The sequence below is a fragment of the Salvelinus namaycush genome, chromosome 3, assembly GCF_016432855.1.
Source record: "Salvelinus namaycush isolate Seneca chromosome 3, SaNama_1.0, whole genome shotgun sequence".
In the NCBI taxonomy this organism is placed as follows: domain Eukaryota; kingdom Metazoa; phylum Chordata; class Actinopteri; order Salmoniformes; family Salmonidae; genus Salvelinus; species Salvelinus namaycush.
Window position 1 is genome coordinate 56391578 of NC_052309.1, and position 72089 is coordinate 56463666.

Sequence of the window (72089 nt, forward strand, 5' to 3'; positions counted from 1 at the left end):
CGTCTCATGCTACCACTAGAGTGAAAGCACCGCCAGCATTCAAAAGTGACCAAAACATCAGCCAGGAAGCATAGGAACTGAGAAGTGGTGTGTGGTCACCACCTGCAGAACCATTCCTTTTTTGGGGGTGTCTTACTAATTGCCTATAATTTCCACCTTTTGTCTATTCCATTTGCACAACAGCATGTGAAATTTATTGTCAATCAGTGTTGCTTCCTAAGTGGACAGTTTGATTTCACAGAAGTGTGATTGACTTGGAGTTACATTGTGTTGTTTAAGTGTTCCCTTTATTTTTTTGAGCAGTGTAAATTTCAACTTCAATGAGGTAATGTCAGAGTTGGGACGTCCCAAGAACGCCAGATAACAAGGACCGTTTAACATGGTCAGAGCGTCAGCTAAATTACTAACACTTGAAAATGTGTAATGTATTCATTGAACCACCAGAGGGTAAACGTGAGCTATTTTACTGTTCAGTAGCACTGAGTGACTACTGCATTTCCCTCAGGCAAGCCATCTCACAAAATAGAAACCAAGTCAGACTTATACGGTAGTGCATTCCAAATGTATTTTCATATTGTACACAAAACACCTGATATAAATGTAAGAACAACAATTGTTAAAAGCACAACAAGATAATCGTATACAGCCATTGAAACGTCAGTAAAAACCCACATTCACACATTCAGTCGTGCATTAAGAGACAAGTATAAGAAACATGACAGAAAACAAAAATAACAATACAGGGAAATCACCTCAATAATAAATCAAGTAATAATAATACTTTTTTGATCAAATACTTTTTGGGGGACTGGGGAAAGTTACATTAGAGAGGGGACAACTTTTTTTTGTCAATACTGTATTGCATCATGCAACAACATGGAAGAACTTCTGTATTCATAATATTATCAGTGTATGTCATGTTTTGGATGCAGTGAATGTGTTCGTCCCAAATGGCCCCCTATTCCCTATGTAGTGGACTTCTTTTGACCAAGGCCCATAGGGTTATGTAGGGAATAGGGTTCCATTTGGGTTAAAATGTCAACAATACAAACAGGATATCTGATGTTAGATATTTGTGTGCCGGTATTTGTGTATCATAGGCATATTATTACCAACGTAGACATCAATTTGTTATTAAAATAACCATGAAAGATATGGAAACCAATCAAATCAGCTGAACAAGAGAAGTCAAAGAGCCCGTAGACTAAAACGTGCAGATGAAATCAGATAAAATTGGAGGTACGATGTTGAGTTGTGTATGTCAACATTAGTGACAAGAGGCCATAAGGCAACCAGAACCACATTCCCCATCCCACTGACAAACATCTCCATCTAACTCAGCGTTTCCCAAACTCGGTCCCCGGGACCCCAAGGGGTGCCCATTTTGGTATTTGCCCGAGCGCTACTCAGCTGATTCAAACACTCAAAGAAACTCTAATCTCACTTGAAGGGATCAACTACACCACCACTAGTCTATTCCAGAGCATAAAGGAGTTGTGCTTCATAACATCCAGGCCTTGTAGTGTAAATGACTTATAGTCAGCATGCATTTTCTCCATGGTGTGTTATGGTGTGTTGGTTTGAATCACCCTTATAGACATAGGAACAAACCGCTAGTGCATCCCATCCTGTGGCAAGTCATCCCCATTTATACCTGGTGCTAACATGTGTCCACATTTGGATTGTGCCCACATTTTTAGACAGGTGTAGACGATTTAAAAGACGCATTGCTATCTGATTGTGATCAGATCTTCTAAGTGTAAACAGACAAGATCAGGAAAATATCAGGAAGAGGGAGGCATGTTAAAACCAGGTATAAACAGGGCTCTAGAGAGAGCCTAGATATGCTTCATGTTCGCTGAGTTCCAAATCGACCCATACCCCCTACCACCTAGGCACTACAGTAGATCTGAAAGGTTTAAATCGGATCCAGATCAATATGGTCATGGCTTCCCCCTTGCGTTCTGATAAGCTAGGTGGAATTTCCTCAATATTTTTGATCTATCCAATCCTCTCAGATCTCTAGGAATTCCTAGGTGGTAGGGGGCTAGAGGGATGATTTGATCTGTATCCCGATTCTCCACACCTGCCTTGAGGGAGTATCCACCGTTGACATATTTTAAGACTGGAAGTGTGCAACATAGGGAGAAGGGTGAAGAATTGGGACTGAGCCTTGTGTCTTAGTAGATGTGTGGCCTTACTCATGACTCACGGATCTTGGGAGCTCATTGGTCAGTATGTGCCAGCGCTCCACCCTCTGACCCTTGTTCTTAAGGCAGTCCATCCAATGGCGGAGGGGGTCTCCCTGTGAGTGACAGCTCAGGCACACTCCACCTGTAAACATGATAAACAGTGTCACCATGGGAACCTTTCAGGACTTTAATGTCCCAATGGAATATCTGCACAAAAGTTTGGCTTCTCTGGGCAAGTCGGGTTTTGCCTCTCTCGCCATCTCTCTCGCTCTGTGTGTGTGCGTGCGTGTGTGTGTGCAAAATGAAGAGTCTCACCTATGAAGTCATTGGAGCGTCCCAAGTCGTAGTCCCAGACAGTGACCTCCAGAGTCTTATTGGACAGCTCTGACATGGAGATCTCATAAAAGAACTCCTGTAGGGTGCAAGGGAACGACAGGAGAGCCCATTCAGTAGGAGGAGGTTGCTACTGGACACTGCTCTATGGTCAGCTTTAGTGTTTCCACTTTAATTACTAAAGTTAGGATTTGATCCCAGATCGGTGCCTAAGAGCAACTTCTACTCGTAGCTGTGACATTACTTACAGAAGTACTGTAAATCAAAATGGCAAAAAACGAAACCACACACACACAGAAAACAGTATTCAGAAAGCAGTGCTAAAGCTATGATTAGACGGAATCTGATCCTAGATCATTATTACGGTATTACTTCACAATGCCCACGCTGTAGAATGAGCGGGGGAGAGAGGGAGGAGAGAGGAATGGGGGAGGGGAAAGAATTATAGAGATGAGAGAGCCAACCAAAGGACCTTACTGATATGCTTAATGGAAGTCTCTGTCAACACATTGATGTGTCAGTGGTAAAAGTGTTCAGACGATTGCAAATGATTATCCATTGTTATAATTAGGGATGCACCGACATGACATCCACTATTTTCCTTGACAAAAAAAACTCAGATACCGATAACCGATATTGATTTTTTTTGTGGCCTTTTAAAGCATTCTAGAACAGTTAAACAGTTGAAACACACACTGACCAAAAAGTTATTTTGTTGACATTTACGTATGTCCCCATTACCAGTAAAACATTATCAAAACCGATTTCTTTCACTTACTTGCTGTGCTGTTTCGTTGTTCATTTGTTTCATTCTCAACCAGGATTTCATCATACATGTCAAGCAGTGAAGTTTCAGCTCTGTCTGTCCGTGGCCTCTCTTCCTCGGTGTGCACTGTTACTGTGTCCATTTCCGTCTTGTCCAGCTGTGTCTGTAACATTTCACGTAAACCCTGTTTCTTGTCTGCATCGAAGTAGCGGTCCTTGTACCTAGCATCGAGCATGGTGGCAACTCAGTAAAGAGTCTTAGAGAGAATGCCACCGAATCTCTTGTTCACAGCCTCTAGTAGAGTACTTTTCCAAGTTAACCACACGGTCTGTGTCGGCAGTTTTGTTGAGCAGGCGTTTCAGTGCCATGACAGAGGGTATCACGTCTGCTGCAGAAGCAGTTGATGAGCTTATTTCTTGAGTCAGTTGTTGGAATGGAGCTAGGAGTGTGTTCATGTTTCCAAGTTTCAAACATGTTCTCAAATCCCATTGAAGTGGCAGCAGCGGTATGAGAACCAGCACATTCTTGAGCATGCAATACGGCTTTCATCAGTACGAAATCCTCGTCGACCGACTGTGCTGTCAGACTCAGCATGCTGATGGGGCTGACATCGCTGGTCCAAATGTCAGTCGTGAAGCTAATAGCTGTGACGCCCATAGCAAGTAGCTCATGGATGTGCGTTTCAACAATACTGTGTAACTCCGGTAGGGCAACATCTGAAAAATAGCACCTACTTGTTAGTGTGTACCGGGGCTCGAGGTGCTCGACCAGTCGGCAAAAGCCAACATCATTCACGACAGAGAATGGTTGACTGTCAAGGGCAATGAATTCCATTATCTTGGCGTTAATGGATTTCGCCTTTGAGTTGTCTCGCTGAAATGTTCTTACTCTTTCAAATGACTGCTGGACTTGTTGACTGCTCGGTCCACACAGCAGACATTGTGGGCTAGGTTAGGAATGCTGTGTTGCACGTGTAGCGCTATATTTTTCGTGGCGTCATTACGTCATCTACCTACGTTATATAGGTATGCACGTCAGCTTTGACATCGGTTTTGCACATCAGTGTTAAACTAGACATCGGGCCGATGCCGATGTTGGCATTTTTAGCTAATATCGTCCGATTCCGATATGCTTACCTATATATCGTGCATCCCTAGTTATAATTAAATTCAGAGGCAATGGGATGTAGTACTGATAGAGAGAGAATGAGGGGGAAGGAGATATTTTCCTATGAAAAGGGAGAGGGTAGAAGAGGTGATGAATACTGAATACTAGAAGAGAGAGCGAGACAGAGAGAGAGGATGACAGATGAGGAGAGTGTGGGATATTGGACTGGACATCTCATTAGCATTGACATTAACATTGACCCCCTCCAGAGAGAGGATTGGTAGAGCATACGCTACAACACACTACATGCCTAGCACATGAGGTGCCAGTCTCGCCTGGAGACCCAGCAGGGATATACCTCATTGAATTCAGGGTTAAGGGTCTTTTTAATCACAGCCGTTTTGTGTTTGGATTTCTTCTGTGTGTCGGGCTTCAGATATCTGAAAGGGTGAGAGATAGAGGGGGAGGAGAGAGAGGGGGGGAGTGGGAGATGGGAGAGACAGAGGGTTAGGGGAGTGAGAAAGGGGAAAAAGAGGGTGTCATAGGGGTGTCATAGATTGACGCACAAACAATCAATCCCTCAAATGCATGCACACAGGTATGTCTCTCAGGCCTTTTGTGGTGACATCCCACTGACTGCTGATAAAATTTTGATATGCTTCCTAAACAGTGGGTAGCACACACACACACACACACACACACACACACACACACACACACACACACACACACACACACACACACACACACACACACACACACACACACACACACACACACACACACACACACACACACACACACACACACACACACACACACACACGCACACACACACACACATGTACCTGTACACACACACTGTCACATGCACAGTGAGATACTTAGCTTTGATCTGTGTGAGAGACAGAGAGTGTGGGTGACAATGTGTGTATGTGTATGTGTGTGTGTGTGTGTGTGACAGAGTCTATGCATGTGTGTTTGACAGAGTGTGTGTGCGGGGGCGGGCGATAGTGAACTGAGCTCTCGTCTGTTCCTGTGCCATTTTGCCTAGGGAGGAATTAAATGCTTTGGAACATTTGACTTAAACAGATGACACATGGAATACAATTAAGAGGAACATGGAGGATGGAAGAAACAGACATGCTCTATTCCTTTCTCTTTATCACACTGAGGCCCTCTTGCCACCCAGACCAATTGAAGTGAATGACGGTCTTCATGGGCCCCATTCAATTTCAGTCTCCTGGCTCCCCTGGTGCTTCCAAAATGTGATAGAACTGGATAGTGGATTGGTCAAGATTCAAGTAACACGGTGATGCTCCAGCTCGCCTTCCATCAGGACACTGTATTGATTTCCCGACCAACCAATGCCAAAAAGGAAGGAGTTAGGAGAAGGTGAAAGGAATCCTAATGGAACTAGGCCCAGGTCGTCTCTCCTAACCATATTCACTCCTCTCTTCACTCTTTAACCTATTCCAACTTTCCTTTCATTTGAAAACCCAGTATCCCCCCCCCCTCCTCTCTGTCGCTCTTTCTCTCTCTTTTTGATTTTCAATGCTGCCAGCCAAATGGTTTAAACACTTTACTTCTGTCTGCATTTGGGCTCAATTACGACTGGTTCACCACCCATCTTATCCAATTTTCTTGACACTAAGACTTTGCTGCGTTTGATATATTATACTGTTAACTTGTCATTTAGGCCCTCCTCTCAATCTCCAGCTTCCTTAATTCCTGCTTGGCTTGAATAGGAAGGCCTAAAGCTTAAGTATAACTATCCTTCTAGTCAGACATCGTTGAGTGCTTTATGAAGATATTAGGATGGAAAGGAGAACGGATGTTTAAGAATAAAACAATGAAAAAAAGTCAATGTCGGTCGTCAGTCATCTCTAGTGTGCGGTGTTTACACTTGTTAATCATTGTTTAGTGGTAACGTTTTGTCAGCGAGGCCTTTTTCAAGACTATAGGGCAATAATCAAGCCGTAGTGCTGAAGACTCACTTCATAGCGTGATTGACAATTAAAGGCTATGTTCCCGGATTTGCAGAGACTGCATTCACAGTAAATGCCCCGGGGGGCGGGGGCTGTAAAATTTTGTGATGAACCCGATTGTGATCTCTGTCACAGGACTCGTCTGAAGGTAACCCATACAAATGAATGGAAGCAGAGAGATAAGGGGGTTAAATGTGCCCCAAAAAAACTAATTTCCTGAGTATTCTTATATCTCCTAGATATAGGACAGACACTCCAAAACCTTATTCCTTATGATGAATTTTTTGACTGTATCTTTTTGCCATTTATGAATGTGTTATTCAATCCATTTCTATGGGTTATAGTAAAGGCCAAATTCAATATTTTATATACATTTCTTTGTTGATTTTTGGGGGATACCTGAAGGGGTCCTAAAATTCCAAATCAAATACCTAAACGATCCAGAGGTTAAGTCGTACAGATATAGCTGTAATGCCTTTAATGCCTGTAACGATTAGATGTAACAACTCATGTCTGATTTGTATAGTTTTTGACATGGACACACACACACACACACACACACACACACACACACACACACACACACACACACACACACACACACACACACACACACACACACACACGCGCTTACGTTTTGACGTAGGGGTCTGAGAAGCCGTTGACGTCCATGGCGGCCAGGTGAGCGCAGCGCTGCACCCCGACACACAACCCCTCTCCTCTCCGCCCCCCTCCTCCTCCATCGCCCTCGTCTAGCGGGGGAAGGAACTGCAGGGAGAGGAGCACCCGGCCCCTCTCCTCCAGACTGTGGAGCTGCTCGTTCTCCCACTGCTTGAAGAGGGAAGAAAAAAGAAGGGGAGGTAAAGGTTGAAAGAGGAAAAGGGCAGAAGGTTTGACTCTTTCCTTCGCCTCCTCTCTTCTTCTCTGAGTAAAGGATTCGTCAGACAAGGTTAGAAGGTGGGTAGGAGGAGGATGAAGGGACACAGTTTGATATGAGAGCTAGTCCTGGTAGCCTCGTCGCGAACCAGGCTTTAGGAGGCGTGACAACGACGTGATTTTAGAGGTATTGCAACGCAAGACTAATGACCTGGTAATAGCCTATATGAGCACAGTAGGCTGCTTGTTATGAGTAGTGAGTACAGGACTTGTATGAAGGAGGACGGTAAAGACTCTCCAGTCTCCACTCTACAGTAATGAGCTGCATAGCAGCAGCATAGCACAACTCAACCAGTGGACGAGCACCAGACCCACAGTTACCCCACACACAGTGTTAATGAATTAACCCTCATCACTATGAAAGGTCAATTACTAGATACATCTGACGCATCATGAATGTAGATAGAAAGATCCCCCCCCCCCCCCCCCTCCCAGACAGACAGAGAGAGGAGAGGAGTAGATCGATAGTATAAGCCTGGCTCCCTTCCCTTCGTCTCTCTCTCTCTCTCTCTCTCTCTGTCCTCTGAACGAATGCTCGCCCACTCTCACCCACCCACTGTTTGGCTCACACCACTGTCTTTATGTTCCTCACCATCATTCTGTCTCACACACACAAGTCCTCATTATGATGGATCTCTCTCTCTCTCTCTCTCTCTCTCTCTCTCTCTCTCTCTCTCTCTCTCTCTCTCTCTCTCTCTCGGCTTGTTCCATCCTAATAAAATGTTAAAATCAATGCCTTTGCATGTCGTGTTTCTAAAGTAAAACCCCATTCCATTTTCAAAAATCCTTGAAGCTAGCTAGAGCAATGTTTAGACATTTCCGAGGTAGCCGAAGTTCTATTCCAATGGTAATGAGTTGACAGGGAGTCAGGGACAGAGCGAGTGCACATTCATCCACGTTGGTTGCTGTGAAAACCAAGGACCTTACCTTCTGACTAAGCCAGCAAGGCTCGTGTGTTGATGGTCCTTTGTGGCTCAGTTGCTGAAAGCGTGGCACTAGCATTAAGGTTATGGGACCAAATCCTGCAGTGATCACATACAAAAACTGTATGGACTCACTACTGTCAGTTGCATTGTATAAAAGTGTCTGCTGCTAAGTGGCATATACACTGAGTATACCAAACATTAGGAACAGCTTCCTAATATTGAGTTGCACGCCCCTTTTGCCCTCAGAAAAACCTACATTTGTCGGGCATGGATTATACAAGGTGTCGAAAGCGTTCCACAGCGATGCTGGCCCATGTTGACTCCAATGCTTCCCACAGTTGTGTCAAGTTGGCTGAATGTCCTTTGGGTGGTAGACCATTCTTACATAAACACAGAAATATACACATCCCTGTTAGTGAGCATTTCTCAGCATGAGCATTATACAGGTCACCTTGTGCTGGGGACAATAAAAGGCCACTCTAAAATGTGCAGCCAATCAGAATTTGTTTTTCACCACTAAAGGGCTTTATTACAGACATAAATACTACTCAGTTTCATCACACAACAAAGTTTGTCACACAACAAGTTTTGAGGGAGCGTGCAATTGGCATGCTCACTGCAGGAATGTCCGCCAGAGCTGTTGCCAGAGAATTTAATGTTCATTTCCCTACCATAAGCCAACTCCAACGTCATTTTAGAGAATTTAGCAGTACGTCCAACCGGCCTCACAACCACAGACCACGTGTAACCACGCCAGCCCAGGACCTCCACATCCAGCTTCTTCACCTGTGGGATCGTCTGAGACCAGCCACCAGGACAGCTGATGAAACTGAGTAGTATTTATGTCTGTAATAAAGCCCTTTAGTGGTGAAAAACAAATTCTGATTGGCTGGGCCTGGCTCCTCATTGAGTGGGCCTGGCACCCAAGTGCCTATGCCTTCACAGGCCCACCAATGGCTGCACCCCAGCCCAGTCATGAGAAATCCATAGATTAGGGCCTAATTCATTTATTTCAATTGACTGATTTCCTTATATGAACTGTAACTCAGTAAAATCGTTGAAATTGTCCCATGTCCGTTTATATTTTTGTTCAGTTTAGTCATCATTTAATCTGACTATTCTCTCTTCATTGATTCCATTGACTTATTTCAGTAATTTGAGGGTTTTCTATATAGTTGTCTAATGTTAGCGGGGCATATTATTCTGTTTAAATGTTACTCCTGAATAACTAGGATAAATATAATTGTTTTTCTTAAATGTATTTTTAACAAAGCTGAGATTTACTTTGACGTCCAAAGTGTAGGTGTCCAGGTGAAAGCAGTTATTGACAGTAGTGTCGTAGCAGAAAGATGGGAATGCCGTGAACCAAGAGGTCGTGAACCAAGAGGTTGTGAGTTCAAATCCCAGGCAAGAACATGCTGAATAACAATTACTGTATCAATAATCATACACAACGTAGTCAAAGTATGTAAGTTAAAAGCACTGTGTGTGTGTGTGTGTGTCATAATGACATGTGAAATCATGTGATTTTCTACATGTGAAATCATGTGATTTTCTACATGTGAAATTGTGGGTTTTCCCTAAGGGTCGAGCCGGGCCCTACGCTCTCCTCTGCAAATAGATTCAGGGCACTCGGCCCCTGTGACGTTAAGAAAATATCAATCTAACCCAGGCAGGATGCGGAGGCTAGCTGTCAGTTTAACCAGAGATCTCTAGTTAGTTGAAAGGCCTCAGCCATTATAGAAAACAACAGGACTTCCCTCCCTCCCTTCACTGTCACCTGCTTACTTCTGAAGTTCTGAGAACAACAAGATTTCTGACCGGGATGTTTCGGTCTTTGCTGCTGTGCAAGCTGTCTTGAGACCGCTCACCTGGAATAGATCAGCTGCTTGCGAACATTTGCTTGTCAGGATGGGAGAGGACTCTTTGAAAGTGGTTTAGGATACAAGGTGTTAGCCAGACGGGCGCAGACTATTTAATTTCAACCAAGAGATTGATTTTGCAAATGTGGGAGCTGGAGATAGTGGTGGCCGACATTTGAAATATTTGTCACGGGATCTAGTTGGTGGTGCTTCGGGCCAAGAAGGTTGTGTATTTCAGTAGATGGTGGGCGGACTTTTGAAAGAAATAGTAGATGAAACTCCACATAAAAAAAATCGAATTTACTGGTGGAAAATTCAGTATATCTCTCCAATCCTCCAGCCCTCTACATGCTGCTCTTCTCCCTTCATCTCCCTCCTTCTCTCCCTCTCTCCATCCACCCTTTCCACCCCCCTCTCGCCCTCTCACTTCCTCCCTTTCGCTCCCTCCCTCTGTCTCTCTCTCTCTCCTTCCATCCCTCCAGGCAGTGCCTCTGGTGTTTCTCCTGGTTGTTTGAAGCTCCATTACAGTAATTGTATTGTAACAGAGCGAGCCAGCCAGGTAATGAGCACACGCTGAGTCAAAAACAACAATAACAAAATGCCAGATCGACCTGAGACAAGACCGAGAGCGAGACAGAGACAGAGAGACACAAGGTCACCATGACTCAACACTGACCATGAAGGCTTAACATGGACAGTAAACGAAACGTAAGCAAGGTACTACAATTTTGTTTTTCTATTGCAATTCCGTTTCTTCATCATTTCTGTCTTTGTCAGGAGGACTGCGCGCAATTAGTGTGTAGACAGCATAGAACTCTATTCAATGCTACCTGATTAGTTTGACATTGTTCAGCCACAGTATAACGATTCGAACGAAGGTTCACATGCGACATACAATGCCTTCAGAAAGTATTCATACCTCTTGACTTATTCCACATTTGTTTGTGTTACAGCCTGAATTCAACATGGATTACATATATTTTATTTCACACCCATGTACACACAATACCCATAATGACAAAGTGAAAACACATTTTTCGAAATTGTAGCAAATTTATTGAAAATTAAATACAGAAATATCTCTATAATTTACATAAGTATTCACACCCCTGAGTCAATACTTTTGTAGAAGCACGTTTGACGGCGATTACAGCTTCGAATCGTTTTGGGTATGTCTGTATCAGCTTTGCACATCTGGATTTGGGGATTTTCTCCCATTCTTCCTTGCAGGTTTTCTCAAGCTCTGTTAAGTTGGATGGGGAGTAGCGGTGAACAGAAATCTTCAAATCTTTCCACCGATTTTCAATGGGATTCAAGTCTGGGCTTTGGCTGGGCCACTCAAGGACTTTCCCATTCTTGTTCTGAAGCCATTCCAGCATTGTTTTAACTGTATGCTTGGGGTCATTGTCCTGTTGGAACATAAATCTTTGTCCCAGTCTTAAGGTAGTTTGCACTCTGAAGCAAGTTCTCAACAAGGTTTTGCCTGTATTTTGCTCCATTCATTGTTCCCTCTATCCTCACCAGTCACCCAGTCCCTGCCGCTGAAAAGCATCCTCATAGCATGATGCTGCCACCACCACGCTTCACGGTAGGGGTGGTGTTACACGGATGAAGAGCTGTGCCTGGTTGTCTCCAGACAGCGCTTTGCATTCAGGCCAAATAGTTACATTTTTGGCTCATCAATCTACAGAATATTTTTCCTAATGCTTTCATGTGCCTTTTTGCAAACTCCAGGCGTGCTGTCGTGTGCCTTTGTCTCAGGAGTGGCTTCCGTCTGGCCACTCTCCCATAAAGCCCAGATTGGCGAAGTGCTGTAGAGTCTGTTGTCCTTCTGGCAGGTTCTCCCATCTCAGCCAAGGAACTCTGTAGCTCTGTCAGAGTAGTCCTTCTTGCCCGGTTGCTCAGTTTGGTCGGACGGCCAGCTCTAGGCAGTCTGTCTCTAAAAACATGTTTTCAGTTGTCATTATGGGGTACTGTGTGTAGATGGGAGAGAGAAAATATATATTTCATCCATTCTGAATTTAGGCTGTGACACAACAAAATGTGGAATAAGTCAAGGGGTATGAATACTTTCTGAAGGCACTGTACGTACCTTGGCGTTTGCTGACAGCTAGTTTGGGAGGAGAGGTCTCAGCAACAACACTCAAAACGTCGCCCGGTGTCTGGCATTGTGCTTGACTAAAACCTTTCAAATGGGAGGACACACACACACACACACACACACACACACACACACACACACACACACACACACACACACACACACACACACACACACACACACACACACACGCACACACACACACACACACACACACACACACACACACACACACACACACCCTCCTCCACTAATGAGCAGGTAAACATATAGAGTCATGCAGGTCAGGTGGGCTGGACAGGAATGCAAATGGCTGTCTGTCTGAGGCACTGGGCTAGCTAGCTTGCATATTCAGATGTAGCTGATTAAACCACAGATGGCCATCCATCACGACCATCATGGCCACACACACATACACAAGTGCGCACACACAGATATACACACATGCGTTAGTGCACGCACGCAATAACGCACGCAAGAACACACACACACACACACACACACGACTGGCCTCCATCCAATCTATGTGAATTAAGAGCTGTCCAAGACAATCAAGCTGTCCAAGACAATCGAGACACAAAACTCCCAATTTCTTTTCAGCCTCTCTCCTTTTCCTTTCTTTCTCTCTCTCTTGCTTTGATCCCTCCTTCCAAAAACCATTGGATTCAGTCTCTAGTCTTAACTCCCCTCAGAGAGTTGTCTGTCTGACACCATCTCTTATTTACCTACTTCATTCACATGCATTTGGACAGCTATTTATTCTATTGCGGACTATGTGCTGCAGGTGTACCGCTGATGCAATGTATTGATTTAGGCGTTAATAACTGTGATGCCCTAGCTAGCACATTCGGTTCCTTGACAGTTGTGGGAACGTATTTTTTTGGTTTCACATTAGTTGTGTGAACGAAACCACACATTTCCTGACTGGTAAGACAATGTTTTTTTAGCGTTCTGAGAACAGAACTGAACATTTTGCCTGTTCTGGGAATGTTTATTTTTAGGTTGCAGGGAAGTTCTGAGAACGTTTTACTCTGATTCCTTGAAAGTTTTCCTGGGAGGTTTTATTAATGCTCTAAGAATGGAAATTACTTGCTATTTGGAGGTTTTTGAATAACTTCCTTAAAACTTTCACTAACACTGCTAGCTTATTTTGGGTTCATTTTTGTTTTACTCCAAGTACACATGAGGAAATTAATTTCCTTAAGCATGCAAACACATTTTTATTGTGACATGGCATCAGTGAGATTCAAACATATCATTTTATGTTTTCTGTCCATAAAATTAGTCCACTGCGCCACCAGGATGGAGTTAGCAAACCATGTATTTTTACACATACAAAGCTGTTCATTTTAGTCTATTCAAACAGACCCTATTTCAAAGGAAACAAGCACTCATTAAGATCAGGTGTGGCCAAATAGTGTGCACAGCCAACACACTTAACAAGATAGGGGATAGAAAGAGTTTTGTTGATGCTGAGAATGGAATGTATATGTTTTTTAAATAACAGTCTTAGAACGTTCTCTAAACATTACTACAGTTTTGTTGTGGTATTTTTGGAATGTTTTCTTAACGTTCTCGGAACAATTTGAGAACATGACTTTAAATAGAACCACGAGGAAACATGTAGGAAACGTTATGCTGAAGCACTGAAATTCCTACAGAACTTAGTTTTTTTAATGTTCTCTGAACTATTTGAGAACATTCCCAATGTCAAACCAGTTGGAGAACATTCCTAGAACATTACCAAAATTGACATTAAATGTAACCACGCTTGAACTTTTAGGAAACGTTCTGCTGAAGTAATGAAATACCAAGAAAAAAAAAATGTTGTCAAGTACCTTAAATGTGCTGAGAATGTTCCAAAGCCAAACAACTATCCTGCACCATTCCCAGAAAGTTGTGGGAAAGTTGTATGCAAAATAACCATAGAACAATAATAACCATGGTTTCACCAACCTCTAAAAAACATATGGTTCTCAGAACGTTAGGTGCTAGCTGGGGCATATCTTTTTGCCGAAGCTTCAAAATGTGATGCTTATAAACTGATACCAACCTGGGTTGTTGGCCCTTTCCTATGTATCACTGCCTTGTGTTCTGGATACATTTAGCATTTTTTTTAAACTACCGGAATTGATCATATTCATACTCTGTTCTGTTCTCCATTATCTCTCCCCGAATCTTTAAAAGCTGATTTATTTTCCCCCTCTCATATTCCCCACATCTCATTGAAGTATCTAGGTAACTAAGGAAGAAAATAAGGTTGATAATGACTTATAATCAATCTGCACAAAGTGGCTCCTATTGAAATTCTAATTTAGATCATTAGAGAGAGAAAGAAAATGTGATAAACAAAAGCCAGTTGGTTTAGTGAGGTGCTCAAACCCTCACATTTGCTCTTTAATTTAGAATGTTAAAGCTTTGCTAATTGGCCCTGGTTAGAGGTGAGAAGGAGGGAGAGAAATGGAGAGAGAGAGAGTGCGGGAGAGAGAGAAAGAGAAAGCGAGAGGGAGCGACAAGGAGAGATAGAGAAGGAGGGAGCGAGAAGGAGGGAGGAAGGAAAGGGGAAAGCACCTCTCTTAAGTAGCAGGAGATTCCTCGGAGGGTTGTCCCCATGGTGGTTGGAGAGGGGAGCTGGGGAAAGAAGAGGAAGAAATTGAGCTTATTTCTTCTTTGTGCATCTCTGTCCAAAGAGACAGAGGGATTGCAATCAAGGGATTGCAGTTGAGAGAAGTGTGTGTGTGTGTGTGTGTGTGTGTGTGTGTGTGTGTGTGTGTGTGTGTGTGTGTGCGTGCGTGCGCGTGCGTGCGTGCGTGCGTGCGTGCGTGCGTGCGTGCGTGCGTGCGTGCGTGTGTGTGTGTGTGTGTGTGTGTGTTGGTGTGTGGGTACGTGTGTGCGTGCATGTGTGTGTCGGGTCTCGTACTGGGGGTGGGTGTTCCAGACAGGTGTGGAAGTGTTTGGTCTGGTCTGGCTTGACGCGCTTCAGGGGAACCCGAGACTCCCCGATGAACTCATTATGAGTCAACTTATCCTCATCACACACTGACAACCTGCGACAGGGAGAAAGAGAGTGAGAGAGAGAGGTTTTTATTTCATCAACACCTTTACTAGCCCAATATTTACATAATTAAGAGCACAAAATGTACTTAATTTTAATGGACCTAGATAGAGTTGAAGTCGGAAATGTACATACACCATAGCCAAATACATTTAAACTCAGTTTTTCACAATTCCTGACATTTAATCCTAGTAAAAATTCCCTGTCTTATTTCAGTTAGGGTTACCACTTTATTTTAAGAATGTGAAATGTCAGAATAATAACAGAGAGAATGATTTATTTCAGCTTTTATTTCTTTCATCACATTCCCAGTGGGTCGGAAGTGAACATACACTCAATTATTATTTGGTAGCACTGCCTTTAAATTGTTTAACTTGATTCAAACGTTTCGGGTAGCCTTCCACAAGCTTCCCACAATAAGTTGGGTGAATCTTGGCCCATTCCTCCTGACAGAGCTGGTGTAACTGAGTCAGATTTGTAGGCCTCCTTGCTCACACATGCTTTTTCAATTCTGCCCACAAATGTTCTATAGGATTGAGGTCAGGGCTTTGTGATGGCCAATCCAATACCTTGACTTTGTTATCCTTAAGCCATTTTGCCACAACTTTGGAAGTATGCTTGTCCATTTGGAAGACCCATTTGCGACCACGCTTTAACTTCCTGACTGATGTCTTGAGATGTTGCATCAATATATCCACATCATTTTCCTCCCTCATGATGCCATCTATTCTGTGAAGTGCACCAGTCCCTCCTGCAGCAAAGCACCCCCACAACATGATGCTGCCACCCCCGTGCTTCACAGTTGAGATAGTGTTCTTTGGCTTGCAAGCCTCTCCCTTTTTCCTCAAAACATAACGATGGTCATTATGGCCAAACAGTTCTATTTTTGTTTCATCAGACCAGAGGACATTTCTCCAAAAAGTACGATCTTTGTCCCCATGTGCAGTTGCAAACCGTAGTCTGGCTTTTTTATGGCGGTTTTGGAACAGTGGCTTCTTCCTTGCTGAGCGGCCTTTCAGGTTATGTCGATATAGGACTCGTTTTACTGTGGATATAGATACTTTTGTACCTATTTCCTCCAGCATCTTCACAAGGTCCTTTGCTGTTGTTCTGGGATTGATTTGCACCAAAGTACATTCATCTCTAGGAGACAGAACACATCTCCTTCCTGAGCGGTATGACGGCTGCATGGTCCCATGGTGTTTATACTTGCGTACTATTGTTTGTACAGATGAACGTGGTACCTTCAGGCGTTTGGATATTGCTCACAAGGATGAACCAGACTAGTGGCTGATTTCTTTTGATTTTCCCATGATGTCAAGCAAAGAGGCACTGAATTTGAAGATAGGCCTTGAAATACATCCACAGGTACACTTCCAATTGACTCAAATGATGTCAATTAGCCTATCAGAAGCTTCTAAAGCCATGACATAATTTTCGGGAATTTCTAAGCTGTTTAAAGGCACAGTCAACTTAGTGTATGTAAACTTCTGACCCACTGGAATTGTGATACAATTAATTATATGTGAAATAATCTGTCTGTAAACAATTGTTGGAAAAAATTCTTGAATCATGCACACCCCAACCCCCTGGTTCTTATGTGTCCTGGTCTTCCACACTGCCATTTCTGCCTGCCCCAACAGGTAGTTTACTAGGCAGTCCCTTCGCTTGTTGGCTACACTACACCTAGGCCCTCCAACGTATAGGTCCAGAGTCAGCCCCAACCCTAGGCCTATACACCGCCCACCCAGGAGAGAAAACAACCCTACCAGCCTGGAACAAGAAAAAAACTGATGCTGCACTGTATCCTCCCCACAGAACAGATACCCCCTCCCCACTGATGGATCAAGGTGCGACACCTATCTGTTTGTAGATGGAGAGAGAGAGAGAGAGAGAGAGAGAGAGAGAGAGAGAGAGAGAGAGAGAGAGAGAGAGAGAGAGAGAGAAGAAAGAGAGAGAGAGAGAGAGAGAGAGAGAGAGAGAGAGAGAGAGAGAGAGAGAGAGAGAGAGAGAGAGAAGAAAGAGAGAGAGAGAGAGAAGAAAGAGAGAGAGAGAGAGAGAGAGATGGAGTGAGTGAGAATAGGGAAAGATGAAGTAAGACACAGAAGTGATGGATGGATACAGGTGGAGGGATGGAAGACAGAAACAGACAGAAGAAGGAGGGAAGGAGTGAGGGAGAGAGAAAGAGAGAGAGAGAGAGAGAGCGAGAGAGAGAGAGAGAGAGAGAGAGAGAGAGAGAGAGAGAGAGAGAGAGAGGGGGGGGGGGGCGGGGGGGGGGGGGGGAATAATGTTCAGACTGGGATGGACCTCTGTGTGACAGTTTGATGCAGAAGAGGAATCAGCCCAGAGTGAAATGCAAATGTGTTATTTATTAATGGGATGAGAATGGAATTGGCAACTCTTTGAGGTGAGCCTGTTCAAATGGCAATGTGTTGCTCAGGTTCAAACCAGCGCTCACTCTCCCAGAACGATACCTGCACATATACACACACACACATACATGTGCACGTACACACAAGCATGCGAACACACACACATACATACACACACACAGAGCTCGAGAGATAAACCACTAAATTACTTTCTCACTCTCGCTTTCATGACAAAAAAAATGGCCCAACCCCAGCAAAGTTTTAAAGGTCGGCCGGGAATCAGGTGTTGCCTGGGGATACGGCTAATTTGCAGTGTGTTGTGGGCACACACAGGTAATTTACCGTGGATAATCACAGGATGAACCGGAGTGCAGCAGTGTTCCGCTCTTCTCCTCAGGAGAAGCCTCCGAGTGGCTCTGAGAGTGCCATAACGTAATTCAAGAGGATATTACCACGGGCGACAGGCGGAATTATTCTGGATAAATATACGACACACTGTCTTGCATCCCAAACGGCGCCCTACTTCCTTCAGTGCACTACCTTTGACCAGAGCCCTAAGGGCGCTGGCCAAAGGTAGTGTACTATATAGAGAATAGGGTGCCATTTGCGATGCAGCCACTGTCAAAGCCGTTGACAGGAAGAGACGTATTTTCAGAGAAACAACACTTGCTTGCTAGATAAGGCGCGCACACACACACACACACACACACACACACACACACACACACACACACACACACACACACACACACACACACACACACACACACACACACACACACACACACTGCCTTCACTACCTGAATTTTGATAATTTAAAATTGAAATATGTGTGGTCACAGAGCTTAATGTTAATGTGTTTACGTTATGTTTCTTTGTTTATATATTTGTGTTTTAACCACCAACACTTTCCTATCATTGCCAAAGGTAAATGTCAGTTTGTTCCTCTTGTCCTTATGTAATTGAGCTAGCCTATATATTATGTAGGGTGAATTCGGAAAGAGTGGGACGTCATATAAACTGGGACAGCTTTATCCTGACGTATTTATTTCTTGGTCTGACAAGAGAAAATCTCAATTATTGTTACTAAGCCCTTGCAGAGAAACCACATAATCAAAATCACATCACTGTGACGTCACAGACAGGGGCACAGCAAGCTTCACACAGGAAACTCACCCTGCGAAGCACACAGTAAGATCAGTGACATCACTTTTTTTCTGTTTTAAGGTTATAAAGATGTCATAAATAATGCACAGTGCCAAACTGTGAAGTAAACGTGCGTACTAGGTACTAGTGCATCAAAATATATAAAAAAGAAGTTGCCAATATTATGTTTCAATTTAGTAATTCATGAATTTATTTAGTTGTCCCCTTTACCAACTACAGAGCTAAAGTAGGACAGCATAGAGTAGCTAAAGTGGGACAGTCTTATAGGCTTTTCCAATGGAGGAAAGAGATCCAGTTTAGGGACCCCCTGTACTTAGGTTGGGCAGGACTGGTTCTTGTAGTACTATATCCAGAGATATTAGAGAAAGGAGAAGATAGGAATCCCAGTGGGCAGTGAATGGAAGATTGTATAACATCCCACCCAGCAGTCTATCAACCAATCGCGTTCATGTTGACATGCTGTGTCCCGCGGTTGCTAAGCTAATCGTCATGCAATCTCTTCTCAAAGTCAGAGTATGAGTCGAGAAACCCGCCTATTTTCCTCAAAAGTACGCAATACCGCGCCCAGGCTCTGTCGCAGCCGGCCGCGACCGGGAGGTCCGTGGGGCGACGCACAATTGGCATAGCGTCGTCCGGGTTAGGGAGGGTTTGGCCGGTAGGGATATCCTTGTCTCATCGCGCTCCAGCGACTCCTGTGGCGGGCCGGGCGCAGTGCGCGCTAACCAAGGGGGCCAGGTACACGGTGTTTCCTCCGACACATTGGTGCGGCTGGCTTCCGGGTTGGAGGCGCGCTGTGTTAAGAAGCAGTGCGGCTTGGTTGGGTTGTGCTTCGGAGGACGCATGGCTTTCGACCTTCGTCTCTCCCGAGCCCGTACGGGAGTTGTAGCGATGAGACAAGATAGTAATTACTAGCGATTGGATACCACGAAAATTGGGGAGAAAATGGGATAAAATTAAAAAAAAAAAAAATTTAAAAAAAAAAATACGCAATGCCACAATTCCAAAGCTATACGATATTACAGAGATCAAGGTAATTATCTCACATCTCGGAAAAGATTTGTCATGTTGTACTTTTTGTTCACGAAATTCATGCTAACGTTGGGTTTTTGAGCTTGCGGCCCATTGACTCCCATTCACTCCTTGAAGGAGAGCCGTCCTTGTCTCAGAATAGCCCAGAATGCACTGCACAGCACATTGACCCATTGACAACGCATGGGCAACGTACACAGTGAGCGTTAACACGATTCCAATGGAGTGTCCCATCGCCTCAAAAGTATCTCTGCTATATCCTGTAATTTTTTTTATTGTAGTACTGTTATTTGGGTGAATTCTGAAAAAGTGGGATACTTTTTGCATTTCCAATCACGGCCTGTGATTGTTAACTTGTTTAAACGTTTTGCTCACATCGGCCACCGAGAGCGAGATCACACAGACATCTGGAAAAACAGGGACTTTCACGCAAGGCACAGTGTTATATTCCTCGAAGCGAGCATAAAAGGCATTTAGCTCGTTTGGGAGTTCTCATGGCTGTGTTTCCTTTTGTAATCAGTTATCGTCTGCAAGCCCTGCCACATACGACGAGCGTTGGCGCCGGTGAAATAGGATTCCACCTTCCTCCTATATTGTCCTTTTGCATCTTTGATGTCTCGTCAGAGGTCGTAGCGGGCTTTCTTGTATGCGTCAATGTCCGTATCCCATTCCTTGTAAGTGGTAACTAGACATTGTCTATGCACTTATTGATGAAACCCTTGACTGTTGTGGTAAACTCCTTAATGCTGTCAAATGAATCCTAGAACATCCCAGTCTGTACATACAACTGAAATGTATGTATGCACGCACGCACGCACGCACGCACGCACACGCACACACACCTGAGTGTCTTTCTATGCATGTCCTCCTCTGTGATCCCAACATAGGTGAGCATTTCATTCCACACCGGATTCAGAGTATTCCGCACTATCTTTGTCTTCAGCTTGTTAGCCTGAAAGAGAGAGACAGTGAATAGAGAGGGAGGGAGGGAGGGAGGGAGGGAGGGAGGGAGGGAGGGAGGGAGGGAGGGAGGGAGGGAGAAATAAAGGAATGAAGGAAAGACAACAAAAGAAAGAGAGGAAGGGAAACAGTATTCAGTAGTGTCGACAAAATGTATCAATAGAGTTCAGAGACATTGATTCCATTCTAACACATTAGAGGTGAAGACAACATACCTGAACCTGCATCAGTATCAGATCCCATAATTACATGACTCACCTTGCAGGCCCCGGGAAGAAGGTGCAGTTTGACATAGGGGTCTGCTAGGCCGTTAAAATCCATAGGCTTCAGACCCTGGAAAGAGGAAAGGCAGACAAGAAAACAGAGCAAGAAAGAAAGAAAGAAAGAAAAAGAGAGGCTTAACAAAGAAAGAGGGCCAAGAGGCAGGCAAACATGAAGGCTGCTTCTGAAATGGCACCCTATTCCCTATTTGGTGCACTACTTCTGACCAGAGCCCACTGGGCCCTGGTCAAAAGTAGTGCACTATATAGTTTCACCCTAGCAGTGCCCTTGTCTTTGTTTTCAACATTCTATTTGATATGATTTATGTTCTGTTCTAAGAGTAGGAACCCTCCTGCATTAAGTTCTTCACTGAAAACAGAAACGCATTCATGTAAATGGGACCATTCAACTCCACATTAAAGTTAATCAGAAGTCAAGCTGAGTCTAATTAGTTCCCTTTCATTTGGGATGATTGAGGCCTGCATATTTTAGGGTGAACTATCCCTTTAATGCTCCCTTATGACTGCCTTCATTCGTTTACTGTACTAGACCCTCTTTTTCTGGGATGGAATGCAAAAATTCTACAAATGTGTAATGGCAGGGTAAGTGACATCCATGGATGCCGGAGCTGCCCAATCCCAAATCGACCCCTAGACTCTGCGCCCTATGCACTTCTGGAGATCTGAGAGGATTTGATTGGTATCAGAGGGCACGATGGAGCTATTAACATATATCTTGCATCTGTCACATTCTCTCAGATCTCCAAAAGTGCATAGGACGCAGGGTCTAGGACTCGATTTGGGATTGGGCTGAAGGGCAGATAGGAAGTGAGTGAACGGTATCTGTGAGGTCACCTTGGCCCTGAGGATAGTGCAGTGTAGCTGACTGGAGGCTCGCTCGTACCGCAAATCAAACTCCAGTGTTCCCAAAGCAGCTGTATAGGAGACAACCAGTGGAATGGTTAAAAACCAGTAGCATGTGTCAGAAACAAGCACCATCACTCCTACGTTACTGCACTTGGGAAAACCCCCATATCAATGACCTAGGGTGGGTGAGTCACATAAATAATGCCACTCGGCAGCAAAAGTAGGCAAGGTACCTTTATCAATGAACCAATCAATCAACCAATCAATCCGTCAGTCAATCAATAGTGTCCAGCCATGTTTGATGTGACAATGACCATAGGAGTTGGCAAGACAGTACACGCCGATCTTGGACCAGGCTATTGCAACATACCTGTCACATTGGAAGCCACAGAATGGACTCACAGAAGGCTTTGAAACCAACCAATGACTGTATGAAAAGGACAGCACACTGACTTCCACAATCTGAAAGTACACACATGCTAAAGCCATTACATATAGATGTCACAACAGAATACATCAATGAAACACTATGCATTTATATGGGATGTAAATCACGTTTATGTGTGCACACACACACACACACACACACACACACACACACACACACACACACACACACACACACACACACACACACACACACACACACACACACACACACACACACACACACACACACACACACTTATGGGCACACACACACACTCCACACCCACCCCCACCCCCACACACACAAACACACTCAACAACACGCCAAACCCTGAACTCACTGCAGTCGTCACTATCAGAACTGTTGATCTCCACAGACGTGTCCATGCTGCTCTGTAACGACAAAGACCCGCCCCCTCCCATCGCCCCCGGCAGCAATGGCGTCAAGAGTCCTCCCCTACCGACACCCCCCATCCCGCTGGCCGCGCCGCCAGGACTGAGGACCAATGGGGAGCCAGTGGGTTTGGGGGAGAGGGGCTCAGAGGTGGGGGACAGGCGGGGGAAGTAGGCGGAGATTGTTCTGATAGGTCGGATGGGGCCGGGGCAGACGTCAATGGCCATGTGTTCCTGGATGGTGATGCTGAGTTTCTTTCCTTTACGCAACGTCATAGAGCTGAAATGGAGAGGGAGGGGGGAGAGGGGGGTGGTGGGGGAGGGAGGGAGGGAGGGGGTGAGAGAGGAATGTAGGGAGAGAGATAGGGGATGAAAGAGAGAAGAGTGGGGAGAATGGGAAGGGAGTGACAGAGGGTGAGGAAGAGCAAAGTACAGGAGGAGAGAGGGAGAATGAGAGAGAGAAGTGGGAAGAGAGAGAGGAAACAAGAGAGGAGTGTGGGAAGAGAGAAAGGGGATGGCAGTGAGAAGAGTTGGAGAGAAGGAGGTGAGAGAGCGGAGTGTGTGGAGAGAGGGGGTGGATCAGAGGGGGGGAGAGAGAAGAGTGTATTTCATTAAAGACAATTAGACTGTGTGTGTTAAATATGCTTAACATGGTTTCAAGGTCCAAACTGGTGTTTCAAGCAACACAATTCATGTAAATAATTGGCCTTTGCTGTGATGGGCTAGAGACTGACACATTTTAACTAGCACACACACACACACACACACACACACACACACACACACACACACACACACACACACACACACACACACACACACTCACACAGAGAGACAGGCACAGACACAAACCCACATGGTTGTCAACACACATCAGGTCGTCCAGCATCAGTCTGTCAAGTATCAGAGCCATCGGCATGGCAGGAGAGTGACAGAAGACAGGAGACGTGTCATAGTGACTAGTAGAGAGACAGAGACAGGGGAGCACTGCAAATGAAGACATTTCTACACTACAACCACTAATGATGACATCACCACACTAACGAGGACATAATGCCACTTTAATAATTCCACTTTAATAATGTTTACATATCTTACATTACTCATATCACATGTATATACTGTATTTTATACCATCTATTGCACCTTGCCTATGCCGCTCGGCCATCACTCATCCATATACTTACATGTACATATTCTCATTCACCCCTTTAGATTTGTGTGTATTAGGTAGTTGTTGGGAAATTGTTAGATTACTTGTTAGATATTACTGCACTGTCGGAACTAGAAGCACAAGCATTTCGCTACACTCGCATTAACATCTGCTAACCATGTTTATGTGACAAATAAAATTTTATTTGATTTTGATTTGACATTACCACACTAATGATGTCATTATCACACTAATGTAAGAATGACATCACCACACGAATGCTATCCTCACCACACCGCATCCATTAATTATAACATCACCACACTAATAATGACAACCCTTCACTAATTTTATTTATTTATTTTTTACTTTTTTTACATTTTTATTCATAATACAAAAATCAACAACTTACATTGCTACATCAAACATGTCTAACAAAACAAAACACAGGTATTAACAAGAAAATACTAAAACATACAAAACATATCTAAAAATAAGAAAAAAGAAAAAAGAAAAAAATTATATTGCAATTGTTTTCACTCTGAAAAAATCTCATTATAAGGATTCAGGAAGATGTTATTCTTGTTATTCACTCGGGATAATATCTTAACAAGATAATTACATTATATAAAAAACGTGTAATTTTGGTATAATTCTGGAATTTTAGTTTGTGTATAAAGTATTTGGCAACAAGAATTTAAAAAATCACAATCATTTCAATGGTCTTGTTATCATTGCAATAGTAACATGTTATATCCTTCATGTCAAAAACATGGGTAGTGTTCATAATGGTAAATAAGTATTCTGCAAGGTTTTCCCAAAATTCTGACACAAATTTACATTCAAAGAACAAGTGAGTCAGATTCTCTCCTTCTTTTTCACAGAAAACGCAGATATTATCAATAGCCACAAATTTGGACAACATAGAATTACATGGATATATCTTATGTAGAATTTTAAAGTGCACTTCCTTAAATTTGTTTGGTATACAATATTTGTAAGGCCTTAACCAAGCTTTTTTCCAGACAATGTCAGGAATAAGCATGTTCCATGTTTCCTCTAGGCGTAAGTTGGTTCTGTGAATGTAGAATTAATTTCTTACAACAAGATTTCTCAGGTAAGCCCACTTCTTCCAAACTGAGTTCTGGAAAAGCTTTGTGATCATTACCAAAGCTAAGATGAGTTTTCATTAGTGTAGTTAGACCACTGGGAACGGCTTTGATCACAGAAATAAACTCTCTGAAAGGTATTGGAAACTCTTTCAATGTTATAAATTGTCCATATGTAAGAATATTACCCCTGTTGTCAAAAACATCAAGAACAAAGTCTATAATCCTCTCATGCCAGCTGGGGTAGAACAATGACTTATTCCTTACAGTTATGTCTAAATTATTCCACAAAGGAGCTTTATGTGGGGAAAAACTGTGCAGGAAACATATTTTCTAGGCCATTAAAGCTTGTAGGTGAAACCTAGCCAATTTAGTGGGTACTCTTTCAGGAATATAATTACATTTCAGTAAAAATGGAAGACCTACCAACTTATTAAACACGTTATTTGGAATGAAATACCATATTGATTCAGTATTGATCAAACATCTTTTCAACCAGTTTATCTTGAACGTGTTATTTATGTCAACAAAATCCAACACTTCCAGACCGCCTTCAGCTCTTTTGTTAGAGAGGACTTGACTTTTTTAGTTTGTGAGACTTATTTTTCCAGATGAAGTCAAGAAAGGTCTTGTTGATCCCTTTACAACTTGAGGGATTTACAAATAAAGATAATGAGGGGTACGCAAAGCGAGACAGTCCCTCTGCCTTGGACAGAAGTACTCTCCCAAGTATAGAAAGATCCCTTTGTAGCCAATTATTAAATATATTTTTTGTTTTCTTAATTTTAGGAGAGAAATTCATATGTTGTCTGACTAAGTTTTTTTTGTTGACAGATCTATTCCTAAATATTTAGCACAGTCCTTTACAGGAATATTTTCTATTATTTTTATCATCATAGGCATATAAACATAGGATTTCACATTCAGAAACATTCAGTTTGAATTCTGATGCAATAGAGAATGCAGTGATAGCATTAAGGGCATAGGCGACCTGGTTTGTGTCTCTTAAAAAAAGAGTAGTATCATCAGCCAGTTGGGAAATTTTGATTTTTTTGTTAAAAATGGTTAAGCCATACAAATTTGCATTATTCAGAATATCTAGAGATAGAAGTTCCACAACCGAAATGAATAAAAATGGCGAAATTGGGCATCCCTGTCGTACACTTCTGTTGAGACTGAATCTTGTGGATGTATTAAGGTTTAGTAACAGAGAACTATTTATATCTTTGTAAAACATGTGAATGACTTTGATAACATTTTCACCGAAGCCAAACAGTTTAAGTAACCTAAAGAGAAATTAATGTTCAATTGTGTCAAAGGCTTTACAGAAGTCCAAAAATAATACAATGGCATCAGTTTCAATTGCATCTGAATAATCTAGAAGGTCCAAGACTAAACAAATGTTAGAGCTTATGTGACGGCCATTCATAAATCCTGTTTGAGTCTCATTTATAACGGTATCTATCATTTTCTTTAATCTTTTGGCATAAACCAGAGCAATCAATTTGTAATCAATATTTAATCAAGTAATTGGTCTCCAATTGTGAATGAGAGAAGGGTCTTTATCGGATTTTGGAATCAGTGAAAAAAGGTCCCACACTAATGATGTCATCACCACATCAATGATGACATCACCACATTACACCACACTCACCACACTAATCATGACATCACTACATTAAAGCACTGCTAAAAGATGGCTTTACCACACTAATGATGGCATTCCACACTAATGATAACTGTCGTGGATTAAGGTTCCTAGATTCTGAAAGCATTCTATAGACACCAAAATACAGGTTGGTTCCATACGTGTTTCCATCAGTGAGATGAGAGGTTGCTGATGCAGATAAATTATATTTATTACTCACAAATGTCTGTTGTTTGTCACACATATTCCAGGTTGATAAATGGTCAAATAAAGCATTGCAATCCAGATAGGGTTTGACAGGTTCCAAGTAATATTAATGGTAAAAAGGTAAAATCCCAAAGTACAATCCCAAAGTGCAGCAGGCAAATGAAATCCAAATGAAATGGTAGAAAACTGTATCTCCGCATGGCGTCTTCCTATATCAGGTGCAATAACCTGGCCATGTTACCCATAAGCCTTAATGCTACTCCTCCTAGCAAACCCACGTATCCACTAGGTTTCACATTAGCAACCATAAAAGGCTTTCCATATCAAATATTTACCATAAAGCTAAGTTTCCATACAACAATAAGTATCTTCCATATATATTTACTATCCAATAGTAAATATAACAGAAATAAACCAAAATCAGTTCTGTACATTTTCTTTAACACACAAAATGGTTCTAACAATGAAGTCACCATATAGAACCTCTAATTACATTATCTAACCTTGGTCTCATATAGGAAACGGTACACAATACAGTAGCTAGCTGCATAATGGAGATCTTTGCCATATCTACCGTATGTTGCCGTCAAGGTCTTACCATCCTGGCCAACAACAATACACTATTTTTACTGTGACTGCAACACATGTTGTCTGTACACTTTATAGAGACTTGACTCCTCGCAGGCATTCTTCTATACAGAAATCCGCAGGTAGAGAACTAGCATTCCAAAAACGTAGTCTAATTATGTCACATAAAAAATCTAGATTATACCCAAGCAACATTTAGTTCTACAATCTCTATCATCTCCCAACAACAACTGATCCTCGGGCGCCGATGACATGGACGTCGATTAAGACAGCCCCCCAGTACCTCTCTGATTCATAGAGGTTGAGTTAAATGCGGAAGACACATTACAGTTGAACGCAATCAGTTGTCACTGACTAGGTATCCCCCTTTCCCTTTCTCTCTCAGTGTGTAGAGAGATGGAGATTGATCAAGTATATTAAGCAGCACTTTGCACTTCGCAGGGCTCCACCACTTGGCACTAGATCGGTTCTGTGAATCTCATTCGACTTAGTTGGATTCTGGACCAATATTCTTGTCTTCATCGTTCGTATTTTGATATTGCCTGTGGGCTGTGCTGTCACACTGATATGTATACGAGCGTGGTTAAATGACAGCGGGTGTCGAATGAATGTGTGTGTGTGTGTGTGTGTGTGTGTGTCTGCATGCGTGTGTGCGTGCATGTGTATGTGCATGCATGCATGTATGTATGTGTGTGTGTTTATATCAAAGTAGGGGGCTGAAGAAGAGGAGTACATTGGAAGCCATTATAAGTAGAGTAGCCTGCTGAGCCGGAACAGAGATATGATATGAGAAACCATTAAAAACTAGCAGAAATCATCCACCTATAATAGATACCCTATTACAAAGACAATTTGATAGGCAGAGCACCTTATCACAGACAGTAATACTACTATAATAATCGTAGCTGTGAGAAAGAAGGATCCCAAGTTCATTTCACTGCAGTAAGAATGAATCACCATCCTTTTGATTTGACTAATCATGGAAGGAGCACTAATTAGTACAGTCCACTCCTGATAGGCCTCTCTTCCAAAAATTTTAAAGAAAGCTGTTGCTCAGTAGATTACTTCCTTCCCGGATTCGAAATAGCACATTAGAAACTCTCCAATCTGGGCCTCCCGAGTGGCGCAGTGGTCTAAGGCACTGCATCGCAGTGCTAGCTGTGCCACTTGAGATCCTGGTTTGAGTCGAGGCTCTGTCGCAGCTGGCCGCGACCGGGAGACCCATGGGGTGGCGCACAATTGGCCCAGCATCATCCGGGTTAGGGGAGGGCTTGGCCGGCCGGGATATCCTTGTCCCGTCGCGCTCTAGCGACTCCTGTGGCGGGCCGGGTGCATGCACGCTGACACGGTCGCCAGGTGTACAGTGTTTCCTCTGACACATTGGTGCGGCTGGCTTCCGGGTTAAGCGTGCATTGTGTCAAGAAGGAGTGCGGCTTGGTTGGGTTGTGTTTTGGAGGCTCTCGACCTTTGCCTCTCCTGAGTCCGTATGTGAGTTGCAGTGATGGGACAAGACTGTAACTACCAATTGGATACCATGAAAAAGGGATAAAATGAAAAAGAAACTGTCCGATCTGGATTTTGAACAAGTGCGCTGAGACTCTACTTGTGAAAGTTGTAAATTATGTACTGCTGACCGTAACCATGTTCTGTTCTCATTCTTTTAGATTGAAGCTTTAAATGGATCACACCGTTTTCGTTAAGAAGCTGGACGACTTGGTTGGCCTCTGAGGTTTTTAACTTGTTTAAATGTTATCTTACTGATCGTTATGAATTTGTGCAACTGGGTTAGAAATAATCTGAACGTTCCAAAGTTGAATTTGGCATTCCACAAGTCTTTGTGCCTGGACCCCTATTGTTTTCCTTATACAGTGCCTTCGGAGAGCATTCAGACCCCTTGACTTTTTCACATCTTGTTACGTTGCAGCCTTATTCTAAAATTGATTAAATATAACATTTTCCTCAGCAATCTACACACAATAAACCATTATGAAAAAGTGAAAACAGATTTTTTAAAGAAAATCTAATAAAATAAAAAAAGACTGGATGACCTACCAACTTATTAAACACATTATTTGGAATGAAATACCATATTGATTCAGTATTGATAAAACATATTTTCAAACAGTTTATCTTGAACGTGTTATTTATGTCAACAAAACCCAACACTTCCAGACCGCCTTCAGCTCTTTTGTTAGAGAGGACTTGACTTTTTTAGTTTGCGAGACTTATTTTTCCAGATGAAGTCAAGAAAGGTCTTGTTGATCCCTTTACAACTTGAGGGATTTACAAATAAAGATAATGAGGGGTACACAAAGCGAGACAGTCCCTCTGCCTTGGACAGAAGTACTCTCCCAAGTATAGAAAGATCCCTTTGTAGCCAATTATTTAATATATTTTTTGTTTTCTTAATTTTAGGAGAGAAATTCATATGTTGTCTGACTAAGTTTTTTTTGTTGACAGATCTATTCCTAAATATTTAGCACAGTCCTTTACAGGAATATTTTCTATTTTTTTATCATCATAGGCATATAAACATAGGATTTCACATTCAGAAACATTCAGTTTGAATTCTGATGCAATAGAGAATGCAGTGACAGCATTAAGGGCATAGGCGACCTGGTTTGTGTCTCTTAAAAAAAGAGTAGTATCATCAGCCAGTTGGGAAATCTTGATTTTTTTGTTAAAAATGGTTAAGCCATACAAATTTGCATTATTCAGAATATCTAGAGATAGAAGTTCCACAACCGAAATGAATAAAAATGGCGAAATTGGGCATCCCTGTCGTACACTTCTGTTGAGACTGAATCTTGTGGATGTATTAAGGTTTAGTAACAGAGAACTATTTATATCTTTGTAAAACATGTGAATGACTTTGATAACATTTTCACCGAAGCCAAACAGTTTAAGTAACCTAAAGAGAAATTAATGTTCAATTGTGTCAAAGGCTTTACAGAAGTCCAAAAATAATACAATGGCATCAGGGTCAATTGCATCTGAATAATCTAGAAGGTCCAAGACTAAACAAATGTTAGAGCTTATGTGACGGCCATTCATAAATCCTGTTTGAGTCTCATTTATAACGGTATCTATCATTTTCTTTAATCTTTTGGCATAAACCAGAGCAATCAATTTGTAATCAATATTTAATCAAGTAATTGGTCTCCAATTGTGAATGAGAGAAGGGTCTTTATCGGATTTTGGAATCAGTGAAAAAAGGTCCCACACTAATGATGTCATCACCACATCAATGATGACATCACCACATTACACCACACTCACCACACTAATCATGACATCACTACATTAAAGCACTGCTAAAAGATGGCTTTACCACACTAATGATGGCATTCCACACTAATGATAACTGTCGTGGATTAAGGTTCCTAGATTCTGAAAGCATTCTATAGACACCAAAATACAGGTTGGTTCCATACGTGTTTCCATCAGTGAGATGAGAGGTTGCTGATGCAGATAAATTATATTTATTACTCACAAATGTCTGTTGTTTGTCACACATATTCCAGGTTGATAAATGGTCAAATAAAGCATTGCAATCCAGATAGGGTTTGACAGGTTCCAAGTAATATTAATGGTAAAAAGGTAAAATCCCAAAGTACAATCCCAAAGTGCAGCAGGCAAATGAAATCCAAATGAAATGGTAGAAAACTGTATCTCCGCATGGCGTCTTCCTATATCAGGTGCAATAACCTGGCCATGTTACCCATAAGCCTTAATGCTACTCCTCCTAGCAAACCCACGTATCCACTAGGTTTCACATTAGCAACCATAAAAGGCTTTCCATATCAAATATTTACCATAAAGCTAAGTTTCCATACAACAATAAGTATCTTCCATATATATTTACTATCCAATAGTAAATATAACAGAAATAAACCAAAATCAGTTCTGTACATTTTCTTTAACACACAAAATGGTTCTAACAATGAAGTCACCATATAGAACCTCTAATTACATTATCTAACCTTGGTCTCATATAGGAAACGGTACACAATACAGTAGCTAGCTGCATAATGGAGATCTTTGCCATATCTACCGTATGTTGCCGTCAAGGTCTTACCATCCTGGCCAACAACAATACACTATTTTTACTGTGACTGCAACACATGTTGTCTGTACACTTTATAGAGACTTGACTCCTCGCAGGCATTCTTCTATACAGAAATCCGCAGGTAGAGAACTAGCATTCCAAAAACGTAGTCTAATTATGTCACATAAAAAATCTAGATTATACCCAAGCAACATTTAGTTCTACAATCTCTATCATCTCCCAACAACAACTGATCCTCGGGCGCCGATGACATGGACGTCGATTAAGACAGCCCCCCAGTACCTCTCTGATTCATAGAGGTTGAGTTAAATGCGGAAGACACATTACAGTTGAACGCAATCAGTTGTCACTGACTAGGTATCCCCCTTTCCCTTTCTCTCTCAGTGTGTAGAGAGATGGAGATTGATCAAGTATATTAAGCAGCACTTTGCACTTCGCAGGGCTCCACCACTTGGCACTAGATCGGTTCTGTGAATCTCATTCGACTTAGTTGGATTCTGGACCAATATTCTTGTCTTCATCGTTCGTATTTTGATATTGCCTGTGGGCTGTGCTGTCACACTGATATGTATACGAGCGTGGTTAAATGACAGCGGGTGTCGAATGAATGTGTGTGTGTGTGTGTGTGTGTGTCTGCATGCGTGTGTGCGTGCATGTGTATGTGCATGCATGCATGTATGTATGTGTGTGTGTTTATATCAAAGTAGGGGGCTGAAGAAGAGGAGTACATTGGAAGCCATTATAAGTAGAGTAGCCTGCTGAGCCGGAACAGAGATATGATATGAGAAACCATTAAAAACTAGCAGAAATCATCCACCTATAATAGATACCCTATTACAAAGACAATTTGATAGGCAGAGCACCTTATCACAGACAGTAATACTACTATAATAATCGTAGCTGTGAGAAATAAGGATCCCAAGTTCATTTCACTGCAGTAAGAATGAATCACCATCCTTTTGATTTGACTAATCATGGAAGGAGCACTAATTAGTACAGTCCACTCCTGATAGGCCTCTCTTCCAAAAATTTTAAAGAAAGCTGTTGCTCAGTAGATTACTTCCTTCCCGGATTCGAAATAGCACATTAGAAACTCTCCAATCTGGGCCTCCCGAGTGGCGCAGTGGTCTAAGGCACTGCATCGCAGTGCTAGCTGTGCCACTTGAGATCCTGGTTTGAGTCGAGGCTCTGTCGCAGCTGGCCGCGACCGGGAGACCCATGGGGTGGCGCACAATTGGCCCAGCATCATCCGGGTTAGGGGAGGGCTTGGCCGGCCGGGATATCCTTGTCCCGTCGCGCTCTAGCGACTCCTGTGGCGGGCCGGGTGCATGCACGCTGACACGGTCGCCAGGTGTACAGTGTTTCCTCTGACACATTGGTGCGGCTGGCTTCCGGGTTAAGCGTGCATTGTGTCAAGAAGGAGTGCGGCTTGGTTGGGTTGTGTTTTGGAGGACGCACAGCTCTCGACCTTTGCCTCTGCTGCGTCCGTATGTGAGTTGCAGTGATGGGACAAGACTGTAACTACCAATTGGATACCATGAAAAAGGGATAAAATAAAAAAGAAACTGTCCAATCTGGATTTTGAACAAGTGCGCTGAGACTCTACTTGTGAAAGTTGTAAATGATGTACTGCTGACCGTGACCATGTTCTGTTCTCATTCTTTTAGATTGAAGCTTTAAATGAATCACACCGTTCTCGTTAAGAAGCTGGACGACTTGGTTGGCCTCTGAGGTTTTTGAATTTGGCATTCCACAAGTCTTTGTGCCTGGACCCTATTGTTTTCCTTATACAGTGCCTTCGGAGAGCATTCAGACCCCTTGACTTTTTCCACATTTTGTTACGTTGCAGCCTTATTCTAAAATTGATTAAATAAAACATTTTCCTCAGCAATCTACACACAATAAACCATTATGAAAAAGTGAAAACAGATTTTCTGAAGTAAATCTAATAAAATAAAAAAAGACTTCCTAGAGCCGCCCGACCTGGCCGAACTGAGCAATCGGGGAGAAGGGCCTTGGTCAGGGAGGTGACCAAGAACCCGATGGTCACTCTGACAGAGCTCCAGAGTTTATCTGTGGAGATAGGAGAACCTTCCAGAAGGACAACCATCTCTGCAGCACTCCACCAATCAGGCCTTTATGGTAGAGTGGCCAGACGGAAGCCACTCCTCAGTAAATGGCACATGACAGCCCACTTGGAGTTTGCCAAAAGGCACCTAAAGACTCTCAGACCATGAGAAACATGATTCCCTGGTCTGGTGAAACCAAGACTGAACTCTTTCGCCTGAATGCCAAGCATCACGCCTGGAGGAAACCTGGTACCATCCCTACGGTGAAGCATGGTGGTGGCAGAGTTATGCTGTGGGGATGTTTTTCAGCGGCAGGTATTGGGTGACTAGTCAGGATCGAGGCAAAGATGAACGGAGCAAAGTACAGAGAGATCCTTGATGAAAACCTGCTCCAGAGCACTCAGGACCTCAGACTGGGGGCAAAGGTTCACCTTCCAACAGGACAACGCCCCTAAGCACACAGCCAAGACAATGCAGGAGTGGCTTCAGGACAAGTTTCTGAATGTCCTTGAGTGGCCCAGCCAGAGCCCGGACTTGGACCCGATCGAACATCTCTGGAAAGACTTGAAGTTAGCTGTTCAGCAACGCTCCCCATCCAACCTGACAGAGCTTGAGAGGATCTGCAGAGAAGAATGGGAGAAACTCCCCAAACATAGGTGTGCCAACCTTGTAGCGTCATACCCAAGAAGACTCGAGGCTGTAATTGCTGCCAAATGTATTTCAACAAAGTACTGAGTAAAGGGTGTGAATACATATGTAAATGTGATATTTCAGTTATTTATATTTAAAGTTTTTAAATCACGTTTGAAAACACACCTTTTTAGCATGGCCTTCAAACTGTAATTGCCTGTTACTTAGCTTTTCCTTTAAATCATCGACTTCAGTATTATTTTATATATTTTTATTCATTTCAATTGGATTGTTGCCGTCTGTTTTATGCTCCTTTATTAATCTACTTCATTCTTCCTGAATAATTATTTGTTTTACTGTGAAGTGTGTTGCCATATTAAATGCACTAAATAAAGATTTATTTTATTTGATAAGTGCACCTCGGAAAAGTGCACAATCTGTTTAAGTGCACTACAGTTTTCAAGTCCCAACTAAACTACCTTCTTTTTAGAAACTGCATACTGTCACGACACACCAAAACAGCTGTGTTTAAGCTATCAAGGCCGGGATTCAATCAAAGGTGCGTTGTCACCAAGCGCGTTGCACTTTAAAGGTAATTTACGCTTGAGCCGACATCTGCAGTATTTACCATGAATGCCTGGGAAATTACCTGGCACATTGTCAGTAGTGCAGTGTGCAGCTCTACAATGCGCCGTTGAATGAATTCCGGCCGTAGAGTCTGTCTAGAGTCGATTGAAGGAGCTGTTGGATGAGGGAAATCACAGATGAAACTAGAGAATAACTCATCTCAATGGGAATCCGATGAACAGCGCAACAAACTGTTGCTCTGTAATATCCATATCAATGGGAGAGCATTGACAATGCAACACTAATGTGCTCAATGCTAGAGAGAAAGAGAGAGAGAGAGAGAGACCAGTGGTAGTTCCCAAAACTTTTCTACAGGGGTTAAAATACACCACCATTTTTTTCAACCTGATTTAATGGTGTTAAGAATTCAGGACAGAGGACCAACACTTTAACTAGTTCCCTTGAACGCAGCTTCCTAGCAACCCAACAAGCACCAGTTGCTACTAATTGCCAATCAGCCTCCACACATGTCCTCACTCTCCTTAATCCCCACTGTCACCCTACTTCAACTTGACCAAACAAGCAGTGCATCTCGCACCTTGCTCAAAGTAGCTACTCTGCAATTGAGGGAACTAGTGCGCTATCAGAGTGTGTACCAAGAGAGAACTGAAGGTTTTCCGTTGTGACGGGAGTAGAACAGAGTTGATTTTGGGGGTTGTTTTTCTGTGTGGCCACTGCTCATGCTCTCAAAATGTTGGCGCCCGGGGAAGACACGTTTCCGAGGTGAGCAGGAGGATTATGAGATGGAGTTATGTCGGGATGCCACCGGGCCGCAAGCAAAGTTGGGAGAAGAGGAATATTGGGACGGGTACACAGAAAGGTGGATTTGTGAGGGGAGGAAGAGATCGAAGAGAATGAGGAAAGCAGAGGTTGGATATGAATTTGAGGAAGATGGCAATTTAAATGGGATGGGGTGTTGAAGAAGATTGGTGTCAAGCACAAACCGAGTGAGCCATGCGCCAGACCGAGTTCTAGAGGTAAAATGGAAGGGAATCAGTGTGAGTTAAGTGAGCTGGAAGGTGTGGTGAAGAGCTCGGAACCTGAGCCTGGCATCAATTGACATGATAAAGAAGAATCTGGTCATGAAGGAGCGACATTTTGGGAGAAAGTGGATCCTTTCCTTTTGGCATATCCATTTGTGGTTTCAGGGTGGGTGGGAAAGGAGTTGGGTGCAGTTAAATCAGTGAAGGTAACCTGTAGTGGACTTGTGATATTTGTTTGTGTTTCTTCTGACCAAAAGGGGCGGGCACTTCATGTCACGCAACATGGGTCAAGATCTGTTTCTTGCTTTGCTCTTAGGAACAGGGCACCTTTGAAAGGAGTGGTTTCTTGGGTAGCGTTGAGTGTGGAGGTGGAGCGATTGAAGCTGAAGATTCCGGTGCCACGTTTATGGTTTCAGGTGCCACGTTTATGGTCATGTTGCAGCAGTGTGTAAGAGGGAGATTCCAAGATGTTCGAAGTGTGCAGGAGGGCATGAGATAGAGGATTGTGTAGTTTCGGTGGATAAAGTTGTGTCAACCGTAGGGGTGCCCATGTTGCTGGGAATCGGAAGTGTCCGGTGGGAGAGAGGCAAGTTGAGGTGGCTAGAGTCTGAGTAGTGCAGAAGGTGTTGTATGCTGAGGCAGTGAAGAAAGTAGAGGATGGGTCAAGGCTGAGGGATCCTGAGAGGATCCCTGTGAGTAGTTGATCTCTGCCGGCACAGAGCGATAGGCCAACGAGTGATATATGCTTCAGTAAGGTTGGCTTCATAGCATTCATAGCATTGGTTATCAACTGTACCGCAGAAATGGAACATAAATTACAGAAAATAGATGTGTTGGCAACGGCAGAGAAGTATTTGGGTATACAAGATTTTACTTCAGAAGAGTTACAGGGTGTGTTGATTGGTGGTGTCCTGTCCTCCCATGCCGTTGGCATGGTGCAGGAGCTGATAGGGTCAAAGTAGTGGAATGGGATAGTAGGTTTTTAAGTGTAGGGTTAGTTAGAAGGATGTTTTTGTTATTTTATTTAAAAAAATGTATATATTTTGTATCACAAAGTATAATGGCTTATATTATAGTTGGGGGCGGTAATACAACATATTGGATGCCAAACGCCGTTAAAATCCCAAGAAGACGAAGTGCATGTCCCGTTTCACGACTGCATTATTATCAAGTTTTGCATGAGCAAGTTCTCCGCTCAGCAAATTGTTATATTTTGTTGCGTCTCGCACCTGCTCCCGTCATAATCTTACATTGAACAAAATATAAACGCAACATGTAAAGTCTTATATTTCTTAAACTGAAATAAAAAATCCCGAAATTTTCCATACCCACAGTGTATTTCTCTTGAAGTTTGTGCATACATTTGTTTACACCCTGTTAGTGAGCATTTCTCATTTGCCAAGATAATCCATTCACCTGACAGGTGTGGCATATCAAGAAGCTGATTAAACAGCATGATCATTACACAGGTGCACTTTGTGCTGGGGAAAATAAGAGGCCACTCTAAAATTTGCAGTTTTGTCACACAGCAATGCCACAGATGTTTTGAGGGAGCATGCAATTGGTATGCTGACTGCAGAAATGTCCACCAGAGCTGTTGCCCGAGAATTGAATGTTCATTTCTCTACCATAAGCCGCCTCCAACATCGTTTTAATGAATTTGGCAGTACGTCCAACTGGCCTCACAACTGCAGACCACGTGTAACCACACCAGCCCAGGACCTCCATATCCGGCTTCTTCACCTGCGGGATCGTCTGAGACCAGCCACCCGGATAGCTGATGAAACTGTGGGTTTGCACAACCAGAGAATTTCTGCACAAACTGTCAAAAACCGTCTCAGGGAAGCTCATCTGTGTGCTTGTTGTCCTCACCAGGGTCTTGACCTGACCGCAGTCTGGCGTCATAACTGACTTCAGTGGGCAAATGCTCACCTTCGATGGCCACTGGCACGGTGGAGAAGTGTGCTCTAAACAGATGAATCCCGGTTTCAAGTGTTCTGAGCAGATGGCAGTGTGGGCGAGCGGTTTGGTTATGTCAATGTTGTGAACAGAGTGCCCCATGGTTGAGATGGGGTTATGGTATGGGAAGGCATAAGCTACGGACAACAAACACAATTGCATTTTATCGCTAGCAATTTGAACGTACAGAGATACCGCATTTCGCTACACTCGCATTAACATCTGCTGACCATGTGCTAACCATGTGACCAATAAAATGTGAGATCCTGAGGCCCATTGTCGTGCCATTCATCCGCCATCACCTCATGTTTCAGCATGATAATGCACGGCATCATGTCACAAGGGTCTGTACACGATTGCTGGAAGCTGAAAATGTTATTTCATGGCCTGCATACTCACCATCATGATTGGGTTGCTCTGGATCGACATGTACGACAGCGTGTTCCAGTTCCTGCCAATATCCAGCAACTTTGTAAGGCCATTGAAGAGGAGTGGGACAACATTCCACAGACCACAATCAACAGCCTGAGCAACTCTATGCGAAGGAGATGTTTCGCGCTGCATGAGGCAAATGGTGGTCACACCAGATACTGACTGGTTTTCTGATTCACGCCCCTACCTTTTTTGTAAAGTATCTGTGACCAACAGATGCATATCTGTATTCTCAGTCATGTGAAATCCATAGATTAGGGCCTAATTAATTGGTTTCAATTGACTGATTTCCTTATATGAACTTATAACTCAGTAAAATCTTTGAATTTGTTGCATGCTGCGTTTTATATTGCAGTGAACTGAAGCCAAAACCTAGTGACCTCATCAAGAGGTTTGGACCTCTTGTCGTAGTGGTTAAGGTGTTGGCTTGACAGTCGCTGTACCCGGTTTGGAGTCCCGGTCAGGGCTACCCCATGAATTTGCTACAACATTTTTGTTAAGTGTATATCCCTTGTTTCTCTCGTATCACAGACCAGCAAGCTACCTTGTTTCACAATAGTTCCTCTCCTCCATGTCAGCCAGCTCTGGGTTGAGAATATGCTTCACCACGACACGTCCAAGGCCCATTCCCAGCATGCTCTCCTGAGTGCATTTCCGACTATCCACGGCCCTGCTTGACCGCATGTACCAGCACACCTCCCTGCCACATGCCCCGCTCCTCAGTGGACCCGTGAGGCTGTGCCACCAACCAACGCATCTGAGTCCCAGTTATTCATCCATCGCTGGGTCTGTACAGTAACTCATTTTGACGCAGTTCCTGTTCCAAATCATCTGTGTGCCAACTTCATAGTTCCTTTAATATTAGACAGGCTGGCTACTCACCATACAGCCGCTATGCTACCATATACAGTTTAGGGCAGGCATATCATCCAGGCATTACTGCTGATGATATCGGGAAATGTGCATGTACACCCTGGCCCAGCTACTGTTGCTAGCCCCAATTCTGACTTGTGCTCAGATATCTGTTTCACTGATTTCTGCTCTCGTAAAAGCCTGGGTTTTCTGCACGTTAACACTAGAAACGTATTACCTAAAATTGATAAATTCAAAGTGTAGGTTCACAACTCCAATCCAGATGTGTTGGTCATTACTGAGATGTGGTTAAGAAAGTGCTTTGAACACTGATGTTAACCTTTCTGGTTATAACCTTTTCGGCAAGACAGATCTTCCAAAGGTGGTGGAGTGGCAATCTTTACCAAGGAACACCTTCAGTGCTCAGTTGTTTCCTCCAAGTCTGTCCCCAAACAATTTGATTTGCTGGTTTTAAGCATACAACTTTCAAATAGCTCTTGGTTGACTATTGCTTGGTGTTGTCGTCCACTATCAGCACTGGTCTGTACCCTACCTGCCATAAACTCTCTCCTGGCCCCTTACACTAAGTCTGAATTTGTCCTGATAGGTGACATAAACTGGGACATGCTTAAACCACCTGACCATGTCCTAAAGCAATGGGACTCCCAAATCATTCTCAGATTATTTCCATTTTGCCCTGTTTATCAAAAGTGTTGGAAAAACTTGATAATAATGAACTGACTGGTTTTCTTGATGTCTACAATATTCTCTCATGTATGCAATCTGGTTTCCGCTCAGGTTATGGATGTGTCACTGCAACCTTAATTTTAAAGGTCCCAAATTATGTCACCATTGTCCTTGATTCTAAGCAATGTTGTGCTACAATTTGTATTGACTTATTGGCCAAAGCTTTTTATATGATAGACCATTCCATTCTTGTGGGCCAGCTAAGGAGTATTGGTGTCTGAGGGGTCTTTGGCCTTGTTTGCTAACTACCTCTCTCAAAGAGTGCAGTGTATAAAGTCAGAACATCTGTTGTCTCAGCCACTGCCAGTCACCAAGGGAGTACCCCAAGGCTTGATCCTAGACCCCTTGCTCTGCTCAATTTACAACAACAAAATCAACAACATAGCTCAGGCATTAGGAAGCTCTCTCATCCATGTATATGCCCCTCCCCTGATTTTGTGTTAAACGCTCTACAACAAAGCTTCCTTAGTGTCCAACAAGCTTTCTCTGCCTTTAACCTTGTTCTGAACACCTCCAAAACAAACGTCATGTGGTATGGTAAGAAGAATGCCCCTGTGCCCACCAATGTGACTATTACCTCTGAGGGTTTAGAGCTTGAGGTAGTCACCTCATACAAGTACTTGGGAGTATGGCTAGATGGCACGCTGTCCTTCTCTCAGCACATATTAAAGCTGCAAGCTAAGGTTAAATCTATAATTGGTTTCCTCTAAGTAATTGCTCCTCTTTCACCCCAGCTGCCAAACTAACCCTGATTCAGATGACCATCCTACCCATACTAGATTATGGAGACAGTAGGTAAGGGTGCTCTCGAGCAGCTAGATGTTCTTTACCATTCGACCATAAGATTTGCTACCAATGCTCCTTATAGGAGACATCACTGCACTATATTCCTCTGTAAACTAGTCATCTCTGTATACCCGTTGAAAGACGGGTATACAGATGCTTATTGATGCTTATTTATAAAACCCTCTTAGGCCTCACTCCCCTCTATCTGAGATACCTACTGCAGCCCTCATCCTCCACATACAACACCCGTTCTGCCAGTCACATTCTGATAAAGGACCCCAAAGCACACATATCCCTGGGTCGCTCCTCTTTTTAGTTCGCTGCCGCTAGCAACTGGAACGAGCTGCAAAAAAACACTCAAACTGGACAGTTTTATCTCCATGTCTTCATTCAAAGACTCAATCATGGACACTCTTACTGACAATTGTGGCTGCTTTGCGTGATGTATTATTGTCTCTAACTTCTTGCCCTTTGTGCTGTTGTCTGTGCCCAATAATGTTTGTACCATGTTTTGTGCTGCAACCATGTTGTGCTGCTGCCATGTTGTGCTGCTTGCTACCATGTTGTGTTGTCATGTGTTGCTGCCATGCTATGTTGTCTTGGGTCTCTCTTAATGTAGTGTTGTGGTGTCTCTCTTATCGTGGTGTGTTTTGTCCTATTTTTTTATTTTTAATCCCAGCCCCTGTCCCCGCAGGAGGCCTTTTGCCTTTTGGTAGGCCGTCATTATAAATAAGAATTCGTCCTTAACTGACTTGCCTAGTTAAATAAAGATTAAATAAAAATGATCCTTACAATTCCACTTTCATTCCATCATGTTAAAAGTAATTTGATAAAAAGCACTGCTTGGCACATTTTATTATGCCATTCATTCAAGTATTGTCCCAGGTCACGTTTGCCACAGTCCATGTGACAGCAGGCCACACATAGTATCAGAATGCACATTAATCAACATCAATTATACAATAATGCAACATTCATGTAAACGTGCCGGGGTTACCCAAAAGCTAACTTGCACCCGTAGTCCCAGGGCAGCTAAGGACAATTACACAGCCACTATACAAATACTCACTAAAACAATACAAAATACAAATACATTACATCCAGTAATATATCATTCTAACAACAGTAACATCAACTGTCGTTTTACACATGAGGAACCACAGATAACTTGTGTACAGGTTTGGATAGATTTGAGCCATGTTTTCAATTTAAAAGTACACTAAATCAGTGCAGTTTTTCAAGTCCATGGGCATTGCATTTCAGTATATTGTTGCTCTAACAGAGAAGAGCGATTTTACCGTGTCAAAGGGACAACGCAATCCCTTCTAGTATCACTGCCCTTGTTATCCTGTATCAGAATTTCATTGCATACTGTAACTTCAACCATATATTAGCCACATGCTACAGTATCTATCATACTGCAGACTGGCTTTCTCCTCTAGAAATGCCATCTTTATGTCATTGCATAGCGTTTGTCCAGCCATGATTGTTCTCTCTCTCTCTTGTTATTGCTCTCTCCCTCATGCCCCTTTTCTTCAACTAAACTACTTCTCACTCTCTCCGGTCTGTTGACTATGACTTCCCGTCTTGCCGGGACCACAATCACATATACCACGCACCGGGGGGCCACCATGACATCATTCCCTTGGTGCCTCCACTGCCGCATATTCATTCCACCACCACCAACTCGGCCTCCAAGCCTCAGATCAGGCCTTAAAGACCTGGCTTCTCTCCCAGCATCCACAGATGACAATTTGGCATCCGACACAGCCTAAATCCCTGCAGCTACATCTCCCTCCGACGGCCCAGCAGGCTAGGATGTCTCTCTCCCCCTCTCATTCCAATACCTGAACACGGACATGTCCCTCTCCCCTGCTCTCTCTCATTACCCCTGTCTCCTCCACGTCGGCAGTGCACTCCCTGAATCCAACGGCTGCTCTGGCCCCCCAGCTCCCTTGCCTCTTGCTAGTACTATTCTCTCTGCCCCACTGGAACCGTGAACGCTGCTTTGGCAGTGGCTCGCCGACTCTCTCTGCCAGCGACGGCATCTCTCAGCATACTGCTTCCTCTACCTCGTGTTCTGTCTCCACCGGTGGTGCAACCGTATTTTTCCGGTTGCTCGCGAGTTTGAGTTTGTATTTAAGTCCTGTAATTGATTTTTTTTTTAAGTACCTTTATTTAACTAGGCAAGTCAGTTAAGAATAAATTCTTATTTTCAATTGTGGCCTAGGAACAGAATTGACATGACTAATGCAGAATTGACATGACTAACAATTGCAAGACACTTGTTTAAAATACATAACACATACGTGACATACAGTTGAAGTCGGAAGATTACATACACTTAGGTTGGAGTCATTAACTTGTTTTTCAACCACTCCACAAATTTCTTGTTAACAAACTATAGTTTTGGCAAGTCGGTTTGGACATCTACTTTGTGCATGACACAAGTCATTTTCCCAACAATTGTTTACAGACAGATTATTTAACTTATAATTCACTGTATCACAATTCCAGTGGGTCAGAAGTTCACATACACTAAGTTGACTGTGCCTTTAAACAGCTTGGAAAATTCCTGAAAATGATGTCATGGCTTTAGAATCTTCTGATAGGCTAATTGACATAATTTGAGTCAATTGGAGGTGTACCTGTGGATGTATTTCAGGACTTTTCATTATAAAAATTGAAATGTTCAAATGTGATTGTAAAAGATATAATTTTAGGGAAAGCCATTTAAGAGCTAGAGTTATTATACAGTCTGATAGCAGTGGGTAGAGTGGTGTTTGCAGGCTGTTCATATGGGCAGTTATACAGGACAGTTCATGGCTGTTTCTCAGGGGGCTCTGGCCTCCTGGCTACCTTGCCTGTACTATCTTCACAGGCTCTGGCTCCTTTCCCCCCTCAAGTCTCACTGGCCCTGTGGCAGCTGCTCTGGCAGCAGCTCAATCTCTTTCTCTGCCAGTGTCGACCTCTCTCCCCACCTCAAGTCCGGGTGGCTCCATGACCACTACTACCCGAAAGGTTAGTTTTGGCATCCGACACAAAGAGCGCACCCTCTTTCTCTGCCAGTGTTGCCCTCACGTCCCACTGGCCCTGTGACTACCTGCTAGGGCAGCGGGTCTTTCTCTGCCAATGGCAACCTCTCTCTCAGCTGCTTCCTCTACCTCTCACGTACTGTCTCCGCTGGCGGTGCAACTGGTTTTTCCACTCTCGTCTCCCGGGTACCTTGCCTGCACCATCTTCACAGAATCTGGCTCCCCTCCACCATGTCTCACATGACCTGTGACTGCTACTCTGGCAGCGGCTCACCCCCTCTTTCTGCCAGTGACGACCTCTCTCCCCACCTCGGGTTCCGTTGACGCGTGACCACTGCTCCCACGGTGACACACCCTCCCTCTTCACCAGTGATGACATCCATCTTCGCCTCTGGTCCCACTGGTTCTGTGACCGCCACCCCTGCAGTGCCTCACCTTCTTCTCTGCCAGCGACAACCGCTGTGCCTGCTGTTCCTGCTGCTCCAGCCGTGGTTTTGCCCCTGTTCCTCACAGGTGTGAATTTCTCTCAGTTCAGTGAGCCCCGCCCTCCGGCTCACCATTCCCTTTCGACGGCCTTCCTGGCTCTTCCTCCACCAGCTGAAACTCTCGCCTAGAGTCTTCAACTGCCGGCCACAGCCCACCTTCGCAGATGTCCACCACCCACTCTTGTCGCCAGCCTACCACCATTGACATCCTGTCTGCCTGCATCCAGATGCTGAGATCAGGTTACATCTCCATCGCAGTCTTGCCACGCTGGGATTGAGGTTTCTTTTGGTGTTCTTTCGCTTCCTGCGATGTTCCGAGTTAACATCCTCATCTTTTACCTTACATCCCTTCTCATCTCAGCATGTCCGACATCACCATCCTCGACAAAGATACCTTCACCGTCAAACAAAGTAAACTGATCAGTTTGTTCCAGATACCACCTAGCCCTTATGAACCACTAACCAACTTCCTACAGCTCAGACAATCTGAACATGCCTCTCCATCCGATCCACAATTCATCACCGAATCTGGTTCCATCGCCTCTCCAATGGTTCCATTCCCATCTGAGACAAATACTATCCATGTACAGCTGTCCTGCTGACCAATTCTCTGGACACTCCTTCTCAAGCCCATCATTCCTACAGCCGCTCTGACACCAATAAACATCAGGACAGCCCACAACATGCTCATCTCTCAGAACCTGCATTAACTCAAGCACAGTCTCCCAGTCCCTGCCTCATTTCAGATACAATCTACCTCATGCACCGAATCCTACCCAACCAGCCAAAAGAGGATTGGCTCCCCAGCTGAGCCTGGTTTCTCTCAAGGTGGACTTCAGGAAACAGCAGAGGGAGCACCCTCCTGTCCATATCGACGAGACAGCAGTGGAGAAGGTGGAAAGCTTTAAGTTCCTTGGCGTACACATCACTGACAAACTGAAATAGTCCACCCAAACAGACAGTGTGGTGAAGAAGGCGCAACTGCACCGCTCTCAACCGCAGGGCTCTCCAGAGAGTGTTGTGGTCTGCACAACGCATCACCGGGGGCAAACTACCTGCCCTCCAGGACACCTACAGCACCTGATGTCACAGGAAGGCCAAAAGGATCAAGGACAACAACCACCCGAGCCACTGCCTGTTCACCCCGCTATCATCCAGAAGGCGAGGTCAGTACAGGTGCATCAAAGCTGGGACCAAGAGACAGAAGCTATTTTTCAATCTCAAGGCCATCAGACTGTTAAACAGCCATCACTAACACAGAGAGGCTGCTGCCTATAACCAGACTTGAAACCATTGGCCACTTTAATAAATGGATCACTAGTCACTTTAATATTTCCACTTTAATAATGTTTACATATCTTGCATTACTCATCCCATATGTACATACCATATTTTATATTTATACCATCTATTGCATCTTGCCTATGCCCCTCGGTCATTGCTCATCCATATATTTAATATGTATATATTCTTATTCCATCCCTTTACTGAGATTTGTGTGTATTAGGTAGTTGTTGTGGAATTGTTAGATTACTTGTTAGATATTGCTGCACTGTCGGAACTAGAAGCACACGCATTTCGCTACACTCGCAATAACATCTGCTAACCATGTGTATGTGACCAATAAAGTTTGACTTGATTTGATCCGGAAAGGGGACCAGACTTGAATGCAACACTTTAACTAGTTGCCTTGAACACAACTCAACAAGCATCAGCTGTAACTCATTGCTAATCAGCCTCCACACCTGTCCTCACTCTCCTTATATCCCACTGCCACCCTACTTAATCCTGACCAAACTAACATCCCTCTTGTTCTGCAGTGCATGTCGCATTGCACGACACTGTGCGTCACTAGCCTGATCAGGTATTGCATCCCTCCTCCCATTCTTCACCTATCTGGTATCTCTTGGGTTCTTCTAAGGATCTCCTGGTGGGATTGCCATCACAAAAACAGCCTAACTACTACGACCTGACAATGTCGACCTGAGACTCCAAGCCAAACTCTACAGAGTCGTCCCTCCCCGGGATCCTATATCTGCAGTCCTCGTTTTCATCAAGTCCATTCTCATTCCCCTCCTGAATCCTCCTTCTCAAATCCATTCCATTTCCTCAATAAATATTCTAAACCCATTTCAATGTCTGGTCCTTCAACTAATTGAGACATGATTGATAGCTGCAATATGCTCTGGGTATATTAGAGAGAATTCAGGGAGAGTGTTTTACCAGTGCAACTGTTCTCTCCGTTCTGGACAGATGGTACGTTTTATTCTCTCTCTCTGTTCTTTTGGTTCTATCAAGGCAAGTCTACTGATGAATGTGGAGAATCCACTGGTGTTCCATGAACTCTAAACAAATCAATTCTATAATCTATTTTCAACAACAGTTACTGAAATGCTTCCCTTGTGGGAAAAACCAGACATTTCACGCGATCACATGTGATCTTACGCGAAGTTAATATGATGATATGTAAATGCAACATCTGATAACATAACTGCACATGTGAGAACTTCAGCACGTGAAAACCATATCATGAAATAAATGTGACATGGGGATTTGTTATTATTTAACTAGGCAAGTCAGTTAAGAACAAATTCTTATTTACAATGACGGCCTAGGAACAGTAAATAGAGATGCAAAAGTTTTTCACGTGAAAGTTCAAATGTCAAATTTTTTTGTAAAGGAAGTAATGAAATTGTATGTGGGACTAAAGTAAATGGTACACTGTTAAGCTAAAATAGTGTGGAAATTTTAATCAAAAACAAAATTTTTACATTTGAAAAAACTCACCAGGTGATTTGAACTATTACCCAAACTGGGATTTGAACTCACGAACTCTAGATTTGGAATACGCTGATCTTTCTGTTGCGCCACGAAGTCTAGCGTTTTTAGAAATCCCCTACTCAGAGATGGTGGTGTAGCAAGAAGATCAGACTTTTTTTTGTCTGATTTGGAACACTTCACATATGATATTTCACATAAAGTTTCACATGGATTTTTAGATGTGATTTCACAAATGCCCTGAAATAAAACATTTGTGGTTAGGATGTCGCCAGAAAGTTATAACAGAGTTGCATTGATTTCAACTTACATATTGTGCAAAACATGGATATTTCACATGTGAAATCATGTGGTTTTTCCATAAGGGTTGGCTGCCTAAAATGAAGGAAATCTTTAAAGTTTTCTTCCTCCTGCCAGAATGCAGTTTTTCTCTCCCTTCTATCAAATCTGAAAGAATCATTGTTTTGAGCTGCAAAGATCTATCTCAGGAACACTCGATCACTGCAAATTTACAGAGGACCATTGTTTTCAGGCGTCCTTCCTAACTCATTTGCCGGAGAGGAAGGAAACCACTCAGGGATCTCACCATGAGGCCAATGGTGACCTTAAAACACTTTTGGTCAATTTTCGCCTAAAATGACATACCCAAATCGAACTGCCTGTAGCTCAGGACCTGAAGCAAGGATATGCATATTATTGTTACCATTTGAAAGGAAACACTTTGAAGTTTGTGGAAATGTGAAATGAATATAGGAGAATATAACATTAGATCTGGTCAAAAATAATACAAAGAAAAAACTGCATTTTTTTTTGTTCCATCATCTTTGAAATGCAAGAGAAAAGCCATAATTATTCCAGCCAAGGCTCAATTAAAATTTTGGGCACTAGATGGCAGCAGTGTATGTGCAAAGGTTTAGACTGATCCAATGAACCATTGGATATCTGTTCAAAATGTTGTATCAAGACTGCCCAAATGTCCCTAATTGGTTTATTAATACATTTTCAAGTTCATAATTGTGCACTCTCAAACAATATCATGGCATTCTTTCACTGTAATAGCTACTTTAAATTGGACAGTGCAGTTAGAATAACAATAATTTAAGCTTTCTGCACATATCAGATATGTCTATTGGAATTTGTTTTGTTACTTACAACCTCATGCTAATCACATTAGCCTACGTTAGCTCAACCATCCCGCAGGGGGGACACCAATCCCGTAGAGATTAATTAATGGCTGTGATAGGAGAAAACTGAGGATGGATCAACAGCATTGTAGTTACTCCACAATACTAACCTAATTGATAGAGTGAAAGGGAAGCCAGTACAGAATAATAAATATTCCAAAACATGCATACGTTATGCAACAAGGCACTAAAGAAATACTGCAAATATATGGCAAACAAGTAACTTTTTGTCCTGAATACAAAGTATTATGTTTGGGGCAAATCCAATACAACACATTACTGAGTACCACTCTCCATATTTTCAAGCTGCGTAATGTTATGGTTATGCTTGTAATAGTTAAGGACTGGGGAGTTTTTCAGGATAAAAAACAAATGGAATGGAGCTAAGCACAGGCAAAATCCTAGAGGAAAACCTGGTTCAGTTTGCTTTCCACCAGACAATGAAAGGTGAATTCATCTTTCAGCAGGACAATAACCTAAAACACAAGGCCTAATCTACACTGGAGATGCTTACCAAGAAGACAGTGAATATTGCCAAGTTACCATTTTGAGTTAAATCTACATGACAATCTATGGTAAGACCTGAAAATAGTTGTCAAGTAATGATCAACAACCAATTTGACAGCGTTTGAATAATTTTTTAAAAGAAAAATGGGCCAATGTCGCACAATCCAGATGTATTAAGCTCTTAGCAACTTACCCAGAAAGACACACAGCTGTAATCGCTGCCAAAGATGCTTCTATAAAGTATTGACTCAGGGGTGTGAATACTTATGTAAATGAGATATTTCTGTATTTAATTTTCAATACATTTGCAAAAAAATCACTTTGTCATTATGGGGCATTATGTGTAGATGGGTAAGAAAATAAAATCTATTTAATAAATTTTGAATTCAGGCTGTAACACAACAAAATGTGAAATAAGTCAAGGGGTATGAATGCTTTCTGAAGGCATATCTTTGCGAGGCATTGGAAAACCACCCTGGTCTTTGTGGCCTCATTTGCATATCCTCCTGTTTTGCTACGTTGCTGAGCTTAGCTAACGGGGAGCATCGGTTGCTGCCGGTAATCCTACCGTGACTGAACGCCTTTCTGTGGGCCCACAGTATATGGTTGCGTCCCAAATGGCACCCTATTCTTTTTATAGTGCACTACTTTTGACCAGGTTCCATAGGGCTCTGGTCAAACGTAATGCACTACATAGGGACTAAGGGTGCCATTTGGGACGCAGTCCACTATGTCATGTGATAGAATGTTTCCCTTGATAAAACTGCACACCCACATAGAGGTTGATGTTGGTTCCCCTATAGTTCCTCATTGGGAAAGATTCCCTTAAAGGATCCTTGGTAGAAGACTGTTGTTGTTGAGGAAAACCCTCAGGTAAAAAACAATGGTCCTTTGTACACGGAATGTACAAAACATTAAGAACACCTTCCTAATATTGAGTTGTGTCAAGTTGGCTTGATGTCCTTTGGGTGGTGGACCATTCTTGATACACACAGGAAACTGTTGAGTGTGAAAACAAACCGGTGCGCCTGGCACCTACTACCATACCCCCTTCAACAGCACTTGAATCTTTTGTCTTGCCCATTCACCCTCTGAATGGCACACACACACAATACATGTCTCAATTGTTACAAGGCATAAAAATGCTTCTTTAAACTGTTTCCTTTCCTTCATCTACACCGAAATGAATTGAATAAGTGACATCAATACGGGATCATAGCTTTCACCTGGTCAGTCTATGTCAAGGAAAGAGCAGGTCTTCTCGATGTTTTCTACACTCTGTGTATATATTCTCCCCTTTCTCTAATCACCATCACTACTATTATTAATTTCTGATCGATTGTTATTGTCAATGTCATTATCTCGTTTCGCTTTAGCAACAGTGGCTTTATCATCCATGCTATAAAGCTTATCTACATCTCAGAGATAGAGAGAAAGAGAGAGAAACAGAGAGAGAGAGAAATAGTCAGAGACAGGGAAACACCTAGGGAAAAGAGCGAGGACGTGGTGGATTCGCATGAATGAATAAGTAGCAAGATCTTAGCAATTCCCCCCCCAAAAGCACTATCAATTTATTTATAAAGTTGATAATCCATATTCATTCATGAATGCACAGAGAGAGAGAGAGAGATGGAGGGAGAGAAAGAGATTGAAAAGGGGAGAGAGAGAAAGAGAAAAAAAGGAGAAAAAGGTGGAGAGAAAGGGAGAAAGGGAGAGATGGAGAGAAGGAGAGAGGGAGGAGAATGCTGTGCTGAGGAATAAACGAAGCGCGAACCACTGCATTTAACCATAGTAAAAAGATTGGAAACATGGACAAGTACAAACAGACCTCCTATGACCTCCATAAGACAAGCACAGAGGCAAAAAGACAGTCACAATTCAACGACACAGACAGAAGATGTTTGTGGCAGGGACTTATCACGGATTATAAAGAAGGAACCAGCTACGTCGTGGACACAGATGCCTCCCTGCCAGACAAGCTAAACATCTTTTTCACCAGCTTTGAGGAAAACAGAGCAGCCGATGCGGGGCCCCCGCTTCTCACGAGGACTGCAGGCTCCCGATCTCTGTAGCCTACGTGAGAAGGACCTTCAAGCGTGTTATCCCTCGCAAGGCTGCTGGTCCAGATGGCATCCCAAGCCGCATCCTCAGAGCATGCGCAGACCAGCTGGCTGGAGTGTTTAAGGACGTTGTCAACCACTCACTATCCCAGTCTGTCATCCCCACTTGCTTTAAGATGGTTACCATTGTTCCCAAGCACACCAAGGTAACTGAACTAAATGACTATTGCCCCTTTTTTTAAAGATGAATACAAAATAAAACACTAATATATACTGTATACCTTGATTAGATAAGAATTCGCCCCCCTGAGTCAATACATGTTAGAAACACCTGATTTATAGATGTGAGTCTTCTTGCGTAGTCTATTAAGTACTTTGCACACCTGTATTGTGCAATATTTGCCCATTATTCTTTTTGAAATTCTTCAAGCTCAGTCAAGGTGTTGGGGATCATTGCTAGACAGCAATTTTCAAGTCTTGCCATAGATTTTCAAGCAGATTTAAGTCAAAACTGTAACTTGGCCATTCAGGAACATTCACTGTCTTCTTGGTAAGCAACACCAGTGTAGATTTGACTTTGTGTTGTAGGTTATTGCCCTGCTGAAAGGGGAATTCCTCTCCTAGTGTCTGGTGTAAAGCAGACGGAAGCATGTTTAACTCTAGGATGTTGCCTGTGCTTAGCTCCATCCCGTTTTGTTTCAATCTGGAAAAACTCCCCAGTCTTTGCCAATGTCAAGCACACCGATACCATGATGCAACCACCACCATGCTTGAAAATAAGGAGGCAGTTACTCAGTGATGTGTTGTGTTGTGTTGGATTTTCCCCAAACATAAGGCTTTGCATTTAGGCCAAAAAATGTATTCATTTGCCATGTTTTTTTGAAGTATTACTTTAGTGCCTTTTTGCAACACATATGCATGTTTTGGAATTTTTTTAATGTATATTTGTATTCTTCTTTTCACTGTCATTTAGGGTATTATTGTGGAGTCACTACAATGTTGTTGGTCCATCCTCAGTTTTCTCCCATCACAGCCATTGAACTCTGTAGCTGTTTTAAAGTCACCAATGGCCTCATGGTGACATCCCTAAGCAGTGTCCTTCCTGTCCTGCAGCACAGTTCAGAAAGACAACTGCATCTTTGATGTGTCAAGGTGGTTTAATACATCAACCACAGCATAATTATTAACTTGACCATGCTTAAAGATATATTCAATGTCTGATTTGTTATCTACCAATCACTGCCCTCCTTTATGAGGCCTTCGAAAGGCTCCTTGGTCTTTGTAGTTGAATCTGTACTTGAAATGCAATACTTGACTGATTGAAACCTTACAGATCGATGTATATATGGGGGACAGAGGAAGGGGTAGTCATTCAAAAATGATGTCAACCACTATTTTTTAACACAGGGTGAATCCATGTAACTTGTTATGTTATTTGTTAAGCCAAATTTGACTTCTGAGCTAATTTAGGCTTGCCTTAAAACTTCTTATGGCTGCATCCCGCTACCGGGATCGATATGACAACAGCCAGTGAAAGTGCAGGGTGCCAAATTCAAACAACAGAAATCTCATAATTAGAAAATTCTTCAAACATACATGTGTCTTATATCATTTTAAAGGTAATCTTGTTGTTAATCCCACCAAAGTGTCCGATTTCAAATGTGCTTTTCAGCGAAAGCACTACAAACGATTATGCTAGGTCACCACCAAACCACAGCCATTTTTCCAGCGAAAGATAGCTTTCACAAAAAGCAGAAATAGAGATAAAATTAATCACTAACCTTTGATTATCTTCATCAGATGACACTCATAGGACTTCATGTTACACAATACATGCATGTTTTGTTTGATAAAGTTCATATTTATAACAAAAAATCGTCACGTTACATTGGCGCGTTACATTCACTAGTTCCAAAAACATCAAGTGATTTTGCATAGCCACATCATTTCAACAGAAATACTCATCATAAATGTAGATGATAATACAAGTTATACACATGGAATTGTAGATATACCTCTCCTTAATGCAACCGCTGTGTCAGATTTCTAAAAAACTTTACGGAAAAAGCAAATCATGCAATAATCTGAGACGGAGCTCAGAACAATAGCCAAATTAGCCGCCATGTTGGGGTCAACAGAAACCAGAAAATACATGATAAATGTTTCCTTACCTTTGATGAACTTCATCAGAATGCAGTCCTAGGAATCTCAGGTCCACAATAAATGCTTGATTTGTTCGATAATGTCCGTTATTTATGTCCAATTAGCTACTTTGGTTAGCTTAGCGCGTCTGGTAAACAATTCCAAAGTCACAAAGCGCGTCCACTATAACGTGACGAAATGTCCAAAAGTTCCGTAACAGTCAGTAGAAACATGTCAAACGATGTACTGAATCAATCTTTAAAATGTTGTTAAAATACATCTTGAATAACGTTCCAACCGGAGAATTAGATTGACTTCAGATGAGCGGTGGAACAGAGGTCCTCCTCATGTGAATGCGCATGTGAAAGCATGGTCAGCTCGTGGCAGTGATTACTCATTCCTGTCTCCTTTGGCCCCCCTTCACATTAGAGTCATCAGACAAAGTTCTATTGACTGTTGACATCTAGTGGAAGCCGTAGGAAGTGAAAACTCATCAATATCTCGCTGTAATTTCAATGAGAGCTTGGTTGAAAATCTGCCACCTCAGAAAAAATTCAAACAGGAAGTGGAACTTCTCAGGTTTTTGCCTGCCATATGAGTTCTGTTATACTCACATACATCATTCAAACAGTTTTAGAAACTTCAGAGTGTTTTCTATCCAATACGAATAATAATATGCATATATTAGCAACTGGGACTGAGGAGCAGGCAGTTTACTATGGGCACCTCTGTGCACCTTTCATCCAAGCTACTCAATACTGCCCCTGCAGCCATAAGAAGTTAACAAAGGGGGTGAATACATATGTAACTATATTTTAGTTATAATTTTTTAAATTAATTTGTAAACATCTGTAGAATTTTCTTTTCACTTTGACATTATGGAGTATTTTGTGTAGATCAATGACAAAACTGTTTTATTAACCAGTTAATGATGTGGGCTAAATCAAGGTCACAGGGAGTGTTTCTTTGTAGTCTTAAACAAATCTACTTTGAAGTAAAAGTATATACCTCACAGACATGGGTATGGGCTTAAAAAAGAAGACACCTGTACCATTTCAGATATACTGTAGAGTTGAAATGTATTTTGAGTTTGCATCCCAATATTACACTTTATAGACATCACAGAAGACTTAAATATAACAATATTAATTGACATAGAAACAACGGATTTTCTGCATTTTAACAAAATAATCTTTATTCATTATGAAATTATGAAAAATATTAATAACATTCCACCCATGAGGCCGCAAAGGTCATTTGACTGCAGGAAAGGGGTACATCTATTTCAATCCCACCATAGTGCCCTCTAAGCTCGTCCCTAAGCTCGGGGCCTATTTTTCCTAGATTTCCTGACAGGACGACCCCAGGTGGTGAGGGAAGGCAACAACACGTCTACCACGCTGATCCTCAACCCGGGGGCCCCCCAGGGGTGTGTGCTCAGTCCCCTCCTGTACTCCATGTTCACCCATGACTGCGTGGCCACGCACAACTTTAACTCAATCATCAAGTTTGCTGACGACACAACAGAGGTAGGCCTGATTACTAACAACAACGACGAGACAGCCTACAGTGAGGAGGTTAGAGCCGTGACGGACTGGTGCCAGGAAAATAACCTCTCCCTCAACGTCAACAAAACAAAGGAGCTTATCATAGACTACAGGAGACAGAAGAGAGAGCACGCCCCCATCTACATCAATGTGGCTGCAGTGGATAGGGTCAAAAGCTTCAAGTTCCTCGGCGTGCACATCACTGAGGACCTGAAACGGTCTCGCCACACCGACATCGTGGTGAAGAAGGTGCAATAGCGCCTCTACAACCTCAGGCGGCTGAAGAAATTCAGCATGGCCCCATCGACCCACACAAACTTCTACAGATGCACCATTGAGAGCATTCTGTCGGGTTGCATCACGCCTGGTACGGCAACTGCTCCACCCTCAACCTCATGGCTCTCCAGAGGGTAGTGCGGGCAGCCCAACACATCACTGGGGGCATGCTGCCTGCCCTCCAGGACATCTACAGCACCCAGTGTCAAAGAAAGACCTAGAAGATCATTAAGGACCTCAGCCACCCGAGCCACGGACTGTTCACTCGGCTATCGTCTGAGACGGAGACAGTACAGGGGTATCAGAGAGACTACAAAACAGCTTATATTACCAGGCCATCAGACTGTTGAACAGCCATCACTAGCCATCTACCAGGTGATGCACACTCTCTCTCACAAACCACAGCCAACGCTGCTGTCCCATGCTATAGAGACATTGAACCACTGGCCACTTCTCGTTCCACACTGTGTATTTAAAAACTGTATCCCCAAAGTAGCTAATAATAATATTTCTACTACTGTACATTGTACTTTAGTCACATTGTTTATACACACCATGACCTCCCGGGTGGCGCAGTGGTCTAGGGCACTGCATCGCAGTGCTAGCTGCGCCACCAGAGTCTCTGGGTTCGCGCCCAGGCTCTGTCGCAGCCGGCCGCAACCGGGAGGTCCGTGGGGCGACGCACAATTGGCATAGCGTCCTCCGGGTTAGGGAGGGTTTGGCCGGTAGGGATATCCTTGTCTCAGTATGTAAAATGTAATAAAATGTATGCACTCTACTGTAAGTCACTCTGGATAAGAGTGTCTGCTAAATGACTAAAAATGTAAATGTATTTACAGTTTACATGCACTTAGGTTGGAGTCATTAAAACTCGTTTTTCAACCACTACACACATTTCTTGTGAACAAACTATAGTTTTGGCAAGTTGGTCAGGACATCTACTTTGTGCATGACACAAGCCATTTTTCCAACAATTGTTTACAGCCAGATTATTTCACTTATAATTCACTGTATCACAATTCCAGTGGGTCAGAAGTTTAAATACACTAAGTTGACTGTGCCTTTAAACAGAAAATGGTGTCTAGGCTTTAGAAGCTTCCGATAGGCTAATTGACATCATTTGAGTCAATTGGAGGTGTACCTGTGGATGTATTTCAAGGCCTACCTTCAAACTCAGTGCCTCTTTGCTTGACATCATGGGAAAATCAAAAGAAATCAGCTAAAACAATTGTAGACCTCCATAAGTCTGGTTCGTCATTGGGAGCAATTTCTAAATGCCTGAAGGTACCACGTTCATCTGTACAAACAATAGCACGCAAGTATATAAACCATGGGACCACGCAGCCGTCACACCGCTCAGGAAGGAGACGTGTTCTGTTTCTTAGAGATGAATGTACCTTGGTGCGAAAAGTGCAAATCAATCCCAGAACAACAGCAAAATACCTTGTGAAGATGCTGGAGGAAACAGGTACAAAAGTATCTATAACCACAGTAAAACGAGCCCTATATCGACATAACCTGAAAGGCTGCTCAGCAAGGAAGAAGCCACTGCTCCAAAACCGCCATAAAAAAGCCAGACTACGGTTTGCAACTGCACATGGGGACAAAGATCATACTTTTTCCTCTGGTTTCCTCTGGTCTGATGAAACAAAAATAGAACTGTTTGGCCATAATGACCATCGTTATGTTCGGAGGAAAAAGGGGGAGTCTTGCAAGCCGAAGAACACCATCCCAACCGTGAAGCACGGGGGTGGCAGCATCATGTTGTGGGGTGCTTTGCTGCAGGAGGGACTGGTGCACTTCACAAAAATAGATGGCATCATGAGGGAGGAAAATTATGTGGATATATTGAAGCAACATCTCAAGACATCAGTCAGGAAGTTAAAGCTTGGTCGCAAATGGGTCTTCCAAATGGACAGTGACCCCAAGCATACCTCCAAAGTTGTGGCAAACGGCTTAAGGACAACAAAGTCAAGGTATTGGAGTGGCCATCACAAAGCCCTGACCTCAATCCTATAGAAAATTTGTGGGCAGAACTGAAAAAGTGTGTGCGAGCAAGGAGGCCTACAAACCTGACTCAGTTCCACCAGCTCTCATTCAGGAGGAATGGGCCAAAATTCACCCAACTTATTGTGGGAAGCTTGCGGAAGACTACCCGAAACGTTTGTCCCAAGTTAAACAATTTAAAGGCAATGCTACAAAGTACTAATTGAGTGTATGTACACTTCTGACCCACTGGGAATGTGATGAAGGAAATAAAAGCTCTCTACTATTATTCTGATATTTCACATTCTTAAAATAAAGTGGTGATCCTAACTGACCTAAGACAGGGAATTTTTACTTGGATTATATGTCAGGATTTGTGAAAAACTGAGTTTAAATGTATTTGGCTAAGGTGTATGTAAACTTCCGACTTGAACTGTATGTACTGGATTCTTGACATAGCTCACTGTAATATATCTACTTCTGTGCATACCATTTTTAGCTGATCTTTGATTACTGATACAGTGATACTTGGATTCTTAATCAGATTCTTTCCACTGGGAAGAACGTTTAAATTTGCCCTTACGTTTACATTTGGACATGTTATTGCACTGTTACGAGCTAGCAACATAAGCATTTCACTGCACCTACTATAACACCTGCTAAACTGTGTATGCGACCAATAAACTTTGATTTGATTTTAAATGAATACTTTAACCCTGCGGGGGTCAGATTTACTCTGAGTACATAAACGGGACTGGCTGATCAACCGGACTCCTGAGACAGCAGGTGTTAACATCATGATACAGTACACCTATGGGATACTGAGAGAGAGAGAGAGAGAGAGAGAGAGAGAGAGAAGAAATGGAGAGAGAGAGAGAGAGAGAGAGAGAGAGAGAGAGAGAGAGAGAGAGAGAGAAGAGGAGAGAGAGAGAGAGAGAGAGCGCAAGCAGATGAACCAGTTATCGCGAAAGAAGTGATGGATTACATACAAAGATAAAAAAGGAGACTATAAGAAATGAATCTAACCAAATGCAATGCAGTAACACGACAGAAGAAGGTATGAAGTTGATAACAGACAAAAAAAAGGAAAGTAAGTCTTACCTCTGATTGCGAGAGTGTGAAAGCTTCCCTCATAAACAAGTCTATCTCAATGCACGGGGGTCTGAACTAACAGGTGGTGAGAGAGAAACCGAGAGAGAGAGATAGAAACCCAGGGAGAGAGAGAGAGGGAGGGAGAGAGGAGGGGGAGGGATAGCTGGTTGGAGTGAGAGAGAGGAGAGATTGGGAGGAGTGAGTATTTAACATTCAATAAAGAAATCTACAGTGTTACAGATAGAGTTAGGGAAAGAGTTAAGGAAGACGAGTGGTGAGGAAGGAGTGTGTATATGTGTGTGTGAGTGTTGGCGGGGAGGATTGGGTTGCGAAAATATTGCTTGCAGTGAATTATCTGTATAATGATAATATTACGACTTTTTCCCCCTCCCTCTCTCCTCTCCTCTCTCTGTCATTTGTTCTCTAGGCTTTCTCTGCATTTTGTCAGTCTCTCCTCTCTGCCCTCCTCTCTCCTCCTCTCCATTCCTCTTCTCTTCACTGTGCAGTTACATTTTTTGTGTGCAATATCCTCTTGGCCCGCCTGCATTAATCTTCAATGTCAACAGTAATGAACCTTTGTGTTTAATCACAGTGCATGTATTGGATGTACTCTCTCTCTCTCTCCCTTTCTCTTTCTTCCTTTCTCTCGTCTTCTCTTCTCGCTTCTCTTATCGTCTCTCTCTCTCTCTCTCTCTCTCTCTTCTCTTCTCTCTCTCTTCATCATGGGATGATTGCAGTGGTAGAACAGAGCTTAATGCGACACGCTGCCAGCTACCGCATCTGTCTCTCTGTCTCTGTATAATTTCTGTCTAATGATGCCTAATGATACATGCGTGCACATTACTCTCACACACATGTTGATCTACAAAAGCATGTGCAAACACACACACACACACACACACACACACACACACACACACACACACACACACACACACACACACACACACACACACACACACACACACACACACACACGGATAATAACAGAGGGTTTTCTTCTCAGGAAGGGTGTAACTGATCAGATCATACATTTTCCCTTGTCTTGCCTTTCCCTCTCCTTCTCGCCATATTTCTCCCTCTGCCCCCTCTCTCTTTATTCCCCCCCCCCCCCCCCTCTCTCTCTCTCTCTCCTCTTTCCTCCTCCCCCTATTTCTCTTTTCTCTCTCTTCCCATGTCTCTTCCTCTCTCTCTCTCTCCTGTCTTCTTCTGGTCAGTGTGTGGACAGACAGCACAGATATGTGTCCCTTGGGTGAGGGATCCCGACTGTTTCCCTCCCCCCCAAAAAATCCTCCCTCTACTCTACTATCTTCATCCCCTCTCTTTCTTTCTCTCCCTCCCTCTCTTTCTCTCTTCCTCCCACACACGCTCCCTCCTTCCGCCCCCTCCCTGCGCACCAAAGGGATTGTATCAGGGTTCCTGGGGTGCTGCTTTTTGTTTTTTGATCTTCAGCCACTCTCCTCCATTCTGTTCCCTGTCTCTCTCTTTATCTCTCTCTCCCTCTGATCTGGAGAGCCATGTAATACGCACCGGTTCTATTAAAACGTGAGGCCATGTTGGTTTTTCCTCTTATAAAACCCAAAAGTGACACATTGTTTGCTGTCTTATTTTTAAGCCAGCCACAAGATTCAGCTTCAGCACAACAACCTCTCCTCTCAGCTACCGTGGCTTCAGCTAGGAACCATTTCTCAGTGTGTGTGTGTTCGTGCGTGCGTGTGTGTGTGTGCGTGCGTGTGTGTTCGTGTCTAAATACTGTTATTGAAGAAACAACAATCCAATTCACAAGCACAGAGCTTTCTCTTTGATTAAATCCATTGATGCTTTACACCTCCGCATTTGGTGACTTCTTTAGTTTTGACTTGTAGAATGCTATACCTTCATTAAAGTGATAAGCCGCTGTTTGGAGGATATACTGGCACGGGTGTTGTTAGGCCCGAGACAAAGTCAAGCCAATATATCCTCCAAACACCGGCTTTGAGGGCATTATCACTTTTATACAACGGGTTACCAACATATTCAAATAATGATTGACATATTTTCATTAAAAACATTACTTTGATGAATGTATTCATACTACTTCATCCTTCCACAATGTATAGTCCCTAAACAAATCTATGGTTGCTACCCAAGCCGGTTTGTTCTAATGGTTCGGGTTGCCAGAGAAGCAACCCAGTCGATCAGTCTTTTTGTTCTGTATCTACGGACGCAACCCAGTCTTTCGTTCTAAATGTTCCATTGCCATACTGGCTGGCAAGGTTCTTACTTGCTAGCTAGCCAACGGCTAACTTACAGTCACGTCAATCAGTGCAGACAGAATAACAGCAAAGTAGCTGCATTTGTTTCAGCTGTTTTCTAGTGATATTTATTTGGATACATCCATAACACTGAGCTAATGAGGCACGATTTCACCTGGCAGAGAAAATGTGCTCTCTCTCGTCAACAACACAGCTAACACAATCACCTCAAACTGAAGCTGAAAAGACTGCAAACTAGCTGCATTTCATTTCGTTTTACCTTTTTTTCAATTGACATTTCTTTGTATATATCCATAAAAATGATGCTAGCTGATTCATGATTTCAACTGGCTGAGAAACGTTGCCTGCTTCTCTATCGTCCCGACTCCCGACCCCTACACGTTCATTACTATGGGACAGTTGGAGATCGAATTTGAATATTGAAACAATGTTGCAAATGTCAGGGACAGACAGCAAGGTTTATACAAATCTCTGCTGTTGAAAACAAAATTATCGTCTAAAAGAAATGTGAGATAATGTCTAGATGCTTTTTATAGTGGAGATCAAGTTTATAACTTCCCTGCCTGGGCTGAAGATACAGTGGATTGCGCAGTCAGATGGAACAGAGTAAATAGGCATTTTAACGTCAAATGTCAATAGGCATTTTAACGTCATTCAAAAACTCAATCATGGACACTCTTATTGACAGTTGTGGCTGCTCTGCATGATGTATTGTTGCCTCTACCGTCTTGCCCTTTGTGCTGTTGTCTGTGCCCAATAATGTTTGTACCCTGTGCTGCTGCCATGTTGTGTTGCTACCATGTTGTTGTCATGTTGTGTTGATACCATGCTGTGTTGTCATGTGTTGCTGCCATGCTATGTTGTTGTTTTAGGTCTCTCTTTATGTAGTGTTGTGTTGTCTCTCTTGTTGTGATGTGTGTTTTGTCCTAGATTTTTATTGAATTTTTATTTTATTTTTAATCCCAGCCCCCGTCCCCGCAGAAGGCCTTTTGCCTTTTGGTAGGCCGTCATTGTAAATAAGAATTTCTTCTTAACTGACTTGCCTAGTTAAATAAAGGTTAAATAAAAAATAAAAGATTTAGCCAGTGGTAACTTGTGGAATAGACACCGGCTGGAATGCGCTTTTAATCAATCAGCATTCAGGATTACACCCACCCGTTGTATAATTTCCCTTTTCCACTCCAGTGTGTTGTCAGGCCATGAAGTGAGAGACAGCCTTTATGAAACAATAACAGATGAGAGGAAAGAAGAAAGACAGATAGTTGTCTGGGTCTATTCATCAGACACCACATGAAAGAAAATAGACGAAAACAAGGAGGGGTTACCTGAACTGTCATTTGTTATTTTGCTACAGTGTGCACTAACCTCTCTATCAGCAAGACCAGCACGTGCACTTCTAGTCTCCAAAGTACCCTTTTCGTTGTGGTATAATTTCCCCAAAAATGTAAAAATGAATATATACATTTTTTGTCATTGTTGTTCTGTGTGTGTGTGTGTGTGTGTGTGTGTGTGTGTGTGTGTGTGTGTGTGTGTGTGTGTGTGTGTGTGTGTGTGTGTGTGTGTGTGTGTGTGTGTGTGTATCTATTTGCAAAAAAATATATGGGAAGTGATGCAGACAATTACATTGATGGATGCTACAATCTATCTGCAATATTAAAGCTGCTCTACCCGCTAAAATATGTTATTTATTTAAATAAATAAATCAAATATACCTAGCAATGCAGAATAGGAATGATATGCAGAGATCAAATTAAATCTCATTGCCAAAACATAAGTCAGTGTAATACATTGAGGTTTTGTGTGCACATGACATGTTATTCTTGCTGATATACTGCGTCATGTTGCACCTATGCAACAACCACTTTGTAATATTAATCCCTTTCCTTCTCTTTTTCAGGAGGACATTTCTGACATTTCACATTCTTTAAAAAAAGTGGTGATCCTAACTGACTTAAGACAGGGAATTGTTACTAGGATTAAATGTCAGGAATTGTGAAAAATTGAGTTTAAATGTATTGGGCTAAGGTATATGTAAACTTCCAACTTCAACTGTACGTATGTATGTATGTATGTATGTATGTATGTATGTATGTATGTATGTATGTATGTATGTATGTATGTATGTATGTATGTATGTATATACTACCGTTCAAAAGTTTGATGTCACTTAGAAATTGTGTAGACATTGTTAATGTTGTAAATTACTATTGTAGCTGGAAACGGCAGATTTTTTATGGAATATCTACATAGGCATACAGAGCCCCATTATCAGTGTACTACTCCCTTCACAGAACAGCACAAACTGGCTCTAACCAGAATAGAACGAGGAGTAGGAGGCCCTGGTACACAACTGAGCAAGAGGACAAGTACATTAGAGTGTCTAGTTTGAGAAACAGACGCCTCACAAGTCCTCAACTGTCAGCTTCACTAAAAAGTACCCGCAAAACACCAGTCTCAACCTCAACAGTGATGAGGCGACTCCGGGTTTCTGGCCTTCTAGGCAGAGTTGCAAAGAAAAAGCCATATCTCAGACTGGTCAATAAAAATAAAAGATGGGCAAAAGATGACAGACACTGGAAAGAGGAAGATTGGAAAAAAGTGTTGTGGACAGACGAATCTAAGCTTGAGGTGTTCGGATCACAAAGAAGAACATTTGTGAGATGCAGAAAAAATGAAAAGACGCCATCTGTCAAGCATAGTGAAGGCAATGTGATGGTCTGGGGGTGCTTTGGTGGTGGTAAAGTGGGTGTTTTGTAAAGGGGTAAAGGGATCTTGAAGAAGGAAGGCTATCACTCCATTTTGAAACACCATGCCATACCCTGTGGACGGCGCTTATGTGGAGCCAATTTCCTCCTACAACAGGACAACGACCCAAAGCACAGCTCCAAACTATGTAAGAACTATTTAGGGAAGAAGCAGTCAGCTGGTATTCTGTCTATAATGGAGTGGCCAGCACAGTCACCGGATCTCAACCCTATTGAGCTGTTGTGGGAGCAGCTTGACTATATGGTACGTAAGAAGTGCCCATCAAGCCAATCCAACTTGTGAGAGGTGCTTCAGGAAGCATGGGGTGAAATCTCTTCAGATTACCTCAACAAATTGACAACTAGAATGCCAAAGGTCTGCAAGGCTGTAATTGCTGCAAATAGAGGATTCTTTGACAAAGCAAAGTTTGAAGGACACAATTATTATTTCAATTAAAAATCATTATTTATAACCTTGTCAACGTCTTGATTATATTTCCTATTCATTTTGCAACTCATTTCATGTATGTTTTCATGGAAAACAAGGACATTTCTAAGTCACCCCAAACTTTTGAATGGTAGTTTATGTACACTGGTAGTGTACATATACACATATACAGTGCATTTGGAAAATATTCATACTCCTTCTCTTTTTCCACATTTTGTTACGTTACAGCCTTATTCTAAAATGGATTCAATTGGACATTTTTTTATTTAGTCCCATTTTAGAATAAGGCTGTAACGTAACAAGATCAGGAAAAGGGTAAGGGGTCTTAATACTTTCCGAAGGCACTGTACAAAGTATGTGGACACCCCTTCAAATTATAAATAAAAAATTAAATAAAAAACTGAAAGGTGAAGATGTTACATTGTTTAAAAGATCAAGATATGGAAATAGAGAGGGAAAGAAAGGAGAGTGAGCAATAAATAGATATATAGATAGATAGAGTGAGAGCCAGAGAGAGAGAAAGGGTATGTATTTCACTGGACAGTAAGTGAGTGACAGTGAACCAGACTGATCTCCCGAAACCAGAAATGGTGGACGGTTGGGCATGGGACGAGCAACCCCATCCAGTAAAACCTTTGTGCTACAGAAACAGCAACAAATAACAATCCTACAACTGGATGCGAAGATCTCCCATAGTCCCAGACTTGTATGACTGCCATCAGCGAAAACCAACGGGAAACTGGTGACGTGAACATGGGAGCACTGAACACCTTAAACAAACTGCACATTGGCTTATGGAATGTTTGAACAATGTTTGAGTCCGGAAAGCTGACACAGGTTCCAACGAAATGAGGAGATACAAGCTACAGATTCTGGGAGTGAGTGAAGCCAGGTGGACTAGCTTTGGTTCCACGAGAACCAGCACTGGAGAAACAGTACTACACTCTGGACGGGAGGACGGACAACATCGTGAAGGTGTCGCCGTCCTCCTACAGAAAGGGGTAGATAAAAACTCTCATGGAATGGAAACCAATCAGCAGCAGAATGATAACAGCCAGACTTAATGAACAACATACCAAACTAACACTAATCTAATGTTATGCTCCCACAAATTATGCCATATATGAAGAAATATACCTGTTCTATAACACCCTCCAATCTGAAGTAGAGAAGACACCTGCTTCAAGACCTGCTCCTCGTCATCGGAGATCTAAATGCAAAGGTTTTGCACCGACAACAACAACTACGAGAGAACAATGGGGAAGCATGGCTGTGGAGAGATGAATGACAACGGTGAGACCTGGCAACATTATGTGTCACAAATAACCTGGTGATTGGTGGCAGCCTGTTTCCCCACAAGAATATCCACAAGCTGACATGGTACTCTCGTAATGGAAGAGACAAGAACCAGATTGACCACCTGATGCTGAAAGGCAAGTGGAGAAGCTCGCTGAGGGACGTCAAGGTGCGAAGGGGGGCAAATGTCGCCAGTGACCACCATCTTGTGGCTGCTGACATCAAACTAAAGCTGAAACGTTCAAGCCCACTGACAAAAGGAACAACAATATGTGATGTTGGCATGCTGAAGGACCAAACCATCAAGAAAACCTTCATAATGCAAGTTTGCAACAAGTATCAAGCCCTTTCAAACAACACAGAAGAAGAAGATGAGGAAGTGACTCAGGGAAATATAGTGGGAGAAATTAATTAAAGCTTACAGTGAAAGCAGCAAGAAAACCATAGGACCAATAGGAAGAGACAATAACTATCCGGACTGTTTTGCATCGTCACTTTCTGTTGTACGCGGAACGAGGAAGAGCTTGGAAAGTTTGTTGGTCAAAAGTATATTGGAAATTTCTTGGTAGCTACTGTCATGACGTTGGCCTGTGGGTAAGGTTTATGACCCCCCCATAAAGACCTTTCTCCCTTCCCTCTCTCTCTGACTCTACTGAAGGACTCTTGAATAGTCTTTGTTAAACATAGAGAGTCTGGGAACATCAAACAAGTGGGGGGAAAGGAACCATATTTCGGTTATAGAACCAGTTGAAAATATGAGTTGGTACTTAATGAATATGATGTCAGTTCGGGTTGTCATCTGAGACATTATGACTGATGACAGGACGACATAAACTGTATCTGGGAAAGTCTACACATTCTAGTTATCAGATTCACATGGAATTGTTGTGCAATTTAAATGTTTGAATATGAAACTATTTGTGAAAAGATTAAATGTAATTTTAGCTTCCAAATGAGAGAATTGGGTTTACATAAGGTTAGAGCTCTGCTCAATCACTGGCCCGCCCCTGTGAAGAGACATTGGTTATAAACTATGAAACACACCGTTCTCTCCCTCCACTATATAAGCCCTTGACGAAAAAATAACTTTCTGTTCCGGGTACATTAGGGCGACGGTCCGATGTCAGAACGATTCAGATAATAACTACAGAACTAAGCCAACCTCAGCGTGAGCTTTGGTTGCGAATGGTATGAACTATGAACTCTTATTCACTACAGAAGTGATACCTCCTTGCCGTTGAGTTAGCAGCGGCCGCTGTAAACGTGGGCTAGGAAAGGACGGATGACGTATCCAGTCTAACACACAACGACAATACTGCAACGTATCCAATTTACCACCATAGACATTCTTCCGAGGACAGCAAAATCTCTGATGGACAACACGGCCAGCATCTATGACCAACCTACCGAAGCGCAGCTCAGAGTAAATATTTATTGCATTTCCCTTTTCCAAGTGGCCAGTAATTTAGAATGCATAAGATACTGTATTTACGATAGCATAGTCTCTCCCTTTGTTCCTCAATCTTCCCGCTCTTTCACTCAAACCCAACCCACTTTCCTTTGTGTAACCAGCCGTCATGTCGGCTCTGTCCACCAGGGACGTTTTCTGTATGACATAATTTGCATTCTGTGTATATGTAATTCTGTGTGATTAGTTAGGTATTTAGTAAATACATAATTAAACCCAATTTTGTATTGCTGATTCAACTTGTTAGGCAGGGTTCGTGAAGATAACCAACTTTCAGATGAGACTGAAATAAGGTGACGATTAATATTGACTGCTATTGATGTAAAATATTACTAGGTCTTTAAGAGTTTATTCGAAAGATAACAGCTCTTTAAACACTCTTTTGTGGTGCCCCAACTTTCTAGTTAATTACATTTACATGATTAGCTTAACTTAATCAGGTAATATTAATTACAGAGAAAGGATTTTATAGAATAGCATGTCATATCACTTAATCCGGCATAGCCAAAGACACGACACTACCTAGCTTCTTATGTTGGTGTAACGAGCCTCCTCCTTCTCTTCATCCGAAGAGGAGTAGCAAGGATTGGACCAACGTGCAGCGGGTTGTGAATACATAATGAACTTTATTTAACAAGACGAAACTAAACACACGAAGAACACTTGATAATTTTACAAAACAACAAAACGAAGTAGACAGACCTGAACGAGAGAACTTACATAAAACATGAAGAACGCATGAACAGGAACAGACTACATATACTAACGACAACGAAACAGTCCCGTGTGGTGCGAACATACACTGACACGGAAGACAATCACCCACAAACAAACAGTGAGAACAACCTACCTTAATATGACTCTCAATCAGAGGAAACGTCAAACACCTGCCTCTAATTGAGAGCCATACCAGGCAACCCAAAACCAACATAGAAACAGAAAACATAGACTGCCCACCCAAAACTCACGCCCTGACCAATAAACACATACCAAACAACAGAAAACAGGTCAGGAACGTGACAGAACCCCCCCCTCAAGGTGCGAACTCCGGGCGCACCCCTACAACTCAAGGGGAGGGTCTGGGTGGGCATCTGTCCGCGGTGGCGGCTCCGGCGGTGGACGAGGACACCACTCCACCACTGTCTTTGTCCCCCTCCTTAGCGTCCTTTGAGTGGCGACCCTCGCCCCCGACCATGGTCCAGGAACCTTCACTAAGGCCCCTCCTACATAGAGGAGACAGCTCAGGACAGAGAGGTAGCTCAGGACAGAGAGGTAGCTCAGGACAGAGAGGTAGCTCAGGACAGAGAGGTAGCTCAGGACAGAGAGGTAGCTCAGGACAGAGAGGTAGCTCCGGACAGAGAGGTAGCTTAGGACAGAGGGACAACTCTGTACTAATGGCAGCTCCGGACTGGGTGGCAGCTCCGGACTGAGTGGCAGCTCCGGACTGAGTGGCAGCTCCGGACTGAGTGGCAGCTCCGGACTGAGTGGCAGCTCCGGACTGTAGGGCAGCTCATGACTGTAGGGCAGCTCATGACTGGAGGGCAGCTCATGACTGGAGGGCAGCTCATGACTGGAGGGCAGCTCATGACTGGAGGGCAGCTCATGACTGTAGGGCAGCTCATGACTGTAGGGCAGCTCATGACTGTAGGGCAGCTCTGGCAGCTCCTGACTGGCTGGCGGCTCTGGCAGCTCCTGACTGGCTGGCGGCTCTGGCAGCTCCTGACTGGCTGGCGGCTCTGGCAGCTCCTGACTGGCTGGCGGCTCTGGCAGCTTCTGACTGGATGGCGGCTCTGGCAGCTCCTGACTGGCTGGCGGCTCTGGCGGCTCCTGACTGACGGACGGCTCTAGCGGCTCCTGACTGACGGACGGCTCTAATGGCTCGGGACAGACGGGCGGCTCTAATGGCTCGTGGCAGACGGATGGCTCAGAAGGCGCTGGGCAGACGGATGGCTCAGAAGGCGCTGGGCAGACGGATGGCTCAGAAGGCGCTGGGCAGACGGATGGCTCAGACGGCGCTGGGCAGACAGATGGCTCAGACGGCGCTGGGCAGACAGATGGCTCAGACGGCGCTGGGCAGACAGATGGCTCAGACGGCGCTGGGCAGACAGATGGCTCAGACGGTGCTGGGCAGACAGATGGCTCATACGGTGCTGGGCAGACAGATGGCTCAGACGGTGCTGGACAGACGAGCAGTACAGGCGGCGTTGGGCAGACAGCCGACTCTGACCTGCTGAGGCCCACAGTAGGCCTGGTGCGTGGTGCCGGAACTGGTGGTACCGGACTGGAGACACGTACCTCAAGGCTAGTGCGGGGAGCAGGAACAGGGCACACTGGACTCTCGATGCGCACTATAGGCCTGGTGCGTGGTACCGGAACTGGAGGTACCGGGCTGAGGGCACGCACCTCAGGGCGAGTGCGGGGAGAAGGAACAGTGCGTACAGGGCTCTGGAGACGCACAGGAGGCTTGATGCGTGGTGCCGAAACTGGAGGCACTGAGCTTGAGACACGCACCACAGGGAGAGTGCGTGGAGGAGGAACAGGGCTCTGGAGACGCACTGGAAGCCTGGTGCGTGGTGTAGGCACTGGTGGTACTGAGCTGGGGCGGGAAGGTGGCGCCGGATATACCTGACCGTGTAGGCGTACTGGCTCCCTTGAGCACTGAACCTGCCCAACCTTACCCGGTTGTATGCTCCCCGTCGCCTGACCAGTGCGGGGAGGTGGAATAACCCGCACCGGGCTATGTAGGCGAACCGGGGACACCATGCGTAAGGCTGGTGCCATGTAAGCCGGCCCAAGGAGACGTACTGGTGGCCAGATATGTAGAGCCGGCTTCATGGCACTTGGCTCAATGCTCAATCTAGCCCTACCAGTGCGGGGAGGTGGAATAACCCGCACCGGGCTATGCACACGTACAGGAGACACCGTGCGCTCTACTGCGTAACACGGTGTCTGCCCGTACTCCCGCTCTCCACGGTTAGCCTGGGAAGTGGGCGCAGGTCTCCTACCTGCCCTAGACCCACTACCTCTTAGCCCCCCCCCCAATGTTTGGGTTGTACTTGCGGGCTTTTCGGGCTTCCGTGCCGGTTCCTCTCTCCGGTTTCCTCCGCTCTCCGAGCTGCCTCCAGCTGTTCCCATGGGCGGCGATTCACTTCAACCTTAGCCCATGGTCCTTTTCCTTCCATGTTTTCCTCCCAAGACCAGAAATCCTGCTTCGTGCGCTGTCCGTTAACCCGCTGCTTGATCCGGGTTTGGTGGGTGATTCTGTAACGAGCCTCCTCCTTCTCTTCATCCGAAGAGGAGTAGCAAGGATTGGACCAACGTGCAGCGGGTTGTGAATACATAATGAACTTTATTTAACAAGACGAAACTAAACACACGAAGAACACTTGATAATTTTACAAAACAACAAAACGAAGTAGACAGACCTGAACGAGAGAACTTACATAAAACATGAAGAACGCACGAACAGGAACAGACTACATATACTAACGACAACGAAACAGTCCCGTGTGGTGCGAACATACACTGACACGGAAGACAATCACCCACAAACAAACAGTGAGAACAACCTACCTTAATATGACTCTCAATCAGAGGAAACGTCAAACACCTGCCTCTAATTGAGAGCCATACCAGGCAACCCAAAACCAACATAGAAACAGAAAACATAGACTGCCCACCCAAAACTCACGCCCTGACCAATAAACACATACCAAACAACAGAAAACAGGTCAGGAACGTGACAGTTGGATCCTGCAACACAGTTTGAATCAATTGCTGGGACTGCTTGTATCTTTCCAGTGATCCTGCCAACCAAGGACGGGTCTGAAGAGCTATTTGGAGTCGCAGCTAGCCTAGCTGCTAGCTAGCTGGACATCAAGCTAGCGAGGTGTTCTTGAACGCAGCCCGCGACGCGGTTAGCCATTGTGGCTGGGACCTCAGATTGACCCGGGTTTGTGGCTGTCTAGATCCCTGCTGTTTGTTGTTTTACATTTTCCCAGTGACCTGCCCTGTCTGGAACTGCGAGGAGTAACAGCCTAACATACGTTGCTAACTACCATGACAAAGACCAAATCCGGCGGGAGTACCGTTGAGGACAGTGCCAGTGGTGTCTCTCTATCACACGTGAAGGATCTTTTAAACAAACAAAAAGAAACCTATAAGCAGTTGTTACAACAACAAGAAAATAGTTTCAAGTGTTTTGTCCGAAATACTCGTGGATTCTACTAATAAAAGAACGGATGACCTGACCAGAGAGGTCCAGGACCTGAAGAACAGTTTGCAGTTCTCCCAGGGTCAGCTCGACGAGTTGAAACAGGAGAACGCAAGATGACAGCAATCTGTAAATCATTGAGAGAGGACATCAGTTCTGTGTGTGAATCCATGATAACAATGACAGATAAATCAGACTATCTCCAGGGACAATCAAGGCGAAACAACATGGTTGTGGACGGAATTGCAGAATCTCCACATGAGACCTGGATGGAGTCTGAGGACAAAGTGAGGGAAATGATCTCTGAGAAATTGAAGACGGACCACAGGAAGATTGAGGTGGAGCGCGCCCACAGGACTGGAAAACCCACCACCGGACAAGGTGATAGGCCCAGGGCAATAGTGGTCAAGTTGCTGAGGTTCAAGAACAAGGTAGCTGTTCTGGAAAGAGCCAAGAACTTGAGAGGAACATATATCTTCCTCAACGAGGACTATCCTGAAGCTGTGCGCCAGAAGAGGAAAGAACTGATCCCAGCCATGAAAGCTGACAGAGCACGTGGGGACATTGCTTACATCCGCTACGACAGGCTCATTGTCCACCCTCCCTCCCAGAAGCCTGGAAGGGATGAGAGAGCCAAGCCTATGGGTTCGTAGCCTCAACCCCGCAGCACACACACACACCAATTGATTAATGGACTGCCGAACGTATATTTTTTTCTCTTGCTTTGTCTTCTCTTTTCAATATTATGTCTATCTCTGATAAGCTACCCAGGAAAGGGTTGAAAATAGCCCATATTAACACATGTATCCTTAGAAATAAGGTTCATGAAATCAATAACTTGCTAACATCAGATAACGTTCATATATTAGCCATTGACTCACTTAGATCATTCATTTGATGATACATCAGCAGCAATAAAAGGATATAACATTTATAGAAGAGAAAGAAATGCTAATGGGGGAGGTGTTGCTGTATATATTCAGAGCCATATCCCTGTAATGCTTAGAGAAGATCTTATGTCAAGTGTTATTGAAGTTTTGTGGTTGGCACATCTGAAACATTTTCTTTTGGGGTGTTGCTATAGGCCACAAAATGCTAACAGTCAGTATCTAAATAATATGTGTGAAATGTTTGATAGTGTGTGATGTAAACAGAGAGGCCTACTTTCTTGGGGACCTGAATATTGACTGGTTTTCATCAAGCTGTCCGCTCAAGAGGAAGCTTCTTACAGTAACCGGTGTCTGTAATCTGGTTCAGGTTATTAATCAACCTACCAGGGTGTTTACAAACACTACAGGAACAAGATCATCCACATGTATCGATCACATTTTTACTAATGCTGTAGAACTTTGTTCTGAAGCTATATCCGTACCCATTGGATGCAGTAATCACAATATAGTGGCTATATCCAGGAAAGCCAAAATTTCAACAGCTGGGCCTAAAATAGTGTACAAGAGATCATACAAAAGATTTTGCTGTGACTATTATGTGGATGATGTTAAAAATATTTGTTGGTCTGACGCTGCGCTTGATGAATTTATGAAATTGCTTCTTCCAATTATTGATAAACATGCACCTGTTAAGAAACTGACTGTTAGAACTGTTAAGGCTCCATGGATCGATGAGGAATTGAAAAACTGTATGGTTGAAAGAGATGTGGCAAAAGGAGTGGCTAATAAGTCTGACTGGCTTACTTACTGAAAATTGAGAAATTATGTGACTAAACTCAACAAAAAGAAGAAGAAACTTTAGTATGAAGCCAAGATCAATGATATAAAGAATTATGGGAAAAAACTTTGGAGTACTTTAAATGGAATTATGGGCAGAAAGACAAATTCAACTCCATCTTTCATTGAATCAAATGTCTTATTCAATCACAAGACCATTTGATGTAGCCAATTATTTTAACGATTATTTCATTGGCAAAGTGGACAAACTTAGGCAGGAAATGCCCCCGACAAACAGAGAGCA

General features: G+C 43.3%; 1 protein-coding gene across 1 annotated transcript; it reads right to left on the reverse strand.

Moving 5' to 3' along the window:
• Positions 1 to 2197: 2197 nt before the first annotated feature.
• doc2a (double C2-like domains, alpha) lies at positions 2198 to 23019 on the reverse strand. Its single transcript, XM_038988528.1, has 10 exons — positions 22692 to 23019; positions 21910 to 21989; positions 21053 to 21127; positions 20677 to 20786; positions 15132 to 15258; positions 14783 to 14842; positions 7021 to 7214; positions 4757 to 4838; positions 2508 to 2604; positions 2198 to 2334 (listed from the first exon to the last, which is right to left on the reverse strand). The coding sequence occupies exons 1-10, from the start codon at positions 23017 to 23019 to the stop codon at positions 2198 to 2200; spliced, it is 1290 nt and encodes a 429-aa protein (XP_038844456.1).
• Between the last annotated feature and the right edge of the window lie 49070 nt (positions 23020 to 72089).

Coding starts and splice junctions, on each gene's coding strand:
- doc2a (XM_038988528.1), bottom strand. CDS start 23,019: ATGACGTTGCGTAAAGGAAAGAAACTCAGCATCACCATCCAGGAACAC. Junction 14,843..15,131: donor GTCTGGAACACCCACCCCCA/GTACGAGACCCG, acceptor TTCTTTCCCCAG/CTCCCCTCTCCAACCACCAT. Junction 2,605..4,756: donor TTAACCCTGAATTCAATGAG/GTATATCCCTGC, acceptor TGCACCCTACAG/GAGTTCTTTTATGAGATCTC.